The 72,089-nt window shown below is 39.7% G+C and overlaps 2 protein-coding genes across 7 annotated transcripts; both read left to right on the forward strand.

The window, feature by feature from the left end:
* Positions 1–875: 875 nt before the first annotated feature.
* MXD4 (MAX dimerization protein 4) lies at positions 876–50,955 on the forward strand. Of its 5 annotated transcripts, none has more exons than XM_032781083.2 (6): positions 876–1,088; positions 1,646–1,745; positions 13,151–13,180; positions 36,035–36,149; positions 40,852–41,011; positions 45,513–50,955. In XM_032781083.2, exons 1-6 carry the CDS (start codon positions 1,025–1,027, stop codon positions 45,659–45,661), a joined length of 618 nt encoding a protein of 205 aa, XP_032636974.1. In that variant the 5' UTR covers positions 876–1,024; the 3' UTR covers positions 45,662–50,955. The 5 variants fall into 5 exon arrangements, with proteins under 5 accessions (XP_032636974.1, XP_032636977.1, XP_074922735.1 ...); XM_032781086.2 differs by having other exon boundaries at positions 878–1,088; positions 1,579–1,745; XM_032781084.2 differs by having other exon boundaries at positions 896–1,088; positions 1,649–1,745.
* A 5,747-nt stretch (positions 50,956–56,702) lies between these two features.
* HAUS3 (HAUS augmin like complex subunit 3) lies at positions 56,703–69,572 on the forward strand. Of its 2 annotated transcripts, none has more exons than XM_032781082.2 (6): positions 56,703–57,138; positions 58,441–58,549; positions 59,334–60,401; positions 62,393–62,832; positions 66,118–66,346; positions 67,971–69,572. In XM_032781082.2, the coding sequence occupies exons 3-6, from the start codon at positions 59,490–59,492 to the stop codon at positions 68,202–68,204; spliced, it is 1,815 nt and encodes a 604-aa protein (XP_032636973.1). In that variant the 5' UTR covers positions 56,703–57,138; positions 58,441–58,549; positions 59,334–59,489; the 3' UTR covers positions 68,205–69,572. The 2 variants fall into 2 exon arrangements, with proteins under 2 accessions (XP_032636973.1, XP_074922733.1); XM_075066632.1 differs by lacking the exon at positions 56,703–57,138 and adding an exon at positions 57,380–57,508.
* The last annotated feature ends 2,517 nt before the right edge of the window (positions 69,573–72,089 follow it).

A 72,089-nucleotide genomic window follows, 5' to 3' on the forward strand; every position in this document is an offset into this window, starting at 1 on the left:
AGTTGTGAGAACCCAGCCCCTCAGAAAATCAAATCCAAAATATTTCAAGATGGTCACCCAAAAATCAAAGCACCAAAATTGGAACATTTTTGGCTTCAAGAGTCTATGGCCTTTTATTGTAAGAGCAGGAAGTTTACCTTGGTATCTTAAAAAGGAAAATTTCCTGTGCCGAATGTATTTGCTTTACTTGCTGCAGCCCTACCATCCAGAGGCAGCTGCTTTTGGTGGTGCTATATATCTATACTATATAGTTGAGGTACTTTGCCTTGCATGACAAAGAATGGTAGTCTCTATAGAACAATCCCTGAATGGTGGATGCATTTGTTTTATTTAGCAGTTTCAGAGCTCATGCGTCTCACTGCAGCTAGGGAAGGAGAGATAGGACCCTACGGCTGCTATTCTAACAGCCTAGCATTTATCTCCAGTCCCTAACTGAGCTGCAGCCCAGACTTCTCTTCCTCACAGCAACACAATAATTCCACCAGCACCATAGGTGGATGGGCCCCTCCTCCTTCACTTGCCTGAGCCCCTCCCCTTTCACTTGCTTGCGACAAGACACACCTCTCCAAAACTATTGGCTAGTTTCCCCCTGTCTATTTGCATAGTATCCTCATCTCCAATCAGCAGCCGCTGACTGCTTAAAATGCATAAAGCCGGCCACTCAGTGAGACTGGGGGCTGGGCCACCACGTGCTGTTGCTAAGCTTCGGCTTCTAAATTGTTACTGTACTGGCTGACCTATCAGGGAGAAGATTTAGATCTGTCAACATTCTGTCTCCTAACCAGAGGGCGCTTGTCTGCACTGATTGGCTCTACTTTAGGACTTAATCCCGCCTCTACCTAGAAATGCTGTCCATGATTGGCGATGCCTGTGTGTCAAATGTAGGTTGAGAGAGGTGGTTTATATAGGGGACTTGGAAGTCCCCAGCCTGTGAACTCAGTGCAGTTTTAATGCTCATTGCTTTCCTCAGCTGTTTGAAAGGCAGACACAGAGTTTGGGGGTAACTCCAAGAGCACACATAAAAATGGAGCTGAACTCTCTGTTAATTCTTCTGGAAGCAGCTGAGTATTTGGAAAGAAGAGACAGAGGTATTCAGAGAAATGACTAGCAGGCGCTTCTAAACATTTCAGTCTCTTTGTTGCGTGGGTATTCGGACGCCCTTTTCTCTGAGTCCATATTTCCTTCACCTGCAAAGGTGCCATGGGATTTAAACATGTTTTTGTCAGATGCATTGCAGAGACGGGGGGAGGTGAGGGACAAATGCTATTTTCTTGCAAAATCTTTAAACAAACGAGCCCTGGCTCGAGTCTGTTTGGATTGTATGTATGTTGCAGCATTCGGTATAGGTTACATTGTTGTTCGTGTTGCCGTTTGTAATTGTATTGCCGTTTTCCCTTCGCCCTTGTCACAAGGTTTCAAGATGTGCATGATCCAGCCAATTATTATTATTATTATTATTTTTACTATTTACTCGGATGATCCTCCTATTTTGGCACTTTTTGTTTTGTTGTCTTTCTTTTAAAAATTCCGGAATAAAATCCAAACAAATCAACCAAAATTTTTTGTTTTTTACCCTAGCGTTCCTGCAAAGGAGGAAAAAATGCATGGAAAAATATATTGCCACTAATGCTGACTTTGTCCCTAGAAGCAGAACATGGCTATGCATCAGTGTTACCCTTCGATAGTGACTATTCCAGAAAGAAAACAAAGGCAGGCACGCTGGCCAGAAAATCCCAGAATAACAGGTAATGGATGTACCGTCTTTTTCCACAGTGAATTGGCAACTTTTTCTCTATGTCTAGCTTTATGTGCAGCGTATAGATGTATAAAAATAATAACTAATCCCGTGTCTTAGTTCCCAGTAGTCGCCATTTTTCCCCTGTATGGGCTTGGCTCTGTTTTGATCTCTCATATAAACACTGCCACGCGTACACCATCGCCTTAGCACTCACTGCCTTTCTAAACCATCTGCACTCACGCTTCTTCCCCTGGGTTGTTAATGGCTGTGGGCGCTTTGATTTCCTATGTATTTTTAAAATAATAATCAAAATCCTGACTTCCTTTGCATGACACTAATTCCCTCCCAGTCCTTATTTGCAATCTTTTTATTGCTGTGAGATCAAATGCAGCCGCCAGTTGCAGTGTAACGCCGGGATCTTAATGAGGGGAGGGGAGATGGGGAAAGGAGGGAAAATGTATCTCATATTGAACTTGGATTTATGTATGTACTTTAAAATCTTTCGAGTGAACTTGACCTTTCCGGAGAGTCTGCTGCACCTTTGCTTTGGTCTGTGCATCGCCTGCACGAGCGAGTCCCTCTGCATGCAGTGAATTGCAATGCATGGTTACATTATTATTATCAGCTGCCTTTTTGTTTGTTTGTTTTTGTTTTTTCTTGCAGCCACTACCTGTTCTATGATCCCCCTTAACTCAAGGTTTTCTGCGCAGGCTCCCTGCAGCTTTGTTTGGCTGACCAGGCAGTGCTCAGAGTGCACTGTCTACGTGCAGAAGGGTGTCTTAAAGAGACAGCGCCTCCTCTTTACGTAGCAATTCCTTCTTTTCTTGCATTTTACGTTCTTACACACACCGAGACACAAATATACCTCGATGGTTCCCTCCTTCTCCAAAATGTTGGTGCTTTGCTCTTTACAAAATGACTCTTTTAAAAAAATTGTTTATGATGAGCCCTGCGGAATAGCCTAAAATGAACAAAACTTGCCCATGACTTATTTTCCAAATGAGAGGAAAGTTAGTCTGATGAGGCCAGTTCTTTGATCTCAATTACTCCAGCGTAAATCTTGCACAACCCCAGTGCAGTCAATGGGATTACTCTGGATTTATACTGGTGAAATGGGAAAGCAGAAAACAGATCAGTCGTGGATATTAAATTTTTGAAAATATTAACTAAACAAAAATCAAGCATCTCCCTTAGAAAAATACAAGATCACAATGAGCTATGTTTGTGGTAACCCCTGCAGGGCAATGCGCTTGAACACAAGTGAGGGAATAGGGGGTGTAAATCCTTCCCTCCCCGTCCCTTACTTCAAACAGTGCTGATACTTCTGGGGATATAAATTCGGGAGGAGGGGATCATAGTTAAATTGGTGTACGAAGATAAAAGATCAGTTCATTTTATAGGGGAGTGATCAGGAATCACAAGGGTACCTAGATTCGGAGACAGTTTTCATCTCTGTAAATCATGCATCTCTGTGAATTTTTCCATGAAATAACCATATTGTACAAAGGCAGTTAATTTAAAGAGAATTCTTAGGACTTGTTCTGATCCTTATTTCTTGTATGCAAGACACGGAAATCCATATTACTTGTGGAAGCGTTATTCCATCATTTCCTTTCTTGGGTTTCTCACTGTCCACAGCAAAACAGTCATTTGTTTGAACTGTAAGCTGCTTTTAGGAATTTTTAGCAGAAGATATGTAATCTACCTATTTCAGCGGAATTGAAAGATTTTTTTTTTTTGTTATAAGTTTGGTAGCATTATTTATCAAAGCCAGAGCACACAATACCATTGTCTGTCAGATATTTCTCACAATTTTTTTCTGATTCTTGCCGTGCACACACACATGCTTTTTAAAAAAATGCATAATGATCTTTTTATTATTTTCCTGCCAGCTTTATTGTTTATAGACAAGCAAGGGCTCATTCACACTGGGGTAGGGAAACACTTCTGGAGAAGTAGGGCCACAAATTCAGTTTTCATGTTTAGTTCACCATGGATATTTGTCCACCTCCTAAGGAAAACAACAACAACCACCTGCTGCTGGGCACACCTGACAATCTCTCTATAACACAGACCTCTGGCTGGAAATAGCAGGATCTTGTGATAAGGCACATTGGCAGAGCTGTGTGGGCAGTCCTGCATTGTGCTTGCCTACAACATGCAGTTTTGTTTCAAATTTAAGTAATGGGTAAAAGCAGGCATCTCAGCCTATGAGCTTATGATCCCGAATTCAAATTGCACTGCTGCTCATATTCGTATTGGGAGCACAGGTGCTGGAACAAAGGGTGCTAGGGGTCTGCTGCACCCCCTGGATTGAAGTGATTTCTATAATATGCAGGCTTTATAGTTTGGTTCAATGACTCGCAGCACTCCCACTATAAAATTGTTCCAGCACCCCTGATTGGGAGCTAATTTAATAGTTATTTGGATGTTGGGTCACAGCCTCAAAGTGCATAGAATGTGAATGTAATGTTCAGTTTGATCATGCGATCAAATCTTTATAAGCAATTCAGGGATTAAGAGGAGTGGACAACTGGCCAGAGTTCAGAGGATCCTAGGGATGGGCAGGAGGGGGGAGAGGGAACTGCCTAGTGCAATATTGCAGAATATTATGTCTAAATTCTGTTTTTTCCAGAAGTCTCAGCAGGTTTGAAAACTAACCTTTGCATGTGTCATTTGAACACAAATAAAAGCACATGAACAATTGTTTTTAAAGCCTGAAAAGCATCTGTTTCGTGCATGGATAATTCAAAAATGGGGCACATAATTGTACCAAACTTAAAAAAATAAATTAGCCTTTGGACTGAGAACAAGTATGAAAAATTTCCTCTCCCTACACCCCCAAAAAGTTACAGGCAGCTGGGGGGACACGTGCATATGGGGGAAAGTGTTTCTTCAGCCGTAGCTGTGGCTGTTACCAGACAACTATAATTAGACAATCCATTGAAAGAGTTGATAATTTTTTACATTTTTTGTTTGCTGATTTTTTTTAAATGTTACTTGGCAATTTTTAATTTGATGTTGATAGAGAAAATATTTTCATGTTACTCTGAAGGTGGTAGAAAATGCTGCTTGATGCCATTTTTGCCCCATCTTTGTATAATATATATTAAATGTATTTATGATGAATTGATCTATAAATTTCCTTTTATGATGTGCAGTTTCTTGCCCTTGGATGAGGCTGTATATATATGTGTGTGTGTGTGTGCGCGCTCCCACTTTACACAAAGCAGATTTGAAAGGTTTTTTTAATGTAAAACTTTTGTTTATATAGCGTTCTCTCCTGAGATTTGGAAGTGTTCCCCTCAGATGATTATGACGAAAATCCCTTAATAGATGAAATTGGATTTTTGTTTTCCAATCTGAATGGATGATTTGAGAGAGGCACACATTTGTAATTGATTATTCTGGGGGAGGGAAGGTAAACCCAGGTCAGCTCTTCTTGTAATGGTGATAACTAGACAGTATTTGGTTGCAGAGCAGCAAATGTCTCCTCTTGATAGAATAATAACTGTTTAGTTCCTAAAAGCAATATAGTGGAGCTCGTAAAAATTCTTGCTAATATGCAGTTGAAATAAAATCAGTCTAGAAAAAAAGTCAGATTTAGTAGAGTTGTGTCTCGGAGGCTGTAAAATGTTAAACTTTCAAATGTCTTTCCATCGAATACAGTGGGTGTAATGAAATGGATGTATTACAGATGTCTGCAATTTGTTCAGAGGGAATATTTCACAGAAGCAGAAAGTCAGTGAAGTTCAGAAGATTACTTGGTTGCAGAAAGTGATTTGTTAATAGGAATTCACAGTAGCTTTCAGATAATTGGAGCTTTCTTGTTTTGTTTCGTTTCCTGTTTGTGATGCTGACTTAAGAGAGATAAGCCTATATATTTTTATGTTTATATAAGGGGCAAAACCAGTAGCCTGAACTGACCCCCTTGTGGACAGTGGCCCATATCACACCGCCAGTACATGTAACAACTAGACAGGCCTGATTCTCCATTGCCTTGTACTTTGTGCAGTCTCTTATCACTGTGAATAGTGGGTGTAAAATGCCCATTGTACCATTACACAAGTATGAAAGACTGCACAAAGCAGCAGACAATCAGGCCCAATCTGTGTTCTGTGCCCATGAAAAGATCAGAAGTAAATTAATACGCAGAGTAAAATCTTAGTGCTCAATGCCTGTCTGTTGGGTCACAGTTAAATTTATTGGCAGAGCAGGAAATGGAAGTCCTGTGAAGTAGCCTGCTTAGTCTGTTAATTTAGGAGCTGATAAAAAGGAGGGAAAATGAAAGCAAAACTTATGTTTATAAATATCCCTACTGCATCTGTTGAAACTAATCAATATTTGATAATGTTTTTATGTCAATAAATAGAGTTGGGTACAATGTACTTTGCCCGAGTGAAGAGGATACATGTACAAAAGAAGGTGGTGGGTCCAAACGGGATGATGTTTCAAATGAAAACATTGTTTGATGTCTCTATTCTTTCGTTAACATTGCATGTCTGTCACTGCAAACCAGTCTCTGGCCTCTATCTGGCAAGCTGCTCTTTGCAGAGTAGACGTGTGTGAAATTGTTCAGCCGAAACTTTCTTAGCCAAAAAATGCAGATTTGGGTCAACCGAAACATTTTGTGAATTTGTGTTGACTTTGGTGAATTGTTTCTGTTGCAGTGGAAAAAAGAAAAAACTCCAGAAATGTCAAAAGGAACCATTTTGTCATTTCTGAAATGTCTCATTTTGATTTTTTTTTCCCCCAGGCTAGATTCACACACCAAAACCAGTAAATGTGTCCCTCTTATAACCATTAGCCTAATGCTTAGGGCACTCACCTGGGATGTGGGAGCCCCAGGTCTGAATCTTTACTCTGGAGCAGGGACTTGAATCCTAACTACTGGGCTATCAAGTCATTCTGTCTCTGGCCCAAAGACTATTAAAGTATTCCATATAAAGTGTCACAGCTTCAGCAGGAGAGGCTGAGACACCCACCCCAGAATAGCCTGTGTGGTAGGGCACTCATCTGGGATGGGGAAGACCCGGTTCAAGTCCATGCTCTGAATCAGACAGAGCGGGGATTTGAACCTGAGTTTCCCACATTCTGAGGAGGTGCTCTAACCACTGGGCTAAAGATTATCAGTAGAGCACCACTTCCCTCACCTGTAACTGTGAATCGAGCCCTTCATTTCCTTTGCTTTTATTAAAAATACCCAAAACGTTTAGTTCAACCCAAACCAACATTTTTCTAACTTTTTTGATTCACTGAAAATTCTGAAAAATTTTGGATTTGGTTCAGCCTGAACTGAGAGCTTGTTTTGATTTCCTGCCCTCCCACCTGAACTGTCAGAACTGACAATTCAGTTATTTGCCCAGCTCAATGCAGATGGACCTCTACAGGCAGAGGAAGCAGCTTAGGGACCAGGGCCTATTTTCCTTCATTTTTAAAATGAAAGACTGAGAATAAAATACCATAAAATCTAGACTGTGGAAACACAACAATCTGTTTTGCTCTCTCTGAATTCAGTGTGTCCTTCTTGTTGTTTTTTCCCCCAGGAAAAATAGGTGTGAAGGAAAATGATCTTAGAGAATACATTAAAAAAACGAATGCTGCTGTTACTCTAATAGAATACATTATCACCAATGAGGAAGTATAGTATGTATGACAGTAGCAGTCTTTGTGTGTGTGTGGTTTTTTATTTTATTTATTTATTTATTTTTAAGAAAGTCACCAAATCAGAAGCAATGTCAGGCCTTGCTTTTACGCACAGATTTATCATACAAACTCTTGAACCTCACTAGAGTCAAGGCTCTGCATAAGGGTCTGCACCAATATATCTGTTCGCAGAATCCCAGCCCGCATCCAGAATACTGGCAAAATTCTGCTTTGAGGCGGAACTAAAAGAGAAACATTTTTAAGAGATACTATGTGGTCAGTTAAAGAAAAAGGGAGGGGTTTCGAATAAATGCAGAACTGAGCGAGGTTGTGTGCTCTAACCTCTCAAATTCAGGTAATTCCAAAGTTAGGCACTGATCCTGCAGCATACAGCCCAGCAGCAGATTGGTGTGCTGGCACCGAGCTCTAGTAAAGCCCATTGAGACCTTCAAGTTGAAAATGCAACCTTATCTCTGCATGTCTGTTACATTGCAGACTCTTATGAGATGATCACTTGCTGTTTCTTAAATAATACATTGGCACATTTATTTGTGTTTTTCCTCCAATGTGGATATATGTAGATAGCATCTTGTGGAACTTACCACTCTCTTTGTTCTTGTGTTTTGGCCTGGGCTAATATTTCTAATATACCATATTTTCAGTGCTGACAATACACCTGTATTGCTAGGTGTCACTCACCATCATTTTAAGCACACTTTCTCGGATGCTGCTCTAATAGACATGGGGCTTAAAATAATGGTGGCAGTCTGTAGCTTATCTATGGCTCGCAGTGTTTGAACTGCAGTAGTGCCTGGAGTGCACAGACTAGGTTATGACGTGACAGAAGAGGAAGATGAGACAGATGGGTGGGGGAAGGGGAGAGGAAGATGAGTTAACGGTAAAGCAGTCAAACTGCAGAACATTATGCTGAAGTCTCAGCTCACCACCTGCAGAGCCAGCGTCAGCTGGTAGGGAGGGCCTTAGCCTTTTAACCTTAATTTTGATATTTCTTTACATCTGAGCATCTTAACATGTAGTGTTAACAGTGCACTAACATGATATCTGAAAGATAACTTCCTAGGGGTACTAAAAAAAAAAAAAAAAGGAATAAAGATGTAGAGGGGGAAAAAGCTTTTGTCTTCACTATTAAGAAACTCTGCTGGTTTGTAAAATATTGCAATTAGAGCATATAAATGCCATAATCTAGAATTACTTGGCTAGAGACTCTTTAGGTGTTGCCATCCCTGACTCCTACTATAGAAGAAAACATGCCCCTTAATCATTATTTGATGATTTTCATTTTAAAAGAATTTAGAATTTCATACCTGGTTAATCACCATTTAACTACTTGGTGCTAGATAATGAATGCTAATGCTGCCTCATCTAGCTAGTAGCCATTACTATTTGCAACAGTTGCTTTGCAGCTAGTGGCACAAAGTAGCCAGAGTTTCTGTGGATCTGGACTCTCTTCTTTCTCCATAGGAAATGTTTGTGGCAAACATTCCCCTACACAATCCCTTCTATTCCTCCTCTTCTTAATGGCTGGTCCACACCCAGTTTTGTGCTGAAATAACAAAAGGTGTGGTTTAAGATCACTCTAGTTATTTTGGTGCAAGTATGTGTGTAAATCTGCCCTTAGATTTCTTCCCGTCTGCCCTCTGGGATCTGTGGAAAGCAGAGGATACGGGATGAGAGATGGCAGAAATATTGGTTCTCCTTGGGGCAGTGCTCTGTGCTTCACAGAACTGAAGGAGTGAAAAATAGTAATTACTTAGAGAGGGCTTTATCCTCTCAAAGAACGGTACAACCTTTCCTGATGAGCCCTCATTGTGTGGGGAAGTAGGTATTGTAGAACTATTAATAACTCCCTTTTTACAGCTGGGAAACTGGCAGGTTGTGTGTCAGATCTCAGATTTCTTCAAGGCCTAAAGCACTAGCAGGGGTGCTATAACAATTTTTACAGTGGGGGTGCTGAAAGTAGAAACCAGGTATTTGGCTGTTATTACTACTTCCAGCCAGGGGTGCTGCAGGTCTTTAAGGTGTATTCAGAAGCTCTATTTGCTCACTTCCACACCAGTCTCATGGCTAGAAAGGGTTAAACATCCTGCAAAATAACTAACCCTCAAAAGACGTGGAAAAATAATATTTGTGTTTTTGTGTATTTACATCTGTATGAGTAGGATCCACAGTGTAATCAACAGTCCCTGTCTATGATGTATTCTGATAATTCAGAGGTCAAAAGAACATCCTAGCATGTAAATGAATTGTGTAAACGGGAAATCTCAGTATTCATCTCTCTTTGATATGTACTGTGAATGGTGGAGAAACAAGCAAATTGCCTTATGCTAAGTACCAGTGGTAGACCTCCTTCAAAGTCATGCTAATTATCTTTGGAACTCCAATTTGTCAAAAGATATGAAATTGTATAAAAGATCTTTGGGTCCTGATTCTGTTCTCTCAGATCTGCTTAGGTTTCATCAGGGGAAGTTTGAGTCTCAAGACTGAGGTCTCGGTTATGCTGGTACACCCTGAATATTATATTTAGATATTGGACTATAACCTGTTAACTATTTCTTAAAGAACTCTTTTCAACTACAAAGCTCACCATCTATGCTGTGAATCTGAACCTCCAATGAATTGAACGCATGTCTGTATGTATATTGATCTTTTAACCATATTCTCTCTTTTGTTTTTTAATATATTTTAGTTTTGTTAGTAAGAATTGGCTGTAGCGTGTATTTTCGGTAAGATCTAAGTTGTAATTGGACCTGGGTATGTGGCTGATCCTTTGGGATTGGAAGAACCTTTTCTTTTATATGATGAAATAAGATTTTCAGAAATCATCATACTTAACTTAGATACCTGGATGGAGGCTTGAGGCTGAATCACTTTAAGGGAACTGTGTTGTTTGGACTTCTGAGTAACCAGTAAGGTAATAAAGAAGCTGTTTTATGCTGGCTTGGAAAATCTAAATATTGGAATGTCCACCAGCTTTATGGGGGATTGTCTGCCCCATTCTTTGCAGTTCACCCTAATTGAGTGACTACAGCTGGCTCCCCATTAGGACCCCAGTCACAATGGCGTAGTCGTGCTGGGATGGACATTACCACAGGTTAATTGGATTATTGGATCAGAACCCACACGCTTGTCGAAAATTAATTTTGATATTGGAGAGTTTAAGGGTTAAAAATCAGTTACAGTGAGTGAACTATAATCAAGATCCTGACATAAAAAACCTGGAAGAATTGGGCTCAGGGGGTGGGGGTAGGGGGTTGTCTTTTACTAATAAGGCCCCAAAGCAGGAACTGAAAAAATCTGTTAATTGCCCGTGATAAGGAAGCAGACTCAGTGAAAATGCTTGCAGTGAGAAACCAGCAGCTAGAAGGTGAACAAGCTTAGAGAATAAAGGAATTCTGTCTTTATTTTGGGGGTCTGTGTATGTAACATGACTATATGATCTTATGTGATAAACTGATAAAAAGGCAGATCACATTTTTGGCCTACCACTGTTGCTCTGATTATGTTTAAATGGTTTTCATATGATTATTTTGAGCAGGAAATAATGTGTATATGTATTCCCATTGTGTTGCTCTATTTCTGATAAGGTGCATTTAGTTTAAGATTTAAAATATAAAGAAAAAATGTTTTTTAAACAGATACCAACTCATACATGACCTGTTCAACTCTCACTAAAATCAATGGGGAGGTTTCCACGGAAGCCTGGATTGGGCTCAGAGACCCTGATCCTTCAAAAGTTTACACGTGTTCCGACCCTTACCTGAGTAGTCCCATTTAAGTCAGTGCATAAATGTTTGCAGGATCAGGGCCATAGTGGGTAGACTTGGACCTGGAAAAAAACACTCTAGGGTCTAATCATCAGTGATTACTACCAAATTCATGGTCCATTTTGGTCAATTTCATGGTTGTAGGATTTTAAAAAAATCCATGATTTCAGCTATTTAAATCTGAAATGTCCTGGTGTTGTAATTGTAGGGTTCCTGACCCAAAAAAGAGTTGTGGGGGGGGGGAGGGGGTTGCAAGGCTATTGTAGGGGGAGTTGCAGTATTACTACCCTTACTTCTGCTCTGCTGCTGGCGGTGGCGCTGCCTTCAGAGCTGGGCAGCTGGAGAGCAGCGGCTGATGTCTTGGAGCCCAGCTCTGAAGGCAGAGTCATGTCCAGCAGCAGCACAGACGTAAGGATGGGATGGGATTGCCACCCTTACTTCTGCACTGCTGCTGGCGGGGCGCCATCTTTAGAGCTGGGTGTCTGGCCAACAACTGCCAGGTTCCGACCACGCAACTTGCGACACTCCCCACCCCCGCAATTCTCTTTTGGGTGAGTAGCCCGAATTTGAGAAACGGTTGTCTCCCCTGTGAAATCTGTATAGTATACGGTAAAGCATACAAAACAAAAGATTTCATGGGGTGAGACCAGATTTCACAGTCCATGACGCGTTTTTCATGGCCATGAATTTGGTAGGGCCCTAGTGATTACGTGATCCTCGCTTTCTTTTCCCTGTGCAGCCAGATGGGTTTATTGGTTGCAGGGTTCACATCAATAAGAAATTTCAAATATGCTGCAACATCTATGTGGGCGGTTTGCTTAAGAGCCAGCTACATGCTTCTGTAGGGAACGATCAATGGCCCTGTGCTGCACCTGATAACTACACATGTCTTAGAATGGACTGTGCTCTTCACACCTAAGACATGAACAAAGCAACCTCTGTCAGCACATAGTGCACAGAAGCTGGTTGGGTTTCTAACGTACTGTTGGAAAACTGATTCAACAAAATCGGCCTGCATGGATCTTGATGCTGTAATGTGTTACGCCATAAAAGATGCTGCCTTCATATTCATGATCTTCACATACTGGAATAATAAAAATCTGTTTCCATTCTGAGAGAACTAGAACTACTGGTCCAGGAAATGACTGGTTTTGTAACAGTGACAATTTCATCTGAGAAATGTTTTTAATTTCAGTTGTATAAATATAATTGTTTCTGTCTGAATCTGTTTTTTTAAAGAGTTTTCAGTAGTAGGTTCAATTTTTCTACAATAGGAAAACAGTCCTAATTTCTTCGACATTTTTATTTTTTTTTTAAAGTTCTAGGTTTCTGATCCATATATAGGTTTAGCAAAAGAAAAGATGCATCTTTTCTGCATTAAGACTGATATTCACAAATACCACAGCTGTTAAATGGTGGTCGATCTCTCTCCCTCCCCCGCTTCCTTCAGGGTCTCCCAGAAACTAAGTTTTGAGTCTCTTCTTTTGGGATTTCCTCCCTCTCATTCTTACAGTTCTTATCTTTTACCAGTTGGATCTTGCAACTGTTTTTTGTTTGTTTTTGATCTTTTTTCAGCCACGGAGAAAAGGAAAAATGTTGTATAGTTTGTTTCTCTTACCACTTGGGTCAAATTAAGAGGCAGATTTGTGCTTAGTGCCTGAAGACCCTTTAATAAACTTTTCTGTACAAATTTTAGTCTGTCTGTGCAAAAAGATTTACCTGTGCAAATGCTGTAGTTAGATATTCTAGGGAAACAACTAAAAGACACCTTGAAGACTTCCAAAAGCTATGTTAAAAGCAACTGATTTAAAACATATATTGCATTAAAATCCATGTGAAGTCTAGGCTTCAGTTTTGTTTATAATATGTTTTAAATTGCAGGCTTTTAACATGTTTTTTAAAAGCCATATAGGTGACATTTTTAGCTATTCCAAAATCCAGTACTCATCATTCTAAAATATTTTTTTTCTATTTTTAATAGGTCATCACACAACGAACTAGAAAAACATAGGTAAGTCATGAAAAGAAAGTGTAATTATCTAGAAAAAGCATCGTAGATGTTTGGACGTGCATGTATAGATAGGGATATGGTGTTAGAATAGATGATTCATTCAGAACATCAAACTTCTAGCTGATGAATACTGTACTTATAGAAGTATAACTTTCATATTAATGATGTTATTAAAAGTTAATTTCCCTAGTTGTTTGCTAGCATACCTTAAGAGTTATAAATACAATAGAAATTTGAGTTATCATGATTAAGCTGCATGGATTAGGGGCTAGGGGAGGAGTCTGAAATGCAGAATTACTTTACTTTAAGCAACGTTTAAAGTAAACTTTTGTGTGTCGCAGAGGAAGGATTTAGTCTTGCAACTCCCACTGTATGTAAACTCATTGCAAACAAATTCCCCATTAACTCAGCTTCCTTATAGAGACAACAGGTTCCATCCAGAGGATTATGTTCAGGGCTGGAAATCAGGACTGGAAGTGTCGGCAACACTTTGAAAAACTATTATTTATTAATTAAAGAAGTTCACAAAACCCTTTAGGCCCAGAATTTTAAATAGTCTCTTCATAACTATAGTAACAGCTACACATACAAAATGTGTGTGCACAATTTTAGGGTCTGGACTCTTTTTTTTTTTTTTTTTTTTTCCCTGTCTCTCTCTCTTTCTCTCTCTCTCGAGGCCATGCATCCTAAGGCAGTTACTAGAGCTGAAGACAATATATGCAAACAAACTATAGTAATATAGAATAGGTGACAAATATGGCTCATGAAATTATGCACACAGATTTGATACATGCTTCATACTGTGTGAAGGGTGGTTGACAGACTCTACTGTATTGCATCTAAAGGGAAGGGTGATATTTGTAATGCTGAAATTTTCTTCCTGTCCTATCCCAAAATAGGATGAAGAAACTTAATCACAATTTCTTTATTAAAGTTCCTGTCACCATGTTTTTACTTTGTTGTTTTTTCATCCTCCTCGTCCTTGATCTTCTATTCAATCTCTTAGTACCCTTCCCTGCTCTGTCACTACCAATCTATCTTTACTGGGTATCCACTTCCCCCCCATTTCTCTTTTATTATCTCAGCATGTAGTTTCCTTTTTCTCCCTCTGCTCTAGTCCTGAGCACGTTTAAGCAGCACAGTGTGGGGGAGGCATTAGCACTGGATGCAGGTGCAGGAAAGGAGTGATTTTTTTTTTTTTAATATAATATATAATCGCATTTCAGTTTCTCACTTTGAGTTCTGCAATGCGTCTTTTCACATGCACGTTAATAGTACTTGCCACTGTGGCATTTTCTCTCTGCAGTTTGCTTATTTTCACGTTGAAACTTGAAGATATAGCTTCTAATTGCATTCAATTAGCAATATTAATTGTAATTACATACTGCAGGTCCTAAAGTTAAACTGTAGTTAAAGCTGAGTTTTCAGATAGCCTTAATCCAGCCATGAATGTGTAAAATTAAGAACATAAGAATGGCCATACTGGGTCAGATCAGTGGTCCATCTAGCCCAGTAACCTGTCTTCTCATAGTGACCAATGCCATATGCTTTTGGCAGTTGGAGATTCAGGGACACCCAGAACATGAGTTTGCATGCCTGATCATTTTGGCCAATAGTCATTGATGGACCTATCCTCCATGAACGTATCTAACTCTTTTTTGAACCCAGTTATACTTTTGGCCTTCACATCATCTCCATGGTAACAGGTTCCGTGGGTTGACACTGTGCTGTGTGAAGAAGTACCTCCTTATGTTTGTTTTTAAACCTACTGCCTGTTAATTTTGTCAGGTGACCCCTAGTTTTTGTGTTATGTGAAGGGATAAAAAAATGTTTCCCTACTCACTTTCTCCACACCATTCATGATTTTATCTCTCAGTCATCGCCTTTTCTATGATGAACAGTTCCAATCTTGTTAATCTCTTTTTATGTAAAAGCTGTATCCTTCTCTGTACATTTTCCAGTTCTAATATAATATATATCTTTTGACATGGGGCATCCAGAATTGCACATAATATTCAAGGCATGGGGATCCCATGGATTTATATACTGGCCTTATGTTATTTTCTGTCTTATTATCTATCCCTTTCCTAATGGTTTCTAACATTCTGTTAGCTTTTTTGAGTGCCCGTGCACATTGAGTGGATGTTTTCAAGTGGCTAACCATGAAGGCTCCAAGAGCTCTTTCTTGAGTGGTAACAGCTAATGAAGACCCAGTAATTTTGTATGTATAGTTGATAAGTTTTTTTCCAGTGTACATTACTTTGCATTTATCAACAATGAATTTCATCTGCCGTTTTGTCACTAATCACATAGTTTAGCGAGATCCCTTTGTAACTCTTCACAGTCAGCTTTGGAGTTAACTGTCTTGAGTAATTTTGTATCATGTGCAAAGTTTGCCATCTCTAGGTATTTAAACTCACTCAGTGCTTACACTTTAGGGGAAATACAAGTTCACTCGGTGCCTATGTTCCTGCATCTGGGCATGAGCACTGCTGCCTTGCTTTAGGCGACCGGGTGCCTCTCTGCCGCCTAAGCCCCAGAGCAATTCATGAATGGGGGTAGACGTGCTCAAAGGCTGCCTACTGGATTGGGTCCCATCCAGAATCTGGCTGGAGGAGGAAGTGGCGGTGCTCACTTTAAAACTTGTAGTCCAGTGGTTAGAACATTTCATGGGATGTGGGCGACGTCTCTTTTTGGCCCAGTGACTGTTTTTATCTACAGTCACTGGGCCAAAGAGAGCTGAAGGGGGAATGACTCTGTAGCCCAGTGGTTATGGCACCCACCTGGGAGGTGGGAGACCCAGGATTCCCTGCCCAATCATTCTTTCATTATTTATCCACAGTGGAACAAGTTCAACAGGAGACACAGAGAGAAGCCTACATCAGAATATCCCATCACCCAGTGGTTACAGCCCTGCTTTTGAGAGGTGTGGGAGACCCTTGTTCAAATTCTTTCTTGCCCATCAGCAAAGAGGGGAACTGAGTCTCTAAAAGTTATAAGGTGGGCATCCCCCTCCTCCTCTGACATTTCGTGTGGAGGAACGCAGGCATCTAACTCTTTCCGTCCTGAAAGAAATGTCTTTGGCACCTTGGCGCCAACTTTCTCTGCCGCCGGTGGGTGCTCGCCCTGACTCCACCATTTCCCTGCCCCTGCCCTGCCCCCATTACAACCCCTTCCCCAAAGTCCCCGCCCCAACTCCACCCCCTCCCGGCCCCGCCTCTTCCCTGAGCATACTGCATTCCCTGCCCTTCCTTCCAGCCACGCAAAACATCTGTTTCACGGTGTGAGCTCTGGGAGCTAAGTGGAAAAAGCGGGCACGTGGCATGCTCAGGGGAGGAGGCGGAGCAGAGGCGGAGGTGAGCTGGGCGGGGAGCTGCCGGTAGGTGCTGAGCACCCACCCATTTTTCCTCGTGGGTGCTCCAGCCCCGGAGCACCCATGGAGTTGGCACCTATATTCAGCACGTAAGCCTGCAGGTGTCAGGTTCCTGTTAGTAGAACACTAACCAGAGATAGGCGCCTCCCTGCAGCCCTGACTTAAGTTCTAGCCTCTGAGAGAGGCATGGCTTCGCAACACCCTGGCTGTCAGCATCGCCCATTGACTAGCTTAGGCAGCTCCCAGCCTTGTGCACTGACTTTTTGGTTGCATCCTAAGGTGCCCGTCTCTCTCTCTCCATTCATTGTATAGGGAGCCTGGGCGCCTGACTCGGCTTTGTGGATCATACTGTTGTTCCTGTGATTTTTCTACACGCCTGAAAGTTCCATGTAATAATGCCTAAGTCCCTTTGTGAATCCGGGCCCTAAAAATCTGGAGTCTAGTCTAGTCTTGTGCATCATCAACAGAACTGTTTATTAATAATCCCAGTCAGTTACAGCTTTGGAAACCTACAAAGAGCAATGGGTTTACCCAAGTGTCATGCGGGGCATAATTTGAAGACTATGAGGGTTCACAAGTGTAACAAAAGGTCTAATTTGGCCTTCAAATCCTTATTAGTGACAATGGCATGAGAAATCTAGGACCCAGGTTGAGTTTTCAGGGCTGACAACTAGAAAAACTATTTTATTTTATTTTTTTTTTTAATTTGTATACTGAGTACAGAATCCGTGATGGACAATAAACATGGAATTCCTCAATGCCTTTTCTTACAGTGTGTTTTCAGTTTGTATCCAAAGGGTTCAACTTAAGTTTCACCCTTCAATTTAATGTCTTTGCCATTCTGGATTGAATTGGGGCCTCAACATATTGAATGAGTAATAATCATTTTCGGAACAGTGAGGCTTTATCTTCAAATTTTTGGGGGGTATAGAAAGGCGATGGAAGGATGGCCTTCTTCCCAAATTAAGCTCTCTACTTAACTAAGCATGGTATAGTGTATATATGTTCCTGTTACAGCTTGTGAAATATTACCCTTTTTTGTTCTCATTGGCTGGGACTTGTGCATAAAAATCTGTGTCTTAAATTTATTGCACAAAATTCTTTTGGGGTCAATTAATTTTTAATCTGTTTTTTTTCCCCTGAAGCAGATATGGTGGTTTAGCTTGCTGCAGACTGGTTATCCAAATCTGCTCTCGGTTTCAGGGAATTCAATGAGAGTTATGTATGCCTATCGGAGAGCAGAATTGGGCCTGCTGTGTTGTGAAATATGCAGTTCAGGTTCCAGAAATAGTGCTAAATGTGAACATTTAACCTAGCAGATAATAAACAATGCTAGTGAAAAGCATAATGTTCTCTCTTCATAGCAGTTTAAATTGGGTCAGTCCTTTAAATGCTTTTGATCCAGGTAAAGCATCGTTTTCTTGTTGCAAAACACTGACATTCACAAGAAGGGCAACTTTTGGTGTTTTGTTTTTTTTTTTTGGTTAGTTTGTTTGGGTTTTGTTTGAGTCTCTAAAAGACCAAACCATGACAACTATATCATACACAGGAGTGCAAGGGATTAATTTCAACATCTTTTTTTTTTTTTTTTTTTAGTGCTGTCAATTAAACGCAGTTAACTCACGCGATTAACTAAAAAAAAATAATTGTGATTGATCTCACTGTTAAACAATAGAATACCAATTGAAATTTATTAAATGTATTTGGACATTTTTCTACATTTTCAAATATATTGATTTCTATTACGACACAGAATACGAAGTGTACAGTGCTCACTTTATATTTTTATTACAAATATTTGCACTGTAAAAATGATAAAAGAAATAGTATTTTTCAATTCGCGTCATACAAGTACTGAAGTACTGTAGTGCAATCTTTTTATCATGAAAGTGTAACTTATAAATGTAGATTTTTTTTTTTTTGTTGCATAACTGTGTAAAACTTTAGAGCTCACAAGTCCACTCAGTCCTACTACTTCTTGTTCAGCCAATCGCTGAACAAATAAGTTTGTTTACATTTACAGGAGATACTCCTGCCTGCTTCTTATTTACATTTTCACTTGAAATTGAGAACAGGCATTCGCATGGCACTTTTGTAGCCGACATTGCAAGGTATTTATGTGCCAGATATACTAAACATTTGTATGCCCCTTCATGCTTTGGCCACCATTCCAGAGGACATGCTTCCATGCTGATGATACTTATTAAAAGAAATAAAACATTTATTAAATTTGTAACTGAACTCCTTGGGGGAGAATTCTTTGTCTCCTGTTCTTTTATGCCTGCATTCTGCCATATATTTCATGTTATAGCACTCTCAGATGATGACCCAGCACATGTTCGTTTTAAGACCACTTTCACAGAAGATTTGACAAAATGCAAAGAAGGTACCAATGTGAGATTTCTAAAAATAGCTAGAGAATGCGACCCAAGTTTTAAGAATCTGAAGTGCCAGTAAGATTTTTTTGGCTCCCGAGGACAGTGTTATATCGAGGTAGAGGTGTATTCCTAAATGGGAAGGTAACATAGTTTGTTATACCTGCATTCAAAAAGCTGATCTAACCATACTGGAAGTGCTTTGATGTTGGTCTCTTAAACTATCTATGCTGCTTGGTGTAAGTCAGGCATGATTTTAAACCATTTCTGCTGGGAAATCTGAACTCAGTATGTTTTATTTGTTGGCTAGAAGCAGGCAGTGGTTTAGTTTATTTTTTGCGTTTAGCACCGAAACCAGTATTCAAACTTAGGTGCTAATGTGTGGCACTTAAGACTTTCAGGTGCTGCAGGGTTAGCTGCCTCACTGTCAGTGCTCAGGTTTAAAATATGGACTCATAACTAGTTCTGTCCTGCTTTCACCAGATGTTTCACAGGAACTGCCTTTATATCAAGGCCCCACACACTGTAAGGCAAAGTAAATCTAAATTCTGTCGCAAGGCCCTTTTTAATCTACATAAGAGTAGCCTTACTGTGCCAGACCAAAGGTCCATCTAGCTCAGTATCCTGCCTTCTGACAGTGACCAGTGCCAGGTGCCCCAGAGGGAATGAACAGAACAAGTAACCATCAAGTGATCCATCCCCTGTCGCTCATTCCCAGCTTCTGGCAAACAGAGGCTAGGGACACCATCCCTGCCCATCCTGGCTAATAGCCACTGGTGGACCTACCCTCCAGGAATTTATCTAGTTCTTTTTTGAACCCTGTTATGGTCTTCACAGCATCCTCTGGCAAGAGTTACACAGGTTGACTGTCTGTTGTGTGAAGTAATACTTCCTTTTATTTGTTTTAAAATATTAATTTCCTTTGGTGGCCCCTAGTTCTTGTGTTATGAGAAGTAGTAAACAACACTTATCTACTTTCTCTACACCAATCATGATTTTATAGACCTTAATCATATCTCCCCTTAGCCATCTCTTTTCCAAGCTGAAAAGTTCCAGTCTTTTTAATCTCTCATCATCTATCTCTGTCTTATCTATCCCTTTCTTAATTATTCCCAGCATTCTTTTTGCTTTTTTGACTGCCGCTGCACATTGAGTGGATCTTTTCAGAGAACTATCCTGTGTTCTACACAATGACTCCAAGATCTCTTTCTTGAGTGGTAACAGCTATTTTAGACCCCATCATTTTATGTATAGTTGGGATTATGTTTTCCAATGTGCATTACTTTGCATTTATCAACATTAAATATCATCTGCCATTTTGTTGGCCAGTCACCCAGTTTTGAGAGATTCTTTTGTAGCAATTTGCAGTTTGCCTGGGTTTTAGCTATCTTTAGTAATTTTGTATCGTCTGCAAATTTTGCCACCTCCCTGTTTACCCCTTTTTCCAGATCATTTGACTATGTTGAATAGGACTGGTCCCAGAACAGACCCCTGGGGGACACCACTATTTACCGCTCTCCATTCTGAAAACTGACCATTTATACCTACCCTTTGTTTCCTGTCTTTTAACCAGTTACCAATTCATGAGAGCACTTTCCCTCTTATCCCGTGGCAGCTTTCTTTGTGTAAGAGCCTTTGCTGAGGAACCTTGTCAAAGGCTTTCTGAAAATCTAAGTACACTATATGCACTGGTTCCCCTTGGTCCACATGCTTGTTGACCCCCTCAAAGAATTCTAGTAGATTGGTGAGGCATGATTTCCCTTTACTGAAACCATGTTGACTCTTCCTCGACAAATTATGTTGATCTGTATGTCTGAGAATATTTCTCTTTATTATAGTTTCAACCAGTTTGTCCGGTGCTGAAATCAGGCTTATAGGCCGGGATCACTTTGGAGCCCTTTTTAAAAATTGGCATCACATTAGCTATCCTCCAGTCATCTGGTACAGAAGATGATTTAAATGATAGGTTATAGACTACAGTTAGTAGTTCTGCAATTTCACATTTGAGTTCCTTCAGAACTCCTGGGTAAATACCATTTGGTCCTGGTGACTTATTGCTGTTTAATTTATCAATTTGTTTCAAAACTTCCTCTAATGATACCTCAATCTGGGACAGTTCCTCAGTTCTGTCACCTAAAAAGAATAGCTCAGTTTGGAAATCTTCCTCACATCCTCAGCCATGAAGACCGATGCAAATAATTCATTTAGTTTCTCCGCTATGACTTTATTGTCTTTGAGTGCTTCTTTAGCATCTCAATCGTTCAGTGGCCGAACTGGTTGGTTAGCAGGCTTCCTGCTTCTGATGTACTTAAAAAAATTTTGCTATTACTTTCTGAGTCTCTGGCTAACTGTTCCTCAAATTCTTTTTTTGGCCTTCCTAATTATATTTTTACACTTCATTTGCCAATGTTTATGCTCCTTTCTATTTTTCTCATGAGGATTTAACTTCCACTTTTTAAGGGATGCCTTTTTGCCTCTCACTGCTTCTTTTACTTTGTTGTTTAGCCACGGGGGCTCTTTTTTGGTTCTCTTACTATGTTTTCTAATTTGGGATATACATTTAAACCGAGCCTCTATTATGGTGTCTTTAAAAAGTTTCCATGCAGCTTGCAGAGATTTCACTTTTGGCACTGTACCCTTTAATTTCTGTTTAACTAACCTCCTCACTTTTGTGTAGTTCCCCTTTCTGAAATGAAATGCTATAATGTTGGGCTGCCGTGGTGTTTTTCCTGCCACAGAGATATTAAATTTAATTATATTATGGTCACTATTACCAAATGGTCCAGCTATATTCACCTCTTGGACCAGATCCTGTGCTCTACTTAGGACTAAATCAAGAATTCTCTCTCCGCTGGTGGGTTCCAGAACCAGCTGCTCCAAGAAGCAGTCATTTAAGGTATCAAACTTCTTATCTCTGCATCCCATCCTGAGGTGATGTACCCAGTCATATGAGGATAATTGAACTCTCCCATTATTATTTTGAGTTTTTATTTATATATTATTGAATTTTTTATTTTAATAGCCTCTCTAATCTCTCTGAGCATTTCACAGTCACTATCACCATCCTGGTCAGTAATATATCCCTACCATTATATTCTTATTATTAGAGCATGGAATTACTATCCATAGAGATTTTATGGTACAGTCTGATTCATTTACGATTTTTACTTCATTTGATTCTATGCTTTCTTTCACATATAATGCCACTCCCCCACCAGCATGACCTGTTCTATCCTTCCGATATATTTTGTACCCTGGTATTACTGTGTCCCAGTGATTATCCTTGTACCACCAAGTTTTTGTGATACCTATTATATCAATATCTTTATTTAATACGAGGCACTCTAGTTCACTCATTTTATTATTAGATTTCTAGCATTGGTATATAAGCACTTTAAAAACTTGTCTCTTTTTAGCTGTCTGCCATTACACAATGTAATTGAATGGAACTCTTTTTTTATTTGACTGTTTCTGATCAGACCCTGCCTGTATTTTATCATTTTCCATCCTCTTGTCCTCACTAGGAAGGACATAGAGATCCTCTATTAATAGATCCTCCTATAAGGGATGTCCGAACCACTTGCTCCTCCGCATCTGTCAGCTTTTCTCTAGCCCTGAATTTAAAAACTGTTCTACGACCTTTTTAATGTCTTAAAACAGTGCTCCAGGTTGGGAGACAAGAAATTCTACAGCAGAGTGGGGGAAGTATTAAACCAAATGAAAGTTTAGGGTTTTATTTCATTAAATTTGAAAATGAATAATAGAATCAGTAGCGTCCTCTGTGCTTATATATATTGCTATTATGTTCACTTTATTTTACTCTTGCCCCCCTAAATTTTCAGTTTACTTTGTGCTCTATTAACACCTAATTATGTTGCAGAAGCTAAAGGTTTTGATGGGTGGGGTTTAGGCGGTGTAGGAGAGGTTTAGACATGGATATGTTCACATCACTGAGGAGGGTGTTTAGTTTCTATGTTCTTCCTATGGGCATTACTCAGTCTTGCTTGGCAGAGAGATTCAGTAAATGTTGTTCATTCCAGGGGAGCATCACAACTGCCCTATTCTGCCACCAGCATTATAAATATTCAAGACTTCCACAGCGCTAAACACAGGCAGAAAGCTAGAGCTGCTCTAGGATTTACTCTGCTTGTATACACTCAGCTTCCTGCCATTTAGGGTGACCAGATAGAAAGTGTGAAAAATTGGGACAGAAGGTGGGGGGTAATAGGCGCATATATAAGAAAAAGCCCCCAATATCGGGACTGTCCGTGTAATATCGGCACATCTGGACCCCATGTGCTCAAACCCGGCAATGGCTAAAACATCAGGTACTGAGAAGGGATTATCACGAGTAGGATTTGAATAAAACTTCTGTTTTTGACATTTAAAAACTCTTCCCTCAAATATGATTTGTTTCTATTAACTAAAATGTTAGTTATATAAAGTAAGTCAGAGGCCTAATCTTCATGGGTGAGTACCTAGAAGCAGGCACCTGATTAAACGTTGCCTCATTTTCAGAGATGTTGGGCACACACACAACTCCCACAAAAACCAATGAGAGTTGAAGGCACTTGTTACCTCAGAAAATCAGCTGTTCAGTTAGGTGCCTAACTATAGAATTAAATGCCTACCTTTGGGTACCCAACTTTGAAAACAAGACTCTGAGCTACAACAGCAGCCATAGCTGTGTCCTGCCCTGAATCCCTGGTGGAATTCCTGTTTGTCTGTGACATTTGCCTGGTATGTGGATGGCTCTTAGAAGTAAATACTTGGCACCTAAATGTTTAACTTGCAATAATAAGGATATTCTTGCCACGATAACAGTAAAAACACACATGCATCTATCTTATCTACTTATCTGTCTATTCTCTAGTTACTTGTGGGTGGGAGAAGGGATTTAACATGGATATATATTGCCTTCACGCTTCACCCACTGATCACTGTTTCTTCTGGGTGATTAGCAAAGCAGGATGTGTACCTCCCAACAGCTTTGTGTTTTGTCATAAAGCAAAGAGGATATTGTTTTCAGCATTTATGGATACTGTCCTTAATTAATCTCGGTATCTAACTTGGCCTCCCTTGCCATCAACTCAATACCAGCCACTAAGGGAAACTAAGTGTTACAAAAATGTCTTTTCTTTTTAGTTTTTTGTTTTTTAAAAGTCCTCTATCATTCTTAGCCTAAAATGCCTGCTGAGAGCCCTGTACTGTGCATTGTCAATGTAATCTGTGTTGCAGCTCAGATTTGCTAGCATTACACTTTTTTCTAGATCCCTTTCTCTTGGCCACTGTCCAGAGACACAATGTCCTTGTTTAGCATTTTGATGTGGGGAAACACTGATAATTAGAGCAGGTTTCAAGCCATGAGCTGATTTGTAAGCAGCAACTTGCTCCAGGATGTGTGTTGTCAGTCGATAAATACACAGCTTGTGTGTGCTGAGCCACAGTGTGTCTTGTGCCTGATTATGCACTGTGTGCGTACATGTTGATTGAACCCACACCCTAGGGGGAGTATTGTTTAAAATAATAAAGTTAATTTCTAGAAGAATGGAGATGTCATTCTGTTCTCCCTTATGCTGGTATAAAACCAGTTTAACCACACACTGATTTTAGTGGAGTTCCTCCTTATTTACAATGGTATAATTTAGGGCAGAATCAGGCCCTGGAGTTTTAAGACACGTCCAGGATGTGTGTATATATAAAATAATGGAATTAAACCTATAATGTACCAGCATCTGAACAAATAGGTCCTGCAATGGAAATCTCATTGCCCTCAAGGGTTTGTTGGACTGGGCCCTCAATTTCCTTAGGCACCAGACTGACTTATGAAGATTGGAGATTTTCTATTTTGCAAATTTAACAAATAAACCCAAAATTAAAACAGATGGATTTGTGGAGCTGTGTTACATGGGGAAAAAGTTCCAGCATGTTAGTGTGCAAAATGAGTGAATGAAAGGGTATGATGTGGCAGTGAGCCTTTAAAAAAAAAAAACAGCTTTGAAGAAATGAACCTATTAACAGTCTTATTTTTGTAAATGCTGTTCCCAGCTGTGTATGCTTATGTATGTATATTTGTGTATGTATTTTCAAGAGTCTGCACAGTTCTCTAAGAGGCGTTGCTGTTTATCTCCCTGCATTACATAGGTGCCACAGGATGTAGGCATGCCGTTGAATTTTTTTAGTGTACTGAAGAAGAAATAATCTCAACAAATCCTGTATAAATGCACCTTTTTCATTCGGCTGTATTTTTTCATTGTACTAGATGTCGCTGGAGTTATTGCTCAAAATTCCTTATATGTAAGAGGTACCTGCGAGAGTTGGCCTCTTTCCTACTTCTGTTCACCATTTCAGCAGAGCCACTCGTAGCCATATCAAACAGTATGGGGACGGGGGAGGAGTGTAAAAGAGAAAAATAGGGAATATCTTAAACAAAATTTCCTTTTATGCAGGTGATAAATTTAATATAGCATCTCAAACATTGAAAATTAATGTCAGTTGTTCACATCAATAAAAGAATGGTGGTTTGTTTCCAGCAGTAAGATAAATGGATACACAACATAAGATCTAGGCCCACTTCACACTCTTCTGCAAAAACAAAACAAAAAACTCACAAAGGGTGAAAACTTACTGAAAAAATCCACAATTTCTCTATTGCCCCATCTCCACTACATAATTCTTTTGTCAGGGCAGGGATGTAACCCTTGCTCAAGGGATAGGATCTAAGGTTTGTACAACCAGCAGCAGAACCAGCGTTGTCAGACCTTGCAGATTCACAACCAGGCGTGTGCAGTTAACTATATGAAAACAGATTTATATAGACAAAACTAAGTTGATTCTTAGTTGCTGCTCAGAAGGGTAAAACCACAAATGGAATGAGCATTGCATTATAGTTCAAATTGGAGCCTAAAATTCAGCATATAATCAAGATGGCACTGCGTACTAGTGTCAGTAGGGTAAAGGTGCAGCACTGAGATGGGGGGACAAAGATAGCTTCAAGCCACTTTTATGCCTTCCATACTCTAGGTTGCTCTGAATGTCATTGCAGTGCTCAGAGCCTGCTTTAATTTAGCACAGTCTTAGCAACTGCCTCTAACTTATAGCAGTACTCTAGTCATTCCTGCTTGTTCCTGACATGCCTTTATACCCCTAGTTTTCACCTACCACCCCCCTTTGGGACCCATACAGTGTCATCAAATAACTACAACCCATATAATCAGTGGGGACCCCATCCTGAAAAGTCTTTCCTGCATCCACTCTTTCGGCTTCAAACACCCCCTTCCCCCGGCCTCTCCAAGCTCATCATCAGAAGCAAGCTCCCTGCAGGTCAAGACATATCAACTCAAAGCAGCACCAGACCCTACCCAAAATGGATGCAAAACCTGCAGACATATCTCCACTGCTACAATGATCAACACCCCCCACAACACACCTTTCAAGATTCATGGGTCCTACACGTGCTTATCACAACGTGTGGTGTACCTCATCCAATGCACTAAATTCCCCAACACCAGTTATGTGGGTGAAACCAATCACTGTTCTCTCAAATGAACTCAACAGGAAAATGATAAAAGGTAAAAACACCACATGACGTGTGGGGTGAACACTTTTCATAAAACCATCACTCTATATCTGACCTCTCAGTCCTCATCCTTAAAGGAAACCTGCACAACACTTTCAAAATATGAGCGTGTGAGCTAGACCCTAAAAATTATGGTCTTAATAAAAACACTGGATTTATGGCTTATTACAACAGTCTGTAAATGCACTAACCCCTTTTTTGGTCCTATGACTACAGGGGTTTTAATGAGCCACTTCACTTTAAATGGTCCCTTAGCACATATTCTGACTACTTATACTAAACCATCTGTTCATTCTTGTATTTAGCTGTGATACTCTTGACTATGTTTCCCAGACCTGAGGAGGAGCTCTGTGTAGTTCCAACGGTTGTCTCTCTCACCAACAGAAGTTGGTCCAATAAAAGATAGTACTTCACCCAGCTTGTCTCTCTAATATGCCTCTCTTCTGGCATATGCAGGCCTGTGTTGTCTCTATGCTAGGGAATTCCCTGGGGCTGCTCTGCCCCTTTTATCATATTGCTCCAATTCTTTTTCTCCTGGTTTGCTGCTGTGTCAGCACTTCACTGTTCTTTACGAAACATGGTGGAGTGACTGTCCTTTTTTGTCTCTAAAGGGCAGCCATCAGTGGTACTCATCTGTGAACTGATTGTGAGAAAAATGCTGTAGAGACTTTCTGCGAGGCACACTCTCTCTAATGAGTCAAGTGCATCCCTTGCACAATGCAGCCTGTGTTCACCTGTCCCCAACTTGCTCCAAGCCCAGCTTGCTGGATGCTGGTGCCAACTTGCAGAGCTGGCCAAGAATTTATACCTTTGTGGTACTACAGATATTTCCCCGTATTTATGCTTGCTAAAAGATGTAGAAATAGTTTCTGGTGTCACACAAATATTCTTCTATAGCCTGGACAAGCCTCAAACTTCAGAAGGAAAAAGGCCCAAGTCAAAGTTTTGAACCTGGGCCCAGGATAGGTACTATTTAATGTAGCCCCATTTTGTGAGAGCTGAAGTATGCACTGAATACGATGGAATGTAAATTTGTATACAGTGATCTAAACCAGATGTCACCATTCTTAAAAAGGATAAATAGACAGGAGACTGAATGTAATTGGTAGCCAGTCTTTTCTTTGTCTTCTGCAAGAGGTTTTTGTAGTACAGGTATAGGTCCCCAAGTCATCAATTATCTTGTTCTACTTCATAGCTTGTATGCAAACTTTGACAATAATGTAATTTAATTAGGCAGTTGGAGAATGAGATTACATTACAATCAACTGGATGGTATATATGGTGGTTCTTGTTTATTCAGGGTCATTTTTCAGGGCTTGAAAAAAATACTAGTTGCCTACTTTTTAGTAAACTAAACCTATTAAAGCTAATAATGACAGGGTTTCATCAGTGTGGTCCCTGGTAAGAATTCAGAGAATGGATAAGGTTCTACATTATCTCTTCCTACGGTTTCCATTTTTGAGTCATCCTCCTACATGGTTAGCTCCAGTGACCCATCTCTACTTTTGCTCAAAGCTTTCTTGAGCAAAAGCACCGTGAAACTCACATAACTAATGCCAGTATTGTGCAGCGGTAAACATTGGAGCAGTCTGAAAACTCAGAAATTCCATACTGTTTCTGTTCATACTAGAATGTTATCTTTGCAATCACAAGGAGTAGAGAACTAAGGAAACTACATCCCAAAACTTAAAATTCTGCAGCAATTGATGGCTTAGATCCCCCCTCCTCTCCAATGAAACACACACACTCACCAGGAAAAGCTTTCTGCTCACCAAATGAACAAGTGGATATTTCAAGCTTTGGTCATTTTATTAAACAGAAGAGTACCTTACTACAAAAGCTGCTGTAAAAGCTTTGTTTCTTTCATACAACAATATTGTCTTGGCATAGTCTGTTTAGACTTTCATCCTTCTAAAGGTAGATGAATTGATTACCAGTCAGTTAATGATATATTGGTCTTTGGATGAGATTGTGTTTTTAAAAACACAATAAAAAAACTGGTCTATGCTCTTTGTGGTCCATTGCCTTTTTTAACAAGTAGAGGTCTGCCCTGGTGTCAGTGGCCAAAATTTCTTCTCTTTCCTTTCTCTATCCCATTACTGACCATGGTTTGTTGGTGCCCCCAAATCCCAGAGGTAGTTCCGGTTCAGTGATACAGTTTTATCAGCATTTTTTATTTTACATGAGCCTATGGCTGCAGTATTTGCCAGTGGATCCACCCCTTGTTGCAGAATTGTGCTCCAAGCTAAAAGCTTTTGTTTTCAAGAAAAAACAAATTTCTAGTTGTCTGGGTGTGAAGAAAAGCTTGAAAATGTGAACCAAGCATGAATTGATGTAGGGTTGTGTTCCTGAGTCTGCAGACAGCCTGAAACATTAGCTCTATAGATGTGAACAGCACCACGCATTTCAGTGGGCTGTATACACTGAAGCTAAAAGATACATCTCTACCCCGATATAACATTGTCCTCAGGAGCCAAAAAATCTTACTGCGTTATATCAAACTTGCTTTGATCCGCCGGAGTGCGCAGCCCTGTCCCCCTGGAACGCTGCTTTACCGTGTTATATCCAAATTCATGTTATATTGGGTCGCATTATATCGGGGTAGAGGTGTAAATTTAATGTCAATATTGTTAAGTCTTTCATCGTTGATCATTTTAGAAGATTTATCCAGCCAATATGCTTATGCCTCAAACCCAAGCCACTTCCTGTACCTTTCAAAAATACAAAACCCCCGACTCATCCTTCTCCAGCTGCAAAAACCTTCTGCTTCTTTCCAGATAGCTTCAGCCATGTAGAAGCATGGACAGTGTAGAGATCTGCAGTAGAACACTGAAAATATAGGGAGAGAACGAAATTAATACTACTATTGAAGTAAATAACACAGGGGCTACTGCATGGATTGTATGACTGACTTTCAGAGCTAATTCACTACAGTCCACCTTTTTAAATTAAATTAAGCAGCTACAGTTTTTCCTGTGTGCTGTGCCAGAGTAACACACACTCCACAGACCTTGCTGCAGAAGATCTTGTGTGTGTATTTAAGGCCTGATCCAAAGCCCTTTGAAATCAATGGAACGACCCCTTCGATTTCCAGGCACTTTGACTTATACTCCATGCACACAGAACAACTTGCAGAATTGAGGCCTTAGTAAGCAAAAAATGGAACCTCTACCATAAAATGTGCTATATCTATCTTTTTGTTGTTGTTGCTTGCACAATAGAAGCACGGAGGTCTGCTATAGATAGAGAACACTACTGAATGTTCAGTTTTTTGCTCTAAGGCACTAAACTGTTAGCAACTATTTCACATATCCCATAGTGATCGGAATGTTTAAGTGCAGCACACTGGGTGCCTTGCCATGGTACAGTGCCTTAGTACTAAGAGTTTTTCTTCTCTCTTCATTAAAGCAAAATTGCTATATAGCTGAAGCATATTGTGAAATGTGAGTTAGACTTGGGATTCACTGTAAAATATTTTTGTTTGTTGGAAATATTTATTGGGAGGCCAAAAAATAAAAATTAGGACACTTTCTGACTGGGACCTGGTCTCTTTATGGCTGGATAAATGTGGAAAAAGTAGAATGTCATGCTTTGAAATGCACATTTTGTACAGTCTTACATTGTAATTAATCTACTTTTAAATTGTGTCTAGGCCACAACTGAGTTGATTTCTCTAGAAACGTTTCTTATTAGCATTGATTGATGCTTTCCTTTTACTTACAGACTATTTTAAACAAAGATAATTTTATATTTTCATAGGCACAAAATAACTTTAATTAGCCTGTAAAAATATCATTAGAGCCATATTTGAAACCTCTCCTTTAAGGAAAAGTAGTATAGAATTTAATCGGGATTAAGGCCCCCATTTTTAGGCAGCTAGTCACACGCACACAAACACACACACACACACGTAATTTACAGCAAAACCCTTACCACAATACATACAGTGTGACCAGGTGTAAAATATTAGTTGCTATACAGAAGGATAACTGTATTAATTAAAAAGACTTTAACTGCAGGAGCAGGCACAGTGGTTCAATGAAGAAAAGGCCTGATCCTGCAACATGTAAAACTCCTACTGGCTTAACTCTTTAGGATTGGCCCATAAGTCATTACAGGGTAAATATTCCATGAATGATTTCTAAAGGCCTGTATTTTTTTAAAAAAATATATGAAGTTACATTTAACATTGAATGAACATAATACATATTTTCAATGTGACCAAGTTCACATTGTTGTAACACAGTCTGTCTTAGTGAATCTCATTTCATTATACAGGATTGCGGTAGGGTTTAAGTGTGGAAAAAACAGGTTAATATCTAAGAGGAGGGACTGGAATTAGCTTGGCAAATACAGTACTAGTATCCAGAATTCAGTAGTTGTATAATATTGTTTCCCAGAGCTACATTTTGAGTTCTTTGTTTATCCACATTGTCTGCAATAACTTCATCCTCTTTAAAGCAAACTTTTCTGTACCAAAACATATGGGTGCTTTCCAGGCAAACAAGGGCAGAATTTGGTCCTTCGAGTACATTCTAAGGCTCTGTCTGGACTAGAAAATTGAACCAGTTGGTTAAGAGTAGCTTAAGCACAAAAGGTTCATTGTGTCCAATCTTTAATTTAAAACCCATTTCAAATATGTGTCTCTTCCCCTCATTAGTGCTCTTCTAAACCATTTTGTTTGCAATGCACTCTGAATCCTCCTCTGTCCTGCAGGTATCTCGCAGTTCCCAGATTTCCCAGAAGCAGTAGATTTTGGGACATTTCAAAAGCCCATGTTGGGACAGTGGAGGACGAGTTGAACCATTTCAGCTAGTCCACATCCACACTGGCACTGAAATGGATCAGACTGAAACAGTTGGAACTACAGTAGTTCTTAAACTTGAAGAGTTTTACCAGCATTCCAGTGGTAAAACAAGTTCTTGGAATCACAGATTTCTCTAATATTCACAAGACTTTTCTGCTTAGTCTAATATCCTACTGCTTGATGAGCTAAAAAGACAGGGTTTTTAGATTTTGGGCCCATGTACATTGAGAAAATTTACTAAACGCTTACAAAACTTTGTTCAGTTAAACCAATTTTAAAATTGGTTAGAGCCCAGGTGTAGACCCAGCCTAAAGGGTCTGATACATTTTGACAGAACCAATTTCAAGAGTTGAAGTGATCTTAAAAGAAGTTTAGTAAAAAGAGTTCAGGCTACCACAGACTACTTAAAATTAGGTGTACACTGTTGCTGTAACCTGATTTTGAAGTTGATTTAGCTGAGCCAGTTTTTTAAAAGATTGGAAAATTTTCCCAATGATGCTGTCACTCAGTGCATATAAATAACCAAATTGCTGGCTGAATAGTGTTTGGAGTTCTTTGTGTTGTTTTTTTAATGAAACCTGGGATTTAATTTAATAAATTTTTTTTTTCAGTTCTGACACTTGGTAAGAACAATCTGTTTCATTGCAATTATCTAACCCTGATGTTTGCATGAACCTTGTTCACATGACAGTAGATAGTATATTTGTCCTTCATCATATGCACACACAGTGTGTACTCAAATTTGTATGTGAAACATTTATGGCTGAATTACATGAAAAGCCATCCTTAATATGGATTTACACAATTCTTCAACTGATGATCCTTGATCAGTAGATTGGAAAGGTAGAGCTGTTCATAACATGGATATTGAAAAGCCATGTACACTTGGCCTTTTCAGACTTGGAGTCACTCTCACAGGGAGTGGGAGACAGGTCAGTCCTTGCTTACAGACAGCCCCCCATCCTGAGGCAAATTCTCACCAGCAACCACATAACAAGAACACTAACCCAGGAACCTATCCTTCCAATGAAGCCCGGTGCCAACTCTGTCCACCTATCTATGCAGGGGACACCATCATAGGACCTAATCACATCAGCCACACTATCAGAGGCTCATTCACCTGCACATCTACCTATGTGATATATGCCATCATATGCCAGCAATGCCTCTCTGCCATGTACGTTGGCCAAACCAGACAGTCTCTACGTAAAAGAATAAATGGACACAAATCAGACGTCAAGAATTATAACATTCAAAAACCAGTTGAACACTTCAATCTCCCTGGTCACTCGATTACAGACCTAAAAGTCATAGTAGCAGGGGAGGGATAGCTCAGTGGTTTGAGCATTGGCCTGCTAAACCCAGGGTTGTGAGTTCAATCCTTGAGGGGGCCACTTAGGCATCTGGGGCAAAAATTGGTCCTGCTAGAGAAGGCAGGACGCTGGACTTGATGACCTTTCAAGGTCCCTTCTGGTTCTAGGAGATTGGAATATCTCCAATTATTATTATTATATTACAACAAAAAAACTTCAAAAACAGACTCCAACAAGAGACTGCTGAATTAGAATTAATTTGCAAAATGGACACCATTCAGTTAGGCTTAAATAAAGAGTGGGAGTGGATGGGTCATTACACAAAGTAAAACAATTTCCCCATGTTTATTCTCCACACTGTTCTTCACAACTTCTTGTCAACTGCTGCAAATGGACCATTTTGATTACCACTACAAACAGTTTTTTTCTGCCCTGCTGGTAATAGCTCACCTTAACTGATCACTCTCGTTAGAGTGTGTATGGTAACACACTGTTTCATGTTCTCTGTGTGTGTGTGTGTGTGTGTGTGTGTGTGTGTGTATATCTTCCTACTGTGTTTTCCACTTCATGCAGCCGATTAAGTGGGCTGTAGCTAGGGTGACCAGACAGCAAGTATGAAAAATCGGGACAGGGGATAGGGGGTTAATAGGAACCTATATAAGAAAAAGACCCAATAATTGGGACTGTCCCTATAAAATCGGGACATCTGGTCACCCTAGCTGTAGCCCACAAAAGCTTATGCTCAAATACATTTGTTAGTCTCTAAGGAGCCACAAGTACTCCTATATTTATCACTGTTAAGGTCATTTGTCTTTTTGTATTTTTCTCACTGTGGATCAGTGAAAATAGTCTAGTCAGTTTCTGTCAGTTTCTCTTGCTGGTTACTATGCACAAATGCTGCAGTCTCTGAGTTGCACATGATACAGAGGAATAAATGCTTTACAAATAAATAAATAGATAAAACTATTTCCACTGGAATTTGTGTGTGTTTAATTTCTATTTGTTTTAAAGTTCTCCAGGCTGAAGAGTTGTAAAACCTTATTTGTCACTAAAGTCAGCTGACATGTCTCTGAGCACTCAGAGAGCAAGTAAGCTTAGTAAGAAGGCTGCATTTTTTATGAGTTTTTCTGGATTAACAATACAAATCCCATTTATTAACGGTCCTGTATATTTCTACATAATTTAGTTGTTCTTAATCTATTGATTGCTATAGTACAGTTTATTTAACTTTTTAATGCACCACTTTGTGTTCTATTCTCATCCGCTTCATTGCTGCTTCTTCCTTAATCTCCACTCTCCTGATGTATGTGCAAAAATCCTGCTGCTGCATCTAAAGTCTATTACTTGTACACACAAATGATTGTGTGCAAATTTAGAAAATTTCCCTTCTTTAAACGTTTCCCGTAGTTTCATCCAAGAAGCAAACTGTTAATTCAAAAAACAAAACAAAATCCCCAGACACCTTTTAGAGGTTACAGATGTATAGATAATAAATCTCCCAGGTTGATAGTTTCTGCATTTGTAGATTCTAATAATGTTATTTAACCTTTCCGATCTGGTTAAAGATCCGATTCCGGGCCCTGACTCTGCAAGCTGCTTAAGTATTCCTGTGCAATGGGCTGCTCATGTTTAGTTAGGCATGTGCTTGAGCAGGTTGTTGAACATGGCCCTATTCATGGGATCTTTTCCCATTTTTAAAGTTTAGATTACGAATGCAAAGCCTTGTATTTAAACACAAGACCCCATGCACAGACGGGAAGTCTTGTGGTGATCTTTCTCCAAAAAGATCACATTTTTCAACAGCGTTCTCCTTTCCTGATAGGCTGAAGGATGAAAAATTATCTCATATTAGCACTTCTTACGATTATGCCATTTAATTCATACTTATTGTATTAATTATTGATATATGTTACTTTTTATTGATTGCATAGATTAACTAATGAGTGTGATATATGTAGTCAGACATGCAGTACTATAGAAATCATGTTTTGCAATTTATCTGTATTTTAATAATTGATCTGTCATAAAAAGTTAAAAAAATTGTTTGTCTACATGTTTGTCTTCTGTCTTCTGCAAATTACATGGCCTTTTATGCATTAATAAATTGTCTTAGACTCTGTTAAATGTTGATGTTGAACACTTGTTCTAAACAGTAATAAAAAAAGCAAAGTGTCAGCAATTTTTGTTCAGAAGTCAATAATTACCATGCTAAAATTGTTTGATGTACTGCAGCATGTAGCAAAATTGAAATGAAAAGTTATATCTTTGCAGAAAATGATTATTTATGGCATATTTGCAATTTTCTTTATTAATTATGATTACTGCTTCTGGAGGTCTTAGGCAGTTTTAGGATCATCAGTCTATTAAGACTAATCTTCTCTGATGTTAAAAAGGCCCATTCATGCTAATGCATATGAAGAATGCTGATTTTCATTGCTCACTGAGATAAGGCTGACAGAAAAGGGCACAAGATTACAAACTTTGCTTAAGTAATCACTTAGAGATCCACTTTATTGTAAAGACACACGGGAACTTCATATTGCTCTTGTTCAGTTGTATGTACAAAAAAGCAAGAAGTATTTATTTTTTTAAATGCAAAAATATAGTCTTGGAATGTTTTATTTTATCACTTGCTTTGTTTTAGGGTTCTAAGGTAAAAATATTTCACTAACTATTTTATGTGTCTGCTGCCAGCCAGTTGGTGAAAGAAAACACAGAATGCTGTAAACACACACACACACAGAATACCAGCTTATAGATGTTTATCTTTCTTTTTACTGCTGGACTGGGTGGTATTTAATGTAGGAGACAAATTATAGTAGCTAGTAGTGTAGTAAACATGACAGAATATGCCGCAGTTGTTATAATTTTCCCCTTTTGTTTTTACTGCAAACACCATTCTTGATGTATGATGGAACATATATATATTTTTGAGGGGTATATTTTCCCAGTAGATAGGGCACAGGAATGGGAGTCAGGAGACATAGTGCTCAATCCAATTCCCATTTAAGTCAATTGAAAAACTCACTCTGACATGAATAGCAGTTGGATTGAGCCTGTTTTCTCTTCCTGGCTCTGCCACTGACTCACTTTGTGGCCTTGGCCAAGTTAATCCACATCTCTGTTTTTGTTTCCCCCGCTCTAAAATGGGGATAATGAATCATACTCAAGCTTGCAAACTGCTTTGAGATCTAGATCTGAAAAGCACTACAGAAGTGCCAGCTATTATTATTTCAAGTGACCTGAAGTTTTGGGGCCTGAAGCTTTGACAAAGGGAGAGGAAAGGAAGCCATTGCTGTTGAATCAACTTCTATACAGAAATCCAGCCAAGCAGATCGTGTTTGTATAGAGGATATGCTATCACAGAGTAACTTTTCTACAACATTCTTCATTTTTAATAATTTCAGACGGGCTAAACTCCGGCTATATTTGGAGCAGCTAAAACAGCTTGTGCCTCTTGGGCCAGATAGCACCAGACACACCACTCTAAGTCTGTTGAAAAGAGCCAAGATGCATATCAAGGTAAAAACAAAAATATCCATCCATACTTTGTTTTATCTAAAATAGAGCCTTCAGGAATATGTATTGGTTGAAAAGGAACTTTTTAAAAAAAAAACAAAAAACACCAGTAAATCCACATGTAGTATTTCTGATCTTCCCTATGGCCAGGTCTTTATTAAACACTGTGGTCCGATGTTTGGCTGGGTGTGTTCTTTCAGCATGGTGTCCCAGCTCTGCACGGATAGCGGAGATAGCAGACTTTGATTGAACTGCCCAGTAACAACAGTTTGTAGCGAAGGAACTTGGTCAGGTTTATTGTTGATGAAGCACGGTATTAGTGTCTTATACTTGCACTGAGTGTACTTGTAGCATGTATGCCCGTGACAATGGACGCAGCTCAGTTAGATGGGATTTTCCACTATCTCTCTCGGCTGGCCAAAGATACTCCCTCTGAGATAACCTCTTGATACATCAATACAAACAAGTTATGTATTGCTCCTGTGGTGTATCTAGGTGTCACCCTCTGACATATTTGGGTACCACCCACTGCCTTGTACTTATTGGTTTAATCAAAATATCTCTACCCATCATGCTGTCATCATGACCTTATCTTTAAGATGGGTCAGCGTGGTCCTGTTATCTTTGGGAAATGTACTAGTATCGGGGTGTTCTGGTACCACCCTTTTGGACTGTGTTTGCGTATATATTCTTGTACCTAACACTACTTAGGAATATATGCTTCTGCAATATCAGCCCTATTCTTTCCAGGTTCTGTGAGCAGGGCCTGTCTCTTGCTCACAACTTAACTTTGCTTTATACCTAGGTTTGCAAGGCATCTGGTTTTTGACCAGAATGCCCCGTTGAAAAGGGACCCTGGTGGCTCTGGCCAGCACTGCTGACTGGGCCGTGAAAAGTCAGGTCGGTGGCGCAGCAGGGCTAAGGCAGACTCCTGCCTGCCCTGGCTCTGCGCAGCTCCCAGAAGGGGCTGGCATGTCCCTGCGGCCCCTAGGTGCAGGGGCAGCCAGGGAGGCTCCGTGCGCTGCCCCCGCCTTGAGTGCTGGCTCTGCAGCTCCCATTGACTGGGAACTGCGGCCAGTGGGAGCTGCGGGGGTGGTGCTTGCAGGTGTGGGCAGCGCACACTGCGCAGAGCCACTGGGCCACGCCTCTGCCTAGGGGCTGGACATGCCGGCTGCTTCCAGTAGTACAGAGCCAGAGCAGGCAGGGAGACTGCCTTACCCCGCTGCGCTGCCAACCAGGAGCTGCCTGAGGTAAGCACCGCCTGGCAAGAGCCCACACCATAAACTCCCTACCCCAGGCTGGAACCCCCTCCTACACTCTAACTCTTTCCCAGAGCCCACATCCACCCCCCCCTGCATCCCAACCCCTGACCCCAGTCCTGAGCCTCCTCCCACATGCCAAACCCCTCGGCCCTGGCCCCACCTCAGAGCCAACACTCCCAGCTGGAGCTTGCACTCCAACCCCTTTCCCCAGCCCAGAGCCCCTTCCTGCATCCTGAATCCCTCATTTCTGGCCTCACCCCAAAGCCTGCACTTCCCAGCCAGAGCACTCACCCCTTCCTGCACTCCAGCCCCCTGTCTCAGCCCAGTGAAACTGAGTGAAGGTGGGGGAGAGCGAGCGATGGATAGAGGGGGGCTGGAGTGAGTGGGGGATGAGGCTTCAGAAAAGGGACGGGGTAAGGGTGTTTGTTTTTGTGCAATTCTAAAGTTGGCAACCCTATTTATAGCAGCAAAGCTTTAACCCCTGCTTTAGCCCAGGCCTCAGACCAGGCCTTTGATACAAGGCCTTATGTCTCAGGCCCTCTTTCTACTACAAATGTTTCAACCTCTGGATCAAGTATTGTTTCATCTGAAGCAACACTTTAAAAATGACGGTGCAGTCCCAAGCATATAAAATGTTGATTTCTGCTCAATCTCTTCTGGTTTATACTCTGCCTTATTACCATAATGCACATGTCAATAATGGCTGTTCTCTGATTTTTTGAAAGGCTGGGGGCAGGCTGGTATGCTACTGCACTGCTGTTAATGTAAAAGATAACCCTATTCAGGGTTGAAAAACTGATGGGGAAAAGCTTATTGCTATTAGTAATACTATGTCCCCTGTATCTTGACTATTAGATATTCTAATGCTTGACAGTCATTAAAAAGACTGAAAGATGGCTTCTGCTTTCAAAATATTTTTTATCTGATGTACTAATTGAATATAACAAATTACTTTAAAAAAACTTTTGTTTTTGTGTCCAGTATTGTAGTCATTCAGTTGGTTCATTCTAAAGTTACAGCAAAGTTCACTGTGTGATAAGAAAAGCGTTAAAGGGAATATAATACTTTATAGTAAAAAAAAATTAAAATATGATGGAACAAGCCTGCTGTCATACAGCATTGTATTAATTATGCAGCTAACAGGAGTGGAACATATAGTTCTTGTCAAATATTGTAGATGAAGTTAAGCAAAACCATCTTTATTAGTAATAAATACATTAGGGAGATCCTCAGCTGGTATAAATCATTGTAGCTCCATTGTAGCTACACCAGTTTGTATCAGCTGAGAATCAGGCCTCTCATAGTTTAGATTAAAGTGAATGAAAGGCTGTGAATGCTCTTTTTGTTCTGGTCTGCAAATGATACTACCCGTATTGGGCCTTTGTACTACAGAATGCAGAACTACGATTTGCTTTGAATAGTGACCAATTTGTGTGATTAACCATGGAAACATCATTCAGATGCCAGTAAAGCTAGGAATAAATGCCCTTTGCTTGCTTTGTTCCTTGACCACTCTGAACATTACGATTAATCTCCAATTTTTGGAAAGTGAATAGTTTTTCTTTTTAAAGAATTAAACTGAACCTATTCCTCTTGAATTGCCATTGGATTACTTCTCTCCAGCAGGTGTAGAGAACCACTTTTCTGAAGACTGGCTGGGCCTGCTATTATAGCTGCAATGACAGTCACACTAGTGCCTGTCTTCCTTCACTATTGCTAAAATGGCAGAGTCACTTCAGTAGATTTTGAACATTCCCTTCCTTTTCCCCAACAGACTGATATTTGCACTGAAGTACTGGATAGAGTTTTCAGTCTGACTGTGAATCAAGAGTTAATGTCAAATATTCCTAAGAGCTCAAGTTTGTGTCAGATAAGTAGCAGCTGGAGAAGAAGGAAATCTGATCAGTTGGGCTCAGGTAGTTTGATAGATCAGTAAGAGTAGGTGGATTAATCTCTTTTCCAATTGGAATGTTGTGTTTATCTATGTATAATATATATATATACACAAATGGTGCCTGGCCTTGGACAAGTGTTAATGTGAGACAAATGTCCCAAGATCAACAGTGCACATTATTCCTTCCTTCAAAAGGTCAATACGTCTTATTTTATGATGGCTACTCTGAAACAGCAAGATCTTTGGAATCATTCAGGACGGCAACCTGCTGTTTGCTCCACGCTTTCACGAAGCACTCTGGTCTAGAAAATCAGGCATAAACAAATTCATATGGTGAGCGAAGAGTCGTTCCAGCAGCCATGGTCCTTCCTAATAAGTCTCTTGAATCTTGGTAATCATGTGAAGGCAGCTAAAGTGGGAGTTTGCTATAGATTCCCTTACTGCTAATTCCTGCATCATTCTGGACCAACTAGCAAAAAGAATAATGTATTTTTGATTGTTAATGGAGTTGGTCTCTGAGGAAAATATATTACATGTACAAGGTCTTGATTTGTGGATATTTTTTGCGTATGATCCCAGATTTCTTTATATTTACTTCCAACTTAGTGTAGTATCAACTTCCATTTTTTCCTCCATAAATGATCTTAGGTGACTTGGGAAAAAGGCTCAGTCAAAATCTGAGAAAATAATTGATATTAATAATGTAGCCATCTATAGAAGCAACACGGCACAAATGTTCGGGGTGTTTTTCTTTTGTTTTTGCTTTGAGTATTAACTGATCAGTAACATCTCTTATTAAAACTATATGGGAAATTTTGGGTAGACAATATAATTATCTTGTTGCTTTTTGTCTATGACATCTGTCTTTACGCCCCTATTTCATGAAAAATGTATGAACAGTACTTACCAAGGAGAAATTTGGGGGAAAGCAACTAGACCGTACAAGTAGAAAATTCACCATTAGCAAACCATTTCTATTGTAATGATATCACAGTATTGCCTAACTAATGGGAACCTTAAGCAGTAAAACTTCTCTGGCCTGTGTTACGCAGGAGGTCAGACAGTGATCAGAATGATCCCTTCTGGCCTTAAAATCTATGATTAAAATACCTTTTACACCTAAGGAAGCATTACATTCTGACTGAAAACTGGTTCTTGCTTGTTACTTTATTCTGTATTAATCTAATATGGTCTGTTTTTCATGTCTTTTTTTAATGATTGGTACAGTGATTTAAGTATTTCCCAGCACTAATGCAACAATAATTGGGTCTTAGTCTGAGAAAGTCTTACCAGTTGCTCAGCAATTTCTAAGTGATATTTTCAAAACATAGGTGTTCTGTTATGGGCCAGACTCACTGCTGGCTTCCACAGTTGAAACTACTGAAGTCAGTGGAACTAAAGAAAAGATTTTGGCCCACCGTATATGTTTGTATTGTTTAAATATTACATATATATGAGAAACATAGATTGAAATATTTTGGAAGAAGTTACTTACATTTTAAAACTGGTATGAGTTAATGATTTAATTATTCATTTTTCACCCCCAAAGAAATTGGAAGAACAGGACCGAAAAGCTCTAAATATTAAAGAACAATTACAGCGGGAGCACCGCTACCTCAAACGTAGATTGGAACAGTTATCCGTGCAGGGCATGGAACGTATCCGCACTGACAGTATGGGATCAACAATATCCACTGATTCTGAACAAGGTAATCTAACGAGAGGTCTCCTGGTTTATTAAAACTTTGGACCAGGTTCTTCCATCCTTACTCGAATTTAGTAGTATCTTATTCTACATGCTGTCCCATTGGAATCTGTTCTATTCTGAGGCCTGGTCTACACTACGCGTTTAAACCGAATTTAGGAGCGTTAAACTGAATTAACTCTGCACCCGTCCACACAACGAAGCCCTTTATATCGATATAAAGGGCTCTTTAAACTGATTTCTGTAAGCCTCCCCGATGAGGGGAGTAGCGCTGAAATCGGTATTGCCATGTTGGATTAGGGTTAGTGTGGCCGTCATTGTACAGTATTGGCCTCTGGGCGTATCCACAGTTGGCACCATTGTGACCTGTCTGGACAGCAATCTGAACTCACGATTGCATTGGCAGGTTGACAGGAAAAGTCCTGCGAACTTTTGAATTTCATTTCTGTTTGTCCCAGCGTGAAGCTCTGATCAGACGGAGTTGGCATCATCCAAACAAAAGGCTTCAGCATGGACCGTTACGGAGTATTATCTGGATTGCTGTTATAGGAGACAATCGTTCATCAAGCTTTGTTACAGAGAAAATGAACACGCTCTTTGAAAAATTCCGGCTTGATTATAGAAGAGGCACAGCAGGCGATATTGCCAAATCGGCGCGTTGCAAGCGGGACGGAAGCCAAAGATCAATGGGACGTCATGGGGAGAGGGAGGGAGACTAGGACTCGCATATCCCACAGTCCCGCAGTCTCTGAGCATTTGCATTCTTGATGAGCTCCCATGCCCTGAAGGGTCGAAAAACATTGTCCGGGGTGGTTCAGGTATATCTCTGTCAACTTTACCCCCCCCTATTTCCCTCCATGAAAGAAAAAGGAACAAAAATCGTTTCTCGCCCTTTTTTATGTCACCTTTGTCTACTGCTGTGCTCGGTAGATGCCGTGCTTGAGGCGCTGAACAAGCGCTCCCCCCTTCCTTTCCTGATGGCAAAGTGCAAATGGTGGAAACAACCATCCTTCATCCCCGTGAGTGCATGGCTGGCTCACGTGAGGGTCAGCTGGGGGCGCCTAGGTAAAATGGGAATGGATCCTGGTCATTCCGGCAGATCGTCAAAAGTGCTTGGTAACCGTCTCATCATAGCAGCTTGGAGGCCTTGGTCATACGCACTCCCTTTCATGTCTAAAGAAGTTCTGTACTCATTGGACTCATCATAGGAGCGGAGGTGCGCTCCTCTCCCCTATCCTAATGTCCTTGCCTGGATTCCACGCGCTGAGAGGGCTTTCCCTTCTTTTCATCTCACTAAAACGTCAGTGTTTTATGTCCTGACTCTTCTTTATTATCTCACACAAATGGGGGACCGTTGCCACGGTATGTCCGAAGGATTGGGGAGGAGGGAAGCAATGGGGGTTTGCTTGCAGGGGGCACCCTTGAATGGCATGCAGTCAGTCATTTCTGCGGGATCTCTGGGGCTCTGACATGGAGGATGGCTCTCTGGTTCTGTCACTTGCCCCATATTCTAGGCAGGACTGACCTATTTTTAGACCAAACATAAAGAGGGATACCCGGGAGTCTTTCCCTATTTTCCTGCGCCCCGCAGACCTCAGCGAGCCAGCCGGGCAACCTGACGCAGCAGACGGTACAAAGGATTGTAACATTCATCGCAATTCAACTGCGACACGGTGTGGCAATGATTGAATGATCCATCATCTCATCGCCAATTGTAATGGCAGACGTGTGCATAGGTTGGTCCATCTCTGTACCTTGCAGGAAATCGAATGCTGCTGTGTACTCGTATGTCTCTTCCGCAGCATCCATACTATGGTGACATTGACAAAAGGCTGAATGGGCTCCATGGTTGCCATGCTATGGCGTCTGCCAGGGCAATCCAGGGGAAAAGGGTGCGAAATGATTGTCTGCCATTGCTTTCCCGAAGGAATAACTGACGACATTTACCCAGAACCACCTGCGACAATGATTTTTGCCCCATCAGCCACTGGGCTCTCAACCCAGAAATCTAAGGGGTAGGGGAGACTGCGGGAACTATGGGATAGCTATGGAATAGCTACCCACAGTGCAACGCTCCGGAAATCGATGCTAGCCTCGGACCATGGATGCATACCGCTGAATTAATGTGCTTAGTGTGGCAGCGTGCGCTCGACTTTATACGATGTTTTACAAAACCGGTTTCTGTGAAATCAGAATAATCCCGTAGTGTAGACATACCCTGAGTAAATTCTTATGTCATCAGTGGGACTAATTACAAAATAAGGTTACTACTTCACATGGGTAAGGCAGAATCTAGCTGAGTGTTTTTATGATAAATCAGTAATCAATGCAAGCATTAAAAATGAAATTTACTCCAATATGATAGATTATCATTAAGCACTTTTGTTGTCTTCTGTATTGCACATTATAATTTTGTATTAAAAATAAGATTGTTGTATGTTTATTCTAATATATATTGGTAACATATTAGAATATGTATTACAGAGTAGATGTATTGTAGTTAATATGATCCCTGACTACATCACATTTTCCAAATGCTGTCTCCCATGGTACTTGAGACTAAGGGCAAGATCCTCAGCTGCTGTAAATCTTTGTGAGTTTATTGAAGTCAATGGACCTATCCTGATTTTCACCAGTTGATCCACCACATGATCTAGTAGCTCATTTAGCAGTTTCTACAAGGGGATGTGAGCAGCACTGTAACAAGGCAGGATTGTAAAGGCAGTAAACCATATAGAAATGTAAGAGTTAGAGTACTGGCAACTATCTTACTGAGTGAATAACAACATAAATTCCTCTATGCCATGATTTTAATAATACATCGTGGGGACTAATCTCTCCTGATTAGTGAGATGAGTTCCCACTAACATGAATGGAAATTTTACACCTGCATTAAGGATAATATCCCCGAGTATATATTTATCTTGTCTATTACTACTTGTATTACAATTTTTTATTTTGGCTTGAAGTTATAATGAAGGATATAGTCAGTGTTTATTTTCTTAAAAGGTAATTATGTCCTTTTTGAAGATAGGTCCCAGTCTTGCCAGCTGTGACTTAAGGGTGGCATGTCAAATTTAGCTTTTTTTATTTCCTGGTTTTGGTTACTTGTTGTCACAAGTTAAATTTATTACTTCGATAATAGTTTTTGTTTATAAGTAACTGCAGTGCAATTTTCTTTATGTCATATGCATGTACCATGCTGGTGCCTTGTACTTGATCCTACATCTTTCTAAGTCAGCAGTAGTTTTGCCATTGACTTCACTGGGATTAGTATTGACCTCTTGGAATTAGATGCAGATATCCTTGGTCAGGATAAGTAACACTTTAGTCCAAAAGTGGATCCATTGAAATGAATGGGACTGTTTGTAAAACTAGGTGCTACTTGTTGTGAGCAAGAATATCAGAATCTGACTCTTTGTTAGGACAATTCTTCAGATTGCTGGTAAGTCTCTAATACTGCTTGTTTCCTGGTTGTTCCATGTTCTTCCTTCTCTGGATAATAAGCAGAGCTAGCTGAGATTTTTCAAACAAAAAAACTTTAATTGAAAAACAGCCTTTTCTAAACCAGAAATAATCAGAAAAAATGTTTTCAGTTTTTCCAAGGAAGCTGGAAGGCAAAAAATGTAGTTCATTTTTTCATTCATCAGTTTACTTTTCTGAAATTTTTGGGAAAAATGTCTGTGTTTTGACCAGCTGTAATAATACATTCAGAGTTTTGTACTGCCATTCAGAATTTGTATTGCATGCATCTTTTATAGTTTTTTAAAATTTAGCATTACATGGTTAGAGTTGTTTTTGTGAAGGATTGGTAAAATGGGCATATCTGCCCTTAAATTATATTGATTAATAGACTGTTTTATTTCTGTGTAAAGCATTATTCAGACCAGAAAATGCTTGAAAATGTTGTCTAGGATGATATTCATCACCAAAAGTTGGGCTGTGTGATTCAAAGTATTAATCATAAAATATGGATCTTTCAACTCTATGGTACCCTTCCTTGTTGGTTGTTAGTTACTCAAACTTGTTACCAAATGATGGATTTTCTGTGGCTTGTTTGAAATGAGTTGTTGGTATCAGTCCAATTCTTAGTGGATAGATGGCTGTACCATAGTTGTCACTAACTGTCACCTTTGTTGGTAGTGTCAGCAGAGACTGCTAGTATTAAATTGTCTTGGGAGCTAAACTATTCTTTTTTACGCCCTAGAGATGATCTTTACACATCGTGAGATGGTCTCTCCATACCAGGTTCAGGACAGTAGGAGAAAGCCTTTAGTACTGATGTCATGTTGTATTTGTTATGTGGATAAATATGTAGAGGATTTAATTCCTAGGGCTGTCATTCTGGTACTTTTCACTAGCACTGAATTTAAAAATATTATTTGGAAAAATTAAGTGTGGTTTGACTTTCACATTAGGTTTTTAATAACATGTTCAATATCAGCCCACAGTAACTGACTGTATTCTCTACATTTCTAAAAACCTGCCTTTTGTGTTTCATTTAGAAGTAGACATTGAAGGAATGGAATTTACACCAGCTGAAATGGACAGTATTGGAAGTGCCAGTGATGTTGAAGACCACTACAGTTTGCAAAGCAGTTCAAGTGATGGTGGCTATACACATTCCCGCAGACTTAATGCCAGGCTCTCATAGTGCCTGAGTTTCCATTTCAGCTCAGGACCATCTAACTGAAGCACTTATAGAAGAAAATTCCAGAGGTGTCAACTGCCACTCTTCCGGGAAACCCCAACCACAGCACTCTGAAATGGAGGTTTTGTACCCATGGTTCCCTGCACTGTAACCACAACATTCGATATTGCAAATCATGGTTTTGCTGCAGAGAACTGTGGTTAGGTACAGTTGTGACTTAAAGCTAGCTTGATGTAGCCATACTGCAAATTTTAAAAAATCATATCATTCCATGCAAGAAGTATTAAATTCAACCTGTTGGAAGCATATGATGGCATAAGGAAGTTTAATGAGAAAATCATTTTGATTTTGCAGAAACCATTTTCAAATATTGAAGAATAAATGAAATCTATGATTCAAATCTATAAAAATTCAACTACTTTTTTTCTTGTTTTTTTCCTTCATGAAAAATTATTAATGCTTTATAGCAGGCTGTAGAGTATAAATTCTTTTACTGTTGTGTTTGAGAGAGGCAGACAGAAAAAAATCTCCAAATCTCAGATGATCTTTAGAAAAAAGATCATATTAACAAGTCACTACTGTACTTCAAAATGGGGAGGAAAAAAGCCAGCTCTAATAATGACTTCATGTGGGATGATCTCAACTTTCTTTTGCTTTCTGCATTCAGCATCCAATCAGCAGCAGATCATTCTCACCATGATAACAGAGCTAGCACAAAGTAACACTGGAGTGTTAACCTATTATCATGGAAGAGATGTCTTTTGAAACATTTCGGTATTTTTTGTAAAGAATACAGAGCTCAAATTATCTAGATTTTGATAATTAAACCTCTCCTTACAAGGAATGTTAGCTAATGTTTCTTTTTTCCTATTTATAGCTGCCAATACATTTTTATGGAAGGCATGGCTTATAATTACAGTATTCAGCTAGAGGATAATTAATCATTTTTTCTTCTTTTGCACGCTATAATTGCATTTTCTATTCTTAAATAAAGTGCAAAAAAATAAAGTGTATGCTGTAAAACAGCAAAGTTTATTTAGTACTCATCAAGCTGTTCAGAACATATTTACCCAAATTGTAGCAATACTACGAAGATGTATTTTAATACAACTTTGGCTTAGTGAAGTCATTAGAGCTTGGCTTGCTGGGTAAGAAAAATGGACCAGTCTTTGCATTATCTGTATAAAGAAGGTCTTTTAAAAAAAAGAAAAAAAAAGAAAAGAAAAATGAAAAAAAGCTATAAACACTTCTAGAGAAGTGATTTTAGCAAGTGTAGTCTATATTTCCTGTAAGAGATTTTGTATTATATTTTCCTAAATGTTCTCATTTACTTGTATAGGGAGGGGAATGGTACAGACCCAAACCAGAGTCTCAGGGACTCTTCACCCTTGTCATATTGTGCCTTGGTGACCATTTATGTATGTCTCTCCTTTTTCATTGTTTAAAGGCAACTAAGCTTTGTTTATTTCAAGACCCTTTGTTTGAATGGTCAGTTGTCCATCTTATTACAAACGAAGCACTGAGAGTTATAAATCTTCTCACATCCAATCCGTGTGTCTTTTTAGTACAATTATAAAATTAGGTTTGTGAGAGGGTTAACCATTAATTACATTATATTTCATAGAGGCCCTCCCTTTGATTCTTCAGCACACAGATCTACATTTTGTTAGCTTTTTGAACCAGGGTCTCTGTGAGACCAATATTAAATGGCTATGGAAACAAATGTATTGTATAATGCTATAGGATGTCTAACTGTGGTACCATTTTAATATTCAAATATAAAAAACTCATGACATACTGACCATAATGATCAAAACAAAGATTCAGTTGTTCTTTCAACATTAGACATATGTGCCCTCCCTTTGGCTTTTACAAGAGAGTAGAAATATGAATACATTTTGTGGCAGCTTACAATCCTTGTTTGCACTCTTGCTTACTGCTTGGAACTTGCCAACAAGGAAAATGTATACTTTTTAATTTACATAACCTAATTTATGGCCACCTGTACTTTGGCTTTGGGGAGGGGCCTAAGGTTATAAACTCTGGCAGCTGAATAAAAAAAAAAACCAATTTACTTTTCTGTGATGCAGGTTTTGGTATTATGTTATACACCTTTGCATATTACTAAAATCCTCATTGTTGGGGAAAACACACAGCAATATATTCATTGTGTGTAGCTGACAAGCAGCAGAAATTACTAGCTCCTTTGGTGCATATGTAACTAATTTCCAAATCTGGAAAAATTAAGTGTTTACTTTAACACAGGACTGTTAACAGGGGGAAAAAAAGGCTAGTATATTGTTGCTGTTCATTTATTATATAATGAACACATTCATGAATTGTAAAGTGTTTCCTTTCGTGACAAGCAGCTCTTGCACAGAACCTCCTAATAAAAAGATTTGAAACACAGAAGGAGAGTAGAGATTTTAAATCCAACATTGTTGTACCTTATGTTGATCAGAAGTTCTCCTTTTAAAGATGAATGTGCTAATTTAATGAGTTCTTCCACGCTGGGTATCCATGGCTTTGTAGATCTTATATTTTCAATAAAAATTACTCCAATAATCTGAATGGAAATAAAAAAGGTTTTATTTGTTTTTACTCTTTTGCATATTATTATGGTAACCATTTTCAAGACAAAGAAATATGGTATCATTTTCATGAAGCGTTTGTCTTAATTAAAGTCTGATGTAATATGACACTTTCAGACATTGGACCCATTCCTGCAGTAGTAGTAGCCCTATTGAAGTCAATGGCACAACTGATGTACTATTTGCATGAGAAAGGGTGTGCAGGATCAGACCAGTATCCCAAACAATATCAAAGTGCTGACAGCTCTATCCATCTCCCTTTGATTTCTGTGGTGATGGATGGATTCCTGTGATTCTGTTCCAAAACATTATTCTTCACCCTATTCAGCAGCGTTATTAATTATGCCATTAACTTATGGCATGGCAACTAGGGATGAATACAGTTTCCTGTTTTGCTTTGTTTTTTAAATAATTTAAAGATGGATGTTTCTCATTTTTGTGTGTGTGTGTAATTATTAGTGTCGTGATCAAAACAGTACAGCAAAAATGGGAGAGGGGATGGGAGAGAGATATTTAACCATTTTCATGGAGTAACTACACCTAATCCAATCATCCTCCTATGTTGTGTTATAATGTAACACATGGAACAAGGCCTGGAAGAAATTGCCATAAAGTTCTCTTTGCAGAATTTTCTCTGAAGTTGTTCCATAAGGAGATTTGGCTGCTCTCCTACCCATGGAAAAAGGAGGAAATTCTGCCTTCAGAACTCTATAGATCCCAAGGGATCTGCAGGAGGCCATTTCCCAGCCAGGATCTACATTTGTTCTGGTGCCTAGTGTTCATCACCTCCTCGGCTTTACTTGGGTCATGTTGTGAGTATTTTCTGTCCCGCTGCCTGTGTGGGGCTATGAAAACATCAAAGCAGCTTAAGGCAGCATTAATTTTTTTCAGATTCCCCATGAGATTTAGGGGGACAATGCATGTCCCCTGACGCCATCCTACCCTTCCCAGCTGTTTCCACAAATTGATGGATGGCTAACCAACCTACCCTACCCTTTTTAGAAGACTAAGATCTGTGCAAGAACTGGATACTGTATTTCCGTATGCAAAGCTCGTACTGACTTCAGTGCAAGTTTTGCCACAGTGAAGAATGCAGGAATAGGCCAAAAAACAAAACAAAAAAAAAATCAGTGATAGAGCTAAAGTTCATGTCTGGTATTTACAGAGATACTAAATGTTAATTTCTTCTTGTGAAACTCTTCAGATTTGGAAATATTGTCCGCTAGGACCTGGTACAACTCACATTTAAGTTAAAGAAAAGACTCTTACTGACTTGAATGGGTATTGGATCAGGCATATCAACTGCAATTTAATTTTTTTTGCAAGCAGGTAGTTTGTAACAATCTAGAGAGTACATATGACAAATGGAGAAATTTTTGTTTGATAAATATTTACATGTTTTTTATTTTCTTCTTACCACAAGTTCTATCAAACCAATGTTATTTTAGTATTTTCAGTTAAAATGACAAAGTAATCACAATATTTTAAAAAATGGTAAGAGATTATGTGCATGTGAGTTTGGTCTACAAGTATGCTCTTGTCTACTACACCAAAGCTTGCTCAACTATGTAACACAGTCCCCAGTTCTTTTACAGTTGTATAAAACAGCGTATACAGGTAGGACGGGTGATCATTTGGCCCTTCTATCAATGTTAAATCAATTATTAATCTATTTAATTATCACTGTTTTTTCTCCTCAAAGGTTATTTCCATACACAAAATAAATGTTTCTCAATTACGAACCCAGCCAGCACAATCACTGAACAAAGGATATTAATTTTATACACTTGTTTTGTGAAGACATTACCTTATTAATGTTTAAAAACCAAATTTGAGAATCCTTCTTCATTATATTTATTTACTGCTAGAGGCCAGTGCCTTGTGTTTAAAAAAAAAAAAAAAAAAAAAAGGGCAAAACATTCAATCCATCAATAATGCCCTTTCCAAAATTGAATGCAATGACTATCATGCTACTTTAGATTTTTTTTTTTTAAAGGCGAGCTGCTTTCACTATAAAATAAAACAGGTAAAATTATCAGATATGAGAGACATTTCACCAACAATGAATGTGTGTTAGTGTGGTTTGTGAATGAAAAGCAATATTCCTAACTGATAGCTCCAAAAATCTAAGTTATGTGTACTATGTAACTGCTTAAAATGAAGGGAAAGTATAAAGTGGGTACTACTAGAAACCATTTGGTCATTTGGGCCTGTCATTATCCTAAATTCTAGAAATGAATCCCAACAAAGATTCCTGGTGACCCAAGTACACCTATAGAAAACTTGGTAGTGAATCATAGTGAAGGCAGTTTAACTTCAGAACTTCAGCCTTCAACTTTGCATAGGTAATGTGGGTATAAAATATGGTGACATTCAGTGTACGTGGTTTAAAGGGTCTGTGCAATAACAAGTCTTAATGGCCGATATTTCACTACGTGTGAAGTACATGGTAGGCACCGAAAAAGAGCCTCCTGCTGTGGCGGTTATGTTTCTGGTGAAATTCTAGAGGTGTACTGGGTGCGTTCTGTGCCAGAGCCATTGGAATATATATCTGAAAAGGAACGCTTCATAGTTCTAAGATGTATTATATTGTAAAGATTCATTTGTACACACGTACATGGTGCATGCTATGCTGTGTAGCACACACTGAAAGTATTGTGTTATATCATTCTTTCATTGTAATATAAATACAACTTTTATACCTGAGATTTGTGGTGGTTTTCAGTTTTAATTTTTTCTTCTTTCATCATTTATTTTGTGTGTGTACTTTTCCGTTTCCTTGCAATTCATTCCACATAGGGTTAACAAACATTTTATAAAAAGTTCATTGGGTGTTCCCCTCACTAAAAGACCCTGGCAAGTCTTCATGGTTTAGAGCTAACACTCAAAGTTCTCTGCTAAATATACTGGCCCAAATAAAAACCCTACTTAATTCCACTTTAGTCAATAGCATTACACCAGGAATTAATTAGGCCCATTATTTTAAAGAGGAGTTATTTTTTTTCTTCTTAATACAGACGCCCAGAACTACCCTAGAATATGCATACCAATACTGTATTTGTATGAAACCAAACCAACCTCCTCCCAAAACATTAATTTCTGCTCTAAATATGAAGAAAATATAACTTCACTTAAAATCATTCCATCTGTATGCAAGGTATAACCAAAATGAGGCGTTAACACAGCATAGAAAGCATTATGTTTGACTAAAATGTTTTTTTACTAAACTGAGCATAGAGCTCACACCAAACATGGTAGATATCCTGATTAAAAACTGAGAATTTGGCCTGCTAATATGAGAATAAAAAATAAATACAGCAATTTAACATCCAAAAGCACATTGGTTATATCATTTCATATTGAATCGGTATTCAGCAATATGATCTCACTTGTCTTTGTTCCATAGTGAGTGCTTCTTACCTACATTTCTTGTGCAGGTTTACGAAAGATTTATTTCAATACATCATAATTTAGGTTTTAACTTGTAATGAATCACAAGAAATTTGTCAAATTGCCATTAGCCTTGATTCAGATCAGTTGTGTATCAGACTGAGAGTCTATGTTCTGCTGTAGAATCACTAAAGTTTCTTGCACAAAACATAAGGGAATCTTCACAAACAATTCTTTCAGTAGAGCTTTGAAAATGCAGGTGATGCAGAATGGGTACAAATGGCAATTTGGCAAATTACTAGATTATAATAAATCTGTTCAATAGAAAAAGGGATTTAATCATCTTAATTTATTATTTTGACCTCTGCATATTTTGGGGCAGTACTATGGTTAGGTGAGTAGTGTAGGACAGCTGTGGTAATAATGAGTAATGAAATATAATGTGACAATACTTTCATAAACAGTGTGTAGTTTGTGGATTGTACAGACCTAATCTTTTAATGTATTTATAATCTGTTTTCTTTACAGTTAGAGTAAGTTTGATCTGCCAATTAATAGTAGGCTGTTTCACTGGTTAAATACTAAAGTGTCCACAACTTTGAAGTATTTATTAATTGGACAAACATGCAAATGAAACATTTTATACCATTGTGCAACTCAATTTAAATTTGAGAAAGAACCATAGATGGTAGATTAGTCTCATGATAATGTAGCCATCAACTTCTTTTAGAATAACCAGTTTACAGGAGTTTAGTGCAATGTTTCAACTGATTCGCTCCAAATTCTATGCTATCTATAGCTTTTGTAATAACCCTCTCAATTCCACAATCCTTTTCAGTTTCAAAGGATAGTGCTCCTGGGACCCTTCTGTCCCCAGGTGATTATGGGTTGATGGGTGAGCTAGGGATGGGAACGGGGGGGGGGNNNGGGGGGGGGGGGGGGGAGTCAGTGGGGTAGGGGCTTCTTCCTCTTGTCCATGAAGTGCTCAGCTCCAAGACAGAGTAAGTGGCACTGCAAGAGGATAGAAAACCATCTCCACAGCTTTTTGCAGTGCCACTTCTCTCATCCCCCTCAGTGGGAGGGTGGGGAAGAGCTACCCTGCAATTTGATACAAGCAGAGCCAAGGAAGCAGAAACGAAACGAAAGGGAAGGGGCAAGAGAGCAAGTTACTCTTCCTATTCTTTGTCCTGGCTCCTAGTGTGTGTTACAGAAAACAGTCAGCTTGCAGTGAACAAAGACCATTTAGAGATAGCTAAAATGATTTTTGATTAGCCCAGCTATAGACTTTACTCTAAACAGGGTCCAAGAGATTAACCCTCCAAGCAAGCCAACTTCATGCATCATGCATGGTAATTACACTAGTTAAACCAGTGTCATGGGTAGTAAGAGGTAGACAGGATAAATAAATAGGGACCTGAAAAAGAAACAGAACAATATAAATGATGCCATTACACCTCTCCATTTTTCTACTTACTCATTTTTAGAGCCAAATTTTGCTCTCTTACATATCAGTATAAATGAAGAAATTATCTCCAGATTTACACTGGAGTCTGGCTTTCTCAGTTTTTTTTAGTTTCTCAGTACCATTCTAAATGGTATTGGTAAATATCTGTTACACAAAAAAGTTTGTTTAATCCAACTGCACTAACGTTTCAGGTTGGAAATCAGCAAACCCAATATAAAATATCAGCATGCACATTTTGTATTTGAAAATTTGTATCCAACAGCACTCAAGGAAAATAATAAGAATTATTTTTTAGCATCAACAGAGACTCAGCATTGAATCTCTTTTGTTCCTGTAGATTTTACATTTTGTTTGGTTGCCAAACTGTTTTACATAGTAAATGTATCATTATAGAATTGTTGGAGACCACTTAGAAGAGCTACATTTATAATGAAAATGAATCCATATAACAATGATGTGTTCTGCACACCACATTACCAGATAATGACTAATACAGCAAGGATCTGCTTCAAGGATTCCTTAACTACTGCTGTTTGCCTGAAGTTACAAATAGTTACAAATAAGTTCAAAATTTTTATTTCAATGCTTTTGTTTCAGTTGCTATTAACCATTGTTTTGCATAGCAAAAATTTGAAAGCAGCAAAAAGCCAAAGTCTTCAATGAGACAATGCTAAGCAATCACAGAAATTGCTCTCATCTAGCACTGAACAAAGTACTTTATTAGAATGAAGAAAAGTATTATTCCTAAACCTACTTTTTCTTTCCGATGCAGAGCATCTACTTTGGACTTTCCCCATCCCCTTGCCTGCCTAGTTTCCTGCTGCAAGTTAAATGAAAACAATACACATGCCTTGCCTTCATATCTGCTACCCATTTTTATATCCTTTTTTTTAAAGGCAATAATGACTGACAATTTTTCTTAACAAACTTCAGTGAAGCTTATTCATGAGACTTCGAATGGAAATATGAAGACATAGTGGTTTTTGCAATTGTATCCTATTAGACTGGGAGCTTAATGAAGAAAAATCTCATTCCACGTGCATGTTAGTGACAGAAGAGTAAGGAAGGCGTCATTTAATTCATAGAAATCTACAGGACCATAATTTCAATAGTGGGGGAAATTCTGATAATACAATGTCATTGGAAATGGATCAAGTGGGGGTATCAACTTTCTCACACAAACACAATGGTAACAAACATGGAAAACCTAGAACTATGATGTGGATACACATTTGAGAAAATGTTTAGAAGTCAATTGTTTTAAACTATCCTTTAACACACAGATGCACCATATTTTATGTAAAGTTGCCGTTGCCATTCTAAGCACTGTTCTATTTTGTTTCGTAGAGTGAAGCTCTGGTCTGTGCATCCACGCCCTTTCCGAAAGCCAGATTGCTCTTTTCTGAGAATGCTATCAATTGCCTCCGATATACTGTACATTGGACTACGATCTTACATGGTACTTCACTTGGCACAGATAAAAGTGTGATACCATGCCAGTTATTACAGTCACTGAGAGTTCCTTTCTTTGGTATCTTCCCTATAACTCCATTGGTCCATTCATCTGGCTCTTTTTCCCTTTCCCAGATAGATGTAAATAGAAGGGCCAGGATAGATGCTGCTAATTTAGGATTTGCCTTGAACAATTCTGCATTCAAGTTATCCTTGCCAGGAGCGTTCCCATTTTAAGGATATGATGGCTTGAATGATCTCTTCCTTAGTTCGGATGTCTGTGTTGATATCAAGATCATCTTCTGCCTCCTAGATGTTTGCTTCCTCTTTAGGTGGCTCCCTGTTCAGCAATTCTTTGAAATGCTCTGTCCAGCACATTTCCTGTTCTTTTTCAGTTGCTAGTAGGTGGCCTTCTTTGTTCCCGATGAGAGTGTTTATTAGTGTCTGCCATTTACCACTGATAAGCCATGTCATTTTGTAGACGGTTCCTTGTTCACTTTTGCGGGCATATCGAATTCCTTTCCATAAAATCAACGTAATCAAAAGCTTCCATTTCAACTTTACATGGAGTGTTGATGACAGTGAGCTCAGTTTTGAAGTCAAAACAGCGATGTGTCATGTCTGCAATCCTCTTCAACATTGCCATCGACTGGGTAATGCGGCGTACAACAGAAGACATGTCAAGAGGCATTAAATTGACACTCTTCTCATCCCTTGAAGACCTGGACTTTGCAGATGATGTTGCTCTCCTATCACATACCCAACACCACATACAAGAAAAAAACAGCTTGACTCAATGCATCAGCCAGCAAATTGGACTGAAAATCAACTGCAGTAAAACAGATATCATGACCTTAGTATTGCCTCACCATTACCAGTACGGATAGAGGATTATGTTCTCACCAATGCAGAAACATTCACATACTTGGGCAGCACCATCAGCCAGGACAGTGGAACAAGCCAGGACATCTGGAACAAAATCAGTAAAGCCAGGAACACCTTCAGGAGCTTAAATACCGTCTGGAAATCATCAAAATACAACACCAAAACCAAACTCAAGATTTATCAGCGCTGTGTACTTTCAAGACTACCTTATAATTCAGAATACTGGGGAATGAGAAAGTATGACATGTCCAAACTGTTTTCCTTCCATACAACCCACCTCAGAAAAATCCTCCATTATGTTCTGGGACAAAAGAATCTCAAACCAAGACCTATTGACACAATGCAGCCAAGAGGATATGAGTACCATCATTGCTAGGAGGCATTGGTGATAGATTGGCCACATGCGTGGGTGAAAACTGATTCCATCACCAGAGCAGGAGTAAGATGGACACCTGAAATCAAGCGAAAATGAGGCCATCTGAAAACAACATGGCAAAGGGCTGTGGAAGCCAAGCTGAAAAACCTGGGCCACGGCTGGGGAACCATTGAAAGACTTGCCAGAAATAGAATGGAGTGGAGGAGTGCCATCGCTGCCCTAAACGCCAGAGGCATAATAACATGACATAGGTGCACTCCTTACATAAACATTAAAAAAAGACATTGATCTCTGGTAATCTTAGGGAAATTAGCCTTAACCAGGGCTGGCTTTATGACCCACAGGGCCCGATTGGAATACTCGGCAGCGGAGCGTCCGCTCTGGATTTTCTGCGGCACTGAAGGACCCCCCGCCGCCAAAGACCCCTACATGGGGGGCCCCTTTAGGCGCAGAGCTTTCTTTGACATGGGGCCCAATTCTGGGGAATCGGGTGAAAGCTGGCCCTGCACTTAACATATAGAACTGTTGTGCCTACAGGTCCTTCATGCCTTATAGCTACGGAAGCAAGTGAGCCAGGATTAAACGTTCAGGTTGCTGCTCTACTCTCACCTCGGGTGTTCTCAGAACTAAGGGCATTTAGGTGGTTTGTTGCAATGGGAGTTAAGCACCTAAAGACCTTTGAGGATTGGATCTTAAGCTCTTGCCACACACCATATGGGCTGTAAGTTACCCCTGCGCAAGCGAGCTGCAGCCTCAACTCCTTTTGTAGCAAACTTCTAACATTTTAATGTGGAACCTAAAAATGATTTCAATCGATTCTGTCACCCGTCCCCGGGTTCCTATGGAGATAAGCCCTAAGTGAGTTGCCCTAGCCCCGCGACACGTAACTCACGCCGGAAAATGCAGAACGGAGAAACGTTGCATGCTGGGGAGTTGAGTCGCTGCCGGGCACTCGGTACTCCGGAGAGCGTTGCATTCTGGGTATTGTAGTCTTCCCAGCCCCTCGCTCATTGTGCCGGACAAATCGTGGAGTGCGGTGCTTGGTCCTGCCGGATGCCCCAGGCCTCTGCCCAGTGCGTCCTCCTCAGAGGGGTATCGGAATTCGAGGCGGGCATCGCGCTCCGCTCCCTCCTCCTCCGCTCAGTCTGCAGGGGTGGGGCAGTTTTCACCGCGAGGCGGGAGTTTGAATCGCTCTCGCGGGTGCCGGCCTCCGCGCTAACTACCTCCCCTCACCTCAGCGCGGCCGTTTCCTCGGGCACGACGAGACAGGTCGCGGTGCCGTTTTGTGCTGTCCTGTTTCCGAATCGGGACGAGCTCTGTGGTGAGTACCTGGCAGAGGGGTGGCTGGGCTAGCGGCAGCGGCGGCCTCTCGACATCCAGGCCGGCAACGTCCTCCGTTCCCGCGTGGCGCGAGGCGGCGGCGGTTGGCCGGGCGCGAGTCCCTCCCCTGCTGCTTGGGAGCGCGCGGTAGCCGGGTAGCTCGCGGCCGGGAGGCGAGTCGTACTTTGCCTCGCTGCCCTTGGGCCCGGCGCGGTTCTGATTCCCGCCCTCCGCCTCTCCTGCGCTGCCGGGTCTGCTGAGCTGCGGGTGCCTGCGGTAACGGCCCCGCGTTGTCGGGGGTGGGCTGCTTGGCCGAGTGAAAGGGGCCTTCAGACTGACTAACAGGAGTGGGGTTGTCACTTGTTTGTTAGGTGGGTCATGAAGTCCTGAAGGATGTTGTAATCCCGGGTCTTTTTTAAAGTGTTTCCCTGCTTGTTCTTACGTCAGAAATTCAGGGCTATCTGGAAGGCAGAAGTAGGGTGATGACATCACAATTAGTAACTATCCCTTCTCACCTCTGTGTTTTTAACACCTAATCAGCTCAAACCTAGAAAAAAGATTTCTGGGTGTTTAGCACCCTTCCGTCTCCCCTCCCCCCGCGCCGAACAAGTAGTCCAGGAAAAGTAGAGAAGGCCCAGACTTGACATTCTTGGTACTTTTAAGGTAATAAACAGAAAAAAACAAAAAACACAAACCCTTTTGGACTTTATATGGCCTGAACAAGCAGAAGAGCACAATCTGGAGTTTGCCTTCTTTAAGATAAGGGTGCCTACAGTCAGCACTGTTTAGTGGCCTAGAGATGCAGTTTGTAGGCACCAGAGAGACTGGCAGTGTTTCTCATGGTGGAGTGTGCCTTCTTTAATTGCTGCTCGATTATTCAGGCCCCTTCTTTAATATAAAAAAAGAGTTGAAGACTTTGCATTGTAATAGATCCCGGCACAGCAGAATATATACACTGGATACAGTTAAAGCCTATTTATTGTTAAATGTGAAATATGAATTATTATAATCTTTAGATGCGTGTGTAATGGCAGGATCGAAGCTGGGACCTCTAGAGCTTAGTGCATAAGCCTCTACCGCATGAGCTAAAAGTCAGCTACCTGTTAGCTAAGGCTGTAGAGCAGACTCATTTTATCTCTCTCTCTCTCTAAGTGGTCCTGGTGCCACTAGATGGGACACACCCAGGAGGTGTGTGGGTTACGTGTGCACTTACTCTCCTCCCCCCGCCCCCACAGTTGACAGCGCTTATTATTCTTAATTCAAAGTGGCTTTACTGAAATTCTTCTTCCCTGTCCCCAAACAGGAAATAATTGATGGACATTGGAGTGTCAAGAGAAAAATAAAAAGGGTTTAAAGGACAAATTTCCAGGGGCTGACGGAAAAACCTTAAAAGTAATACTTTGAAGTGAAAGGTAACTAATGACTTTTTTGTGTTTTATCACATTATAAAATATTGGTAGATTTTACACTTTATCTGATATCTGTTCTTAAATACCATGTTTTAAAATGTTGCTGTGATTCTAGGATATCTAATTGTAGGTCTGGATTGTAGGGAAAACTTTTAATTTAAATCAAGCAGTTTTCTCAGGCTCTAATCCTGCAAATACTTGTACCAGGGATTGGCAACCTATGGCACCCTGGCGGGCCGGTCTGGTTTGTTTACCTGCCGCGTCCGCAGGTTAGGCTGATCGCGGCTCCCACTGGCTGAGGTGGACTGTGCAAAGCCGCGCTGGCTGAGGGATGCGCTGGCCGCTGCTTCCTGCAGCCCCCATTGGTCTGGAATGATGAATCACTGCCAGTGGGAGCTGCAATCGGCCGAACCTACAGACGCGGCAGGTAAATAAACCAGCCCGGCCCGCCAGGGTGCTTACCCAGGCAGGCCGCGTGCCAAAGGTTGCTGATCCCTGACTTATACACTTGCTTAACTTGTCTAACATGAGTAGTCCCACTAAAATCAGTGGGACTACTCACAATAGTAAAGTTAAGCTAGTAGATGAAGTTAGGACTTCACTTGGCATCAAAATTGCAAAATAACTGAAAATATTTTTGTTGAATGGTTATATTTAGAAACCAGTTATTATAATTCAAGGATGACTAATACAGTTTTGTAAATGTGGGAGAATTGATATATACTGCAAATCCTATTAGCGTGCTATTTCCTTATTTGTGATCTGACACTTGCTTTTTTCTGTGCAGTGCCTTTCTTATTAAAATCCCTGAATACATATTTTAAACAACTTTTTTTATTTACCATTGGGCTAGCAGACAGACTCCAGATTTTCCTTGTGTTTGGATATTTTTTAAGGCTGCTTGTAGATCTCTATATTCATAGCAAAAGTGTTGCCTGTAATCATGAACAGTGGAAATCAATTTGTGGAAACTCTAAAGAAAGTTGGTTATCCAAAAGCTGCTGAGCTTAATGGAGAAGACTTTGACTGGTTGTTTGAAACTGTGGAAGATAAATCATTTTTGGAGTGGTTTTGTGGAAATGTGAATGAGCAGCATGTGTTAACTGAAAAAGAACTGCAAGCTTTTGATGCTCTTCTTAAATCTGGCAAGCCCATTTTAGAAGAGGCGGCTTTGGATGAAGTTCTTAAAACCTGCAAAACCTTTGATTCAAAATCAAGTAGCATGGACGAAGGAGAACTTCAGAGGCTAGAGGAAGAATTTCAAGCTCTTCAGAAAATTAAAAACCTAAAAATTCATCGTCGTAATAAGCTTCAAATGATGTCCTCAACAAACAGCCATATGTCACTGAAGTTAAATGATGAAGCAGAAGAAGCAGCTAAAATTCTGAAAGAGGGACAAGGAATTTTCACTGCTATAAATACTAAGATAAATAATGAACTTCACTCTCTTACTGAAGGAGTTAAGAAGTTGACCTTTTTCTTCACCTTTTCTGACTCAGAACAAGGCTTAGGTCCTCATCCAGTATTTTTATCCCAACTTGTCTTGGATAAATATTTGTGTCAGGAAGAGAAAAGCACTGCTGCACTTACTTCATACACAAAAAAACAGTTTTTTCAAGGTATATCAGAGTTGGTTGAAAGCTCAAATGAAGAAAATTTCCAACTTGTAGATATAAGCAAGCCATTAATTTGTGATGAGAACAATGAAGTCTGCAAGGAGAGACTTGAGATGGCTAGGCTACAGATGGCATATATTTGTGCTCAACATCAGCTGATTCAACGTAAAGCTAAAGATTTAAGCATAAGCTCAGCTGTACAATGGGCAGAGAATAATCTTCAATCCTTACAGAACAAGGTAAGCTGTTAAAGAGAATTATGTATTCTAGTGGAAGTCCTAAACAAAACCCAGACTTTTTACTCTGGATTTAACAAAAGACTAACTGGTAATTACTCACTTTTTAACTTGAATTGTTTTCCTTTAGTGGTAATAACAAAATTTAATACTAATAAAATCGCAACAGATTCCGGTACATTTAGCGAAATATAATTTCTTAGGTATCAAATGGTGTTATTAGTACCATGTCTCCTAGTTTTCAATAAATGTAGTAATTCTAGAAATATTTTTAAATAGATCGTTGGTCCTTTGATTATGTAGTGTTGATTTCAATTGATCTATACTATATGAAAGAATGGAGAGCCTACTGCATGTATATTATAATACAAGTAGAGACTGAGGTTGAGTTTAAAATTTTTCATTGTATATTGGGCAAAATTTTAAAATAGTAAACATTTCCTGCCCTTTTTCTTGTTTAGCATAGCTTTTTAATACCTGCCATCCCATCTACCTTTTGCATGAAGAATTTTCAAAGTTACAAGTTACTGTTTTGAATCTGGCTAATCACAAACAGGGTTCAGTTTGACTAAAAAGTTGGAGGTTTTTATCTTTATTGACCAGACCATTCAGGATTTTCTGTGTTCGTTTACTTTTTTGAATGGTAGTTCTAGATGTCCCTTGATTTTCACAGAGGAGCCATCATTCCTTGAGGGAAAGAAGTCTGGCGGCTGGGAAAGTGGTGGGGGAACAAGGATCAGATGTGTCTGTGAAAATTTGGCTGACTAGAGGAAACATTTTAGTTGGGAGGTTTGGCTAATTTGTCGGGGAGGAGTGTGTGCAAGGGAGCTGGATTGACCTGAGGGAATCAGATTGGAGGCCATATCACACTACTAATGGAAAACGCTACATATAGAACCAAGAGGAAAGGATGGATTAGATAAGACTAATATCTCAAAAAATTTCCAAAATAAAATTCCAATAATTTTGGAATCACTTTATGAAAGTGTAAGTGGTGGTTTCCCTCCTCACCATACAACTTTAAAACCTCAGTTATGTATCTGGTACCATAAGAATTGTTTGCATATGGCATAATGGTTAAGGCCATGTTTTAGTCACGGGTATTTTTAGTAAAAGTCACGAGCAGTAAACAAAAATTCACAGCCTGTGACCTGTCCATGATGTTTACTAAAAATACCCCTCACTAAAACTGGGGGGGTGCACGACTCAGGGGGTGCCTCGGGTGCTGAAGAAGAGGGTGCGGCCTGGGAAAGCACCATGGGTGTTGGGAAGGGGAGAGCAGGTGCTGCGGGGGAGAGTGGGGTTGAAGGCTCCTTACTCAGCTCCTGGGAAGCGGTGGCCCCAGCTTCCTAGTTCTGCAGGCTGCCTCTGCTCTGCCCCAAGCCCCGGTTCTGCAGCTCCTGTTGGCTGGGAATCTTGGCCACTGGGAGCTGCGGGGGTGGAGCTGCGGGAGCTGATGGAGAGGAGTGCCCCCCTCCCCCAAGTAAGCAGTGGCTCCAAGCCCTGAGCCCTCTCACACCCAAACTCCTGCTGCTGGTAGCAGTAGCAGTCAGTGCTACTGACTCAGGAGATGCCCGAGCTGCTCTGGTAGCTGCTGGGCCAGCCGCACTGGACTGCTGCAGATGTCCTGGAAAGTTGCGGAATCCATGACCTCTGTGACAAACACGGAGCCTTAATAATTATTGATAAGCGAGACTGCAAAACATATTTATTAAAAGTTTGTTGCTTCTTGGATAAGAACATATGTGCCAGTTCCTACTCTTGGGTTCCTCCGTTTCTCAGCAGTACAGAGACAGCTAGCGTTGTTGTGAATGAGGTCATCAGGGACTACCTTCGATGGTTGTGATTTTCATTGTCCTGAAAAACTTAGGTATTAAAGAACAGTGTTTAACACATATACATATAAAATGCGAAATGGTAGCATGGAACATGAATAAAAATGTTAGTAGTCTTTGAATATGTTCTTACAAGTACTTTTGTTTTGCTTTTTGTAGACTTTTGGAAAAGAACACCTTGAGGCTAGAATTTCTAGATTAAACAGTGAAATTTCAAAAATAAAAAAACAGCTAACTCAAATAAATAATGAAATACTGCCTTCCCTGGTGAAGGAAAATGCACAGCTATTGAACATGCCTGTGGTGAAAGGAGATTTTGATTTGCAGATTGCTAGACAGGACTACTATACATCAAGACAAGATCAAGTATGCAATCAGTTGCTAAAACAAAAAGCATCATTTGAACTTCTTCAGCTAGCTTATGAAATTGAATTGAGGAAACATCGGGATATCCATCGTCAACTTGAGAACATAATACAAGATCTAAAACAGAGCAGCAAGGCCCTAGAACAGAGACTGGAGATGATGTCTGACCCACTCATATCTGAGCATGCAGTAACAAGGAACACTATTGATTCAAGGGATGTTGCGTCTCATAGGTAAATATTGTACAGTGGTTGTCAAACTTTGACATGAAGTATTATGTGGGAGTTAGTAGACCTCTGTGTAAGTTACCTACCATTTGCTGTTATTATCTTCTTGCAATCTCTTACTGAGAAGCTCTAATTAACTGCAGCAGGCCTTTGAAATTCCTACCAGGAAGAAATCCATGGGGCTAGACACTTGCTTTTACTTGTCATATGAAATTCTGTTTGGGTTTGGATGAAATAGTTAACTGTTCAAATTTCCATTTCCCTGCTTTTCATGGTGTTGCTCCAGAAAACTTTAGCAGCGTGCCAGAATAACTGAGTGTGAATGTTCTAAGGCCAGGCCCATGCTACAGTTGGCATGGCAGAACGCACTGAACTGGGAATCTCTAGTACTGGCTAGAGCTGGGTAAAGAGGGAGAGTACCGGGCTGGAATGAACTGCTCCCTGGATCAAGGATGAGGCCCTGTCAGCCCAATCCCACTACTTTAGGGTACCATCTGTGGCAGGATCCTCCCCACTTCTGAGGAGGGCACAGAGCTGGGTTTGGTTCCACCCAATTACTCCCAGGTCTAACATAGCCCCAGCGGCCACCGCCCCACATTGGAATAATAGGATTCTCCTGCTTTTAGCTGATGTAGCTATCTAGTCCTGTAGCTTGAATGTGGTGGGGTGCTGTAGGTTCAGGATTCAAACCCTACTGATGAGACATTTTGGGGACTTTTGTTCCAACTGTATATTTATAGACTTATTTTTACCTTTTTAAAAAACCTATTAAAATACATAGCAAAAGAACCAAAGTGTTCTTTTAATATCGTTATGGTGAAGCTCTGAGAAGATAAGAAAAGTTGGATTTATGGTTCCCTGTGCAATTTTAATTCTGCTCCCTTGGTAATACTGCATGTATGTTCATAACTTGAGTCTCATGGTATTTGGGTTTTACTTAAAGCCTCAACTTTTTGAATCTGAGTATTACATAAAAATTTTTTCATTTAAAAACAATAAAGTCCTCATGGTTGTGCAGAAAAGCTTGAAAAGAATAGAGTGCACCCTTAAAGCTCAGAAACCAAAAGGCACATGAAAGGAACCTTTGGCTTAAAAATTAGACTTATTTGTAAAACGCATATCTTATGATTTTGGGGGGCATGACTCATGTGTTTCGACTGTTCGGAGTTAGCAGTAAGTATGATACGGTAGAACAGTGATTCTTAACCTGAGACCCCATCAGCACAGAGCTGTGGTCCATGTGACATTCTCCGGGCAATACAAATAGTATCAGATGCGGCCCACAATAGTAAATAGATTGAGAACCACTGCAATAGAACCTGAGAGTTAAGAACTGACTAGTCAACCACATGCTTCATTTGGAACTGGAAGTATGCAGTCAGGTAACAGTAGAGATGGAAAAACAAAAAATCCCAATTATAGCTCAGTATTGTGTTTAATCTAAGCTACTACTAAAAATAAAGGGAAATCTTAAAAAAAAATAATTGACAGGGTAAGGAAACTGTTTCTGTGCTTGTGTCATTTAAATCAGTGGTTCTCAAACTTTTCTGCAGGTGATCCCTTTCACACAGCAAGCCTCTGAGTGTGACCCCCCCCCTTATAAATTAAACTATTTTTATATATTTAACACCATTATAAATGTTGGATGCAAAGCAGGGTGACACCTCGCGATCCCCCTGTAATAACCTCGTGACCCCCTGAGAGGTCTCGATCCTCAGTTTGAGAACCCCTGATTTAAATTAAGATGCTTAAAAGCAGCTTTTTTCTTCTGCATAGTAAACTTTCAAAGCTGTATTAAGTCAGTGTTCACTTGTAAACTTTTGAAAGAACAACTATAACGTTTTGGTCAGCGTTACGAACAATCTTCATTCTTGAGATGCTCATGACTCTGAGGTTCTACTGTACAATATTTAAGATGATTACATACATTTTTTTCCCTCCCACCTAATGCTATAAGAATGTAATAGAATATAGCAGACATCACTACTTGCTGAGTGACTGCTGTCTCCTCAATGATACAGTCAACTGTTACCTTTGGACTAGTTGCCTCATCATATTTAGTCATAAATCCCATGTTGAAAATTTTATGAAGATTAGTATGGATTCATGGTGGTATGTTAAGGTCCAAAAGTAGACTGATTTACCGAGATACTCAGTATCTCCCATTTCCACTGAAGTGAGTGTGAACTACAGTTGCACAGCACTCTTGGAAAATTACTGGCAGGTCATATTTTATTTGATGTCAAAATAGGGACTTAGATTTAGGGACCCTAATTTGAAAATGTAGGCCCTAATGTACAAAACTGGCTTTGTTTTGATTCAAATTAGGAGGTATAGCAATATGAGTGGGTTGGGATACTAGAGAGGTGCAAGATAATTTATTCTACAGATCTATAAACTACTAAGTGATAAAGATTTTATCTTTTAATACTGTTGTTTATATTCAATATTTGATTGTATTGCTAAAATAGTAAAATTTATGGCAACATAGAGCAGTAACAGTGTACTACATTCAGATGCATCAGTGTCCCAAAAGTAAAGAATAACATTTTAAATAGATTAGCAGTTGAGTGTCTAGGGTTCTACCATTTACAGGAAGGAACATGTGTTACAAATTCCCAAGTACTGTATATTTTTTAAGGATACTTAAAAATTTCTGCCATTAGAGAATTATCTTAAAATTCACTCCTGTCAGAATAAGTTTTAGCATCTATTATACAAGTAATTCCTAAGATTACTGCAACTGAATAGAGGAAAAACATCTTACTGATTTTTTAGTTTATATATTTGAAAGTACTTTGTAGCTAGTTTCACTCTTTACCTTTCTATACATTCATTTTTCTTGCTTGTGTTGGCCTCTCCATCCCCCCCCCCCCCCGGAGAATTATTTTTTTCAAATATAAGAAAATGCTTGCTAAAGCACAAAAATTGGCGGTAGGACTTGGATAGGTGTACTGTCCTCAAACTACTTTTAAACTAATTATTTTAAATAGACTAGATTTCAAGTTGATAGTGTCCCTTTAATTGGAGCTTGAAATATTTCAGACTTCAACCAACCAAGGCTTAAACCAAAAAATTAGGGTGGTCTAGAAGTGACCGGGAGCAGCTCAGAAGTTAGCAAGACACATCACTCTGACATTGTTGGGCAGGCCTGTACTTGCCTTTTCAACAGAATGACTTCCCAGAGATGAATGTGGAAAAAGCTCTGTCTTAACTAATCAACTGGTGGCATAAATGCGTACTGAATTTTTTAAAAGATGAATATTACATCTCTAATTTTTGTCACTGTAGGCTATACCAGCTTTTGGAAGGAGAGAATCAGAAACAACAATTGTTCAGAACACATGAAGGCATTGAACAAGTGGCTCAGAAATTAAAGCAAGATATTACTTCAGTGCAAGATCAGCTAGCAGTATCTTCTCAAGAACAATTTCTCTTTTTGTCTAAGCTGGATAGTGATTTAGATGCACTTTGTGACTCTCTGTATTGTGGAGGAAATAAGATCTTGCTTAGTAACCAGGTAAGTCCTTATTGTAGAACTATAAGTATTGCTGCATTAGTAAGCATATTTTGCAAATGATTAGTTATACAGACAAAAGGGTCTGAACATGTAGTTAAATAGATAAAAATAATATATTTCACTAATTAATACTTCCTTTAGTATTAAAGAAGTAAAAGTAGTTTTTTTCCAAATGTGTTATCATCAGATATAGGTCATAGTAATTGGCCATGGCATTTTAACAACTGATGTATACCTCTTTGCAGGGTATGTATTTCATCAGTTTATTTTATCATAAATTGCATCTGTGAATTTCTAATAGAAAACCTTAAGATGTTTCTTTCCTGCTACTGTGGTATGGTTTGATGGAAATATATGGGCTGAAATACAATGTTATACTACCACTTTAAAAATCTATAGTAATATTTTTTTCCTGGCAGCAACTCTTTCTAAGAATGTCTTTGTTCTGTGTTTATATAGTGCAGGGGAGAGCAAACTACAGCCTACCGGTCAGATCCGGCCCATCAGGGCTTTCAGTCTGGTCCATGGGATTGCCAGCCCCATGGTGCAGCAGGGCTAAGGCAGGCTCCCTGTTTACCCTGGCCTCACGCTGCTCCCAGAAGCAGCCAGCACCACGTCCCTGCGGCCCCGGGTGAGGGCAGAGGGCTCCATGCGCTGCCCTTACCTGCAGGCACCATCCCCCACAGCTCCCATTGCCTGGGAATGGGGAACCGCGGCCAATGGGAGCTTCGAGGGTGGTACTTACAGGCGAGGGCAGTGTGTGGCGGAGCCACCTGTCATGCTCTCTTCCCACCCCCCGGAGCCTCTGCCAGACATGCTGGCCAATTCTGGGAGCGGCGCATGGCCAGGGCAGGCAGGGAGCCTGCCTTAGCCCTGCTGCGTGCCGCTGCCACCCCAGAGCCACCCTAACCCTGATCTTGAGCCCCCTGCTGCACCCCAGCCCCTTGCCCTGAGTCTCCTTCTGCACCCCGCATTGCTCCTTCACACCACACCCCCTCCTAATGTAATCTGGTCCTGGCCCATGACTAGGCTCCATGATAATATAATACTAATAACAACAGAAGCAGCTTAGACATTTGCATTGAGTCCTTATAACAAATGAATAGCTTACCTACGCTAAAAAGATTAAGATAAGCTATGAAGCAGTGAAAGATGGAAAAATACAGGTGCCAATAATCTGGTTCCAGTTTAAATCTATGAAGCTTTATTTTTGTCTAAGTGCAAGGAGTACTTTTAGAATTGTAACTACTTCTAATGTGAGTAAAATTGTTGTTCTACCATCTTGATCCAATACCAGACAGATGGATAGATTCTGATACCCTTGTTCACATTAAATACTAGCTGTCTCTACTTGTAATCTCACTTAGTTGAGTGGAACTGTTTGTAAAGTAAAATACTATTCAGTGTGAGTGTAAAGGTATTACAGTCTGGCCCAGATGAATTCTACAAATCAAATGAGATTAATTACCTTGTACCTCATACTTTTGCTTCTTTTCATTAGGCATATCCTGTGTGTTGTGCAAACCTGCCTCCAAAAACTAAAATATTTTTATATTGTAGTTGAATTCATGTGTCAACAATGCAAATGTAATAAACTTTCCTTTTTTTAAAAAATTTCTATTAGGACCTAACAGAGCAACTTTATCAACTGGAAGTGAACTTAAATAAACTAAATCAGCTTATTATGGATCTTCTTGCTGATGTAAAGGCCAAGAGAAAGGTTTTAGAGACAAATACCCTGCATCAGATGGAAAGAAAATTGTATGTGTATTTTTTCAAAGATGAAGACTATTTGAAAGATATTGTGGAGAAGCTCGAGCATCAGTCTCAGGCTCAAACCATTGGTCTAGAGGATTAAACATTAAATGCATCTTTGTTCTATTGTTAAGATGTGGAAATATTTAGTGTAGACTTTTCTTTGATTCAGTAGGAAAACAAACCTTTTGGATAAGTGCTTTATTTGATAAACTAATACATCATTATCAGCCTTATCAAGAACAGACTGTAAGCTCCTTTATAGTTTTTGGCGTACAGAGACTTCGGGTTCATGCTTCAGTTTGTGAGAGTTTGCTTTATAAGAGAGGGAATGCATTAAGTATCTAGATACTGCCAGACTACATATTAGCCTCTAGTACTTAATGTGCAGAGTAAAATGCAGATTCTTGCTTCCATGATATGCTTTTCCTTTGTCTTCAGATGTTATGAAATCCTCTTCATATGTGATCTGCAAAGTGAGTGCAGAGAAGGCATTTTAGGGGTTGGAACCAAGGAATGACTGTTGAATATAGTATGCTTCCTTCTGAAGCAGATGGTTTTCCTAATAGTAAAATTTTACAGTAAGTTCTGTCCTGTGATCCTTTGAGAGGATGTAAGGTGCAGTTGTGCGAAAGTAACAGCATGTTTGGGTATAGACCAAGTGTGTCTGCATTTTTTTTTTCTACGAATTGTCCAAAATCCCTTGGATTAATTGATTGCTCTTCTTGCTACTCTTCCAGACTCTTGCTCTTAGAAATTCAAGATTTTAGGAAGAGTTTTGAACTTTCCTTTTGTAGCAAGGTATCCCAAAGATGTTTGTGTTCAGCAGATAATTAATCTGCTATGATCTCTTTCTTTTTTGGCTCACTCTAGAATTTGTAGTAACACAAATTTCAGAATGTTTTAATAATTGCCAGACTTATTCAGTTTTTAATAAGAAAGATATTTGACTCATCAACTGCAACCCCAAGATATGTGTAGCAAACAGTATAAGAAACTTGTTATAGATTAAAGAGAATTAAATGTGATTTCACACAGTTATGGTGCCTTTTCTCTACTGTGTCCATTTGATCTGGATCCTGATGGGAGCAACAATTCTACTTGCTCTCAGGTCATATACAGATATGTTTATAAATACGTATTTGATAAAGGGAAGCAAATTAAGAATGACTATCTTTATAACTGCAGGTAACTATTTTTAGTGTATAAATAACATTTTAAATGTTTTTAACTGTAAAATTGTATTTGACAATTACTTTTCATGTTTAAATGTATAAGAGCACAGCCTCTGTTAAAAGTATTAAGTACTTTAAAATATTTGATGTTTGTAAGTCTGCACTGTCTTTTTTGAATCCTATTAAATGTTTAATCATCTTGACTATAATCATCAATAAATCATATCAAGGGTAAAAACACTACAAGTTAATGGAATGTGTCCTCCTACACCCGTTATTAAAAAGAGAAAACGCAATGGGTGCATTTATGTCCTTAATATTAAGTGATTTAAATCCGCAAACGTAAGGATGTTTCAGGTTAATGGTGGGATTGGTTGCGACAAGCATAACATTTCTATATATTCTGATCCATGGTATATTGTACCTTTTTGCCTGTCAAATTCTAAATCTAATCTAGATTTGCCACCTGGGATAAGACTGACCCCTCCCACAAGAGAAAAAGTTAGTCTGCATTTAAAAATCTCTTCCTCTAGGGAGAAGCTACACACCTAAGGAACAATGTCTTGACTGTTGTTTTTCTACCCAAGGTAGGAAAAGAGGCTTGGTCATGACTACATTCTTGCCCTGGGACATATCCTGGACAGGGGGGAGAAGCATTTGCAATGCTTATGATCATGAGCTAAGATGAGTTGTTCCCTCTAAAGAGAGAGAAAACATTTTCTGTGTGGTAATAGAATTTGATTTGGACATGTACTAGTGATGTGAAGGGAGCCAAGAGTGGCCAGTGAATAGTCAAGACCTCTGTATGGGAATAAGTTATTTAACCACTACTGAACTGCCAGTTCTATCCACCAGTACTATGGAGTTTGAACCCCAGTTGAGCGATGACCCCTAGAAATACTATGTACATTTTTAGTATCAGTCTTGTATGTGGTTCAAAATGTTACCCCTATTGTCTGAATCTCCCTGTATAATTTGCACTGATAAAGTCTTCTTTACTGACATGAAGGATCTTGCTTCTCTTGCTCCCCAGTAGCCCATGTGATTTACATTCTGTACTTATGTTGCATCTAGATATTATAGAATGTGATTAAATGCAGGTCAGTTGAAAGATATGATTCGAGACCAGTAGCAATATATGTGGAGGTTTAAACATCAGAGAACAATTGAAAATCATTTGTCAAAAGCAGAGTTTAATGTCTTGTAATTTTTTTTCTGGCAGTAGTTGATCACATCAACACTTACAGTGTTTGTTTAGTGATCTTTATTTTAGGAAGAATGCTGAACTTTGTGTCTAAATAATCAGCTCTTCTTTCCATCTTTTAATGATGTTTCAGCCTTCTCAGGTTTTTGCTTTTAGCCTTAAGACTTGAAAACTGTTTATAGAGGCTTGTGCTTTACTGTAAGGATAGAAAGTAATGACTATATGCAGGCATTAATTTTAGATCTTCATTAGAAAACAATGTGGGAGATTTTTCAAAGACACACATGACATTGATTTGGAGTTCTTGTCAGGCTGATTCTTAAAGGCACTGTGTGCCACTGAATACACCTCTTAAAGGCTATGACTACCTCTTTTTGAAAATCTGGTAGTGTGTATCAAACTGTTTCAATCATGCTTCAGTGCTTATTTCTCTTAAATTACTGGCAGCTGCCAGTACTCATAAGAAACAGTTTGACAAACCAATGGGCATACCTGGTGGTAGGGGGAAACTATCAGGTTGTATAGTGATATTAAAGTCTCTAGGTCAGCGGTTCTCAACCTATTAACCATTGTGGACCGCATATGCAGATCTCTGTATTATGTGGGCCACATCCACACTATATTACTTGTATGGCTCTGAGGATGTTACATGAGCCGCAGCTATGTGCTGATTGGGCTGCAAGCAGGCCGCAGGTTGAGAACCACTGCTCTGGGTAGAGAGTGGGTATACTAGATATTATATATGCATTATCCATTCCATCTTTAGCCTGATGGAGTACATGCTAATTGTTTCATGATCTTAATGTCTCATGTATAATACATATGTGATATCTTGTGTTCAGGGTTGATGAGAAAAATGGAGAGTTACAAGGAGTACATAGAACATGACCTTTGTAAAGTGCCACTATCAAATATTGCTCAAAGGATTATGTCAGCTATGCAGTCTATTCCTTTAGAGAAAGCTCAGAAGAGCAGAGAAGGTGGACAGAGTGAGTAACTTGTTCAGTTTTTTAACTTAGTTGCATATTATGTATTTTTGAAAATGGAAAGACTTAAGGGAAAATTACCTTTCTAAACACTCACTTTTGTATTTTGAGGGGTAAAAGTACCGTTTCAATGGCTTTACGTAGAAATATCTCCAACACTAAGGCCTTGTCTAAACTATGCAGTTTTGTTAACAAAAGCCAACTTTCATCAGCAAACCAGTGGAGGTGTACACACTGAAATGCTCCTTCCACTGATGTAACTCCCCTGCTACACCAACATAATACAACCATCTTGACGAGAGGCATAGAACTTTTTGGGATGTGGTTAGTCATACAGCATCAGTGTAGACACTCTGCTTGCTTATGTTGCCCTAATTGGCTTTCAGGAGTGTCCCACAATGCCCATCCTGACTGCTCTGGTCAGCAGTTTGGACTCTTGCCCTGCGGGTACACAGGCATGCACCCCTCCTCCATTTAAAGGCCTGGGAATCATTGAAATTCCTCTTTGTGTTTGCTCTGTGTGGTCTGTTCCCACAGCATCTTCCCAGCTGACTATGCCAGCTTTCCACAACAGATGCTCTCCCACGTGGAGTTTGCCAGAGGTGTTGGATCTGCTAGGTCTG

This window comes from Chelonoidis abingdonii, chromosome 5, assembly GCF_003597395.2.
Source record: "Chelonoidis abingdonii isolate Lonesome George chromosome 5, CheloAbing_2.0, whole genome shotgun sequence".
NCBI lineage: Eukaryota > Metazoa > Chordata > Testudines > Testudinidae > Chelonoidis > Chelonoidis abingdonii.

Bases quoted from the DNA above. Each gene is read 5' to 3' on its own strand.
- HAUS3 (XM_032781082.2), top strand. From the start codon at position 59,490: ATGAACAGTGGAAATCAATTTGTGGAAACTCTAAAGAAAGTTGGTTAT. The intron at 60,402-62,392 runs GTAAGCTGTTAA...TGCTTTTTGTAG, and splicing joins TTCAATCCTTACAGAACAAG to ACTTTTGGAAAAGAACACCT. The intron at 62,833-66,117 runs GTAAATATTGTA...TTGTCACTGTAG, and splicing joins AGGGATGTTGCGTCTCATAG to GCTATACCAGCTTTTGGAAG.
- MXD4 (XM_032781083.2), top strand. From the start codon at position 1,025: ATGGAGCTGAACTCTCTGTTAATTCTTCTGGAAGCAGCTGAGTATTTG. The intron at 1,746-13,150 runs GTAATGGATGTA...TATTTTTAATAG, and splicing joins AGAAAATCCCAGAATAACAG to GTCATCACACAACGAACTAG. The intron at 13,181-36,034 runs GTAAGTCATGAA...TAATAATTTCAG, and splicing joins AACGAACTAGAAAAACATAG to ACGGGCTAAACTCCGGCTAT.